The 72,089-nt window shown below is 37.0% G+C and overlaps 3 protein-coding genes and 1 long non-coding RNA gene across 4 annotated transcripts; 2 read left to right on the forward strand and 2 right to left on the reverse strand.

The window, feature by feature from the left end:
• Positions 1-15,383: 15,383 nt before the first annotated feature.
• Positions 15,384-16,066, forward strand: LOC140830025 (uncharacterized). The gene is made up of 2 exons (XM_073193302.1): positions 15,384-15,813; positions 15,906-16,066. Exons 1-2 carry the CDS (start codon positions 15,384-15,386, stop codon positions 16,064-16,066), a joined length of 591 nt encoding a protein of 196 aa, XP_073049403.1.
• Positions 16,067-18,356: 2,290 nt separating this feature from the next.
• LOC140830026 (uncharacterized) lies at positions 18,357-18,683 on the forward strand. The gene has a single exon (XM_073193304.1). The coding sequence runs from the start codon at positions 18,357-18,359 to the stop codon at positions 18,681-18,683; it is 327 nt and encodes a 108-aa protein (XP_073049405.1).
• Positions 18,684-46,838: 28,155 nt separating this feature from the next.
• On the reverse strand, positions 46,839-47,747 carry LOC140830027 (uncharacterized). The gene has a single exon (XM_073193305.1). It carries the CDS (start codon positions 47,745-47,747, stop codon positions 46,839-46,841), a length of 909 nt encoding a protein of 302 aa, XP_073049406.1.
• A 2,107-nt stretch (positions 47,748-49,854) lies between these two features.
• Positions 49,855-55,850, reverse strand: LOC140829739 (uncharacterized). The gene is made up of 3 exons (XR_012117507.1): positions 55,716-55,850; positions 55,138-55,569; positions 49,855-49,869 (listed from the first exon to the last, which is right to left on the reverse strand). It is a non-coding gene; the product is annotated as an uncharacterized lncRNA (long non-coding RNA).
• Between the last annotated feature and the right edge of the window lie 16,239 nt (positions 55,851-72,089).

The following is a 72,089-nucleotide window of genomic DNA, read 5'->3' on the forward strand; positions in this document are numbered from 1 at the left end:
TGAAAAAGACTGGTTATTTTGATTTACTACGAGGCTTGTTGTTTTACAATTATGTGATTGTGAGACAACGCCGGTGTCGACTAACCCCGGTCTCGGGGCGTGACAGGCACTGTCTCCTGCATCCCGCTATTTCGTAGTTATCCTACAGTCGAATTTTTTTTTTACTACGTTCCTGAGTCTAACCAAGGAAACTTTTTAAACCATGCATATTGAAATCTAAGTTTTCCTGATACAGTTGTAGGTGTTCTTGAAACTTAGGTTGATATAGCCCTATTTTGTTATAAGTTCGTCTAATTTTATCACGATGACTAACAAGATGTCGTCATATCGAATTGCGCAATCAAGGATCTCGTTCAAGGTAAACTCAATACTTTGAGATTTAGAAGGATGTTCGGGCTCCTCAATAGAAATGGATGCATGAGTCTCGGTTCTCTCGGATGATGAAGGATTATTGATTCTTGGCTTTAAAAATGGTAGAATATTACTTCTCTTCTCTCTCTTGATTCAGCTTTAAATTTCGGGAAAATAAAGCAGTAAATATGAAAAATTAGTTAAAAAAGTTATTTTCCAAATGTAATAATTGTGGTTTTTTGGCACTAATTACTGATGTCAGTCAGATACTATAATGCTGAATATTAGAAAGAATTGGACGATATTGATGATCGCTCTAAACTTTTTATCCAAAAAAACCTATTGAATAAAATATTTTTAATCAAAAACCAATCCACCATAGCTAATGCAAAAATAGCCCATTGGATCAACTAAAATGTTGGGAAACTAAAGCAGCTGGTATTAAGAATTGGAACAAGATAAAGGGAAAAAATAAAAAAAAAATCCGTACTACTTTAGATTTTATCGGCACTAAGTTAAAATAAAAAACAATAAATTAACTAAGCAACTTTCATAAACCAAGCCTAAGGTTAACTCCAATAATTAATATAATTAATCTTATTATAATATATATTATTTTTCATGAAATTTTTTTATCAATATTTCACCAAATTTATAATGTCCATTCCTACTTACTTCATTTCTCAAACTACTTCTTTAAGAGCAAAGGGTGATTTCCGGCCAAAATATTAGATTTTTGATATAAAGAGTTTTTTGGCATGAAAAATTGGTGGAGCTGGTAATTTTTGATAGGTTTTATTCCATAAATTTTATAAAAGAGAAATTTTTTAATTTCCTTTTGTGGAAAATTTGCATCATCAACTTTTAAATGAGACAGAAACAACAAGTTAGAGATAAGAAATACCATATGGATTTATGCTTCTAGTATTTCTATCTGACGTATGGATGCTGTTGTTTTCCACTAGGTTAGCTGCTTTGATTAGTTTTATTTAATTTTTTTAGATTTTTCTTTGGAATAATTAATGTTCTTTTCAACATTTTATCTTGATCAACAAGTTGCATCATCAACTTTTCAATGAGACAGGATCAGCAAAGAGAAGAACCAAGATCCACATTTCACATATTTTCCTGGACGAGCTTTCGACCATATTACTGTATGGATTTTTACTTCTAGTATTTCTATCTAAAGTATCGATGCTCGTGTTCGTAAAACAGCCTTAATTTTATCCTTTATTTTGATTAATAAAACTTCTCGGGCCCGAAAACATAATGATTAAATGGGTGGTACCACGTTCGGTAATGTTTGTATATGCTACAGATTCTGATCGACGTGAAAATTCTTGTACGTCAAGTTGATGAATTGATTATATTAAGTGGAGATCGAGATGGCAATTTGATAGCCAATAGACAAGTAATTATGAATAAAAATTCATAATTTAGGTTATTTTCTTTGTGATAATCATGTATCACCAACCTACTAGCTACATATTCTTTTACATATGCATGTTTGTTTTTAACAGTTAAAACAATTAATGGGGCACCTCGAACTGCCGCACAGTCAGGGCCGTCTTCAGAAATTTGGAGGCCCTAGGCTATTTTTTTAGGTGAATGTTTTATATAATTTTTTTTAAAATTAAATATACAAATATCACATAAAAACTGATGATTAAATGCACATAATTAATCAACAGTATCTAATATGCTACATAAAGAGGCCCTAACAAAAAGAGAGGCCCTAGGCGGCTGCCTAGGGCGCCTACCCCTAGAGCCGGCTCTGCGCACAGTATATGTATAGTATGCAACGTTATGGCCGTCAGATGTGCCTTCGTCGTTTGACGCTGAAGTAGTATACTTCCCATAACTCTCACAGCTCAAAATGTGGCTGTGGCGATTCTTGATCGAAGGCATTATCATTTTTGCATGGACTTGGAGACTTTCAAGTATGAGTACACAAGCAAGAAGAAGAGAAATTGCAGACTTCATCATTAAGAAAAACCTAACCTGCCAAGACTAAGGGAATCGATCGAGCCGATTCGCGAGCTTTTCGAGCCGGCTCAAAAAATATTCGTTTCGTATTCGAGTTTATCAAATTCGAGCCTAACTCGAACATGTTGGAGATTTTTTTCGAGTCGAAATCGACGTCCAGCTTCAATTCGAACCAAATTCGAGGCAAATTTTTTTTAAAAAAAATTGAACTTCGAATCGAGATCGAGCTCGAGCTCGAGCTCGAGTTCGAATATAACTAACTCAAATCGAATATGAGCTTTCAAGTTTTTGTCATATTCGACTCGATTCGGTTTGTTTACACCCCTAGCCAAGACAAAAGGGATTAATTAGAGAAATATCATCTCAAGTTGAATTAAACCCTATCAAAATTAATTATGTGTATATTTTAAATTATTGTCCAGAAAAGGAAAAATTCTGAAATTATGTAGATATAATAATATAATATATTACACTCGACCGGAGTTAGTCGAATTTCGACGTTGTTTAACAATCATAAAATCATAAGAAGCCATGTGGTTTGCTTCGTGCAAAGAATAGATTCAGGGCTGAAATTCAATGAGCCCTGTGATGTAATGCTCCTTGCACAAAACCGTGTGCCGTTAGAAGATGGAGAAAAATGAGAAGCTCAAGCACGATGCAGGCAAGGATCGAAGCAAAGAGCAGTGTCGACCAAATCCTGGATAGTCTCCGTCTTTTATAAATAAATCGTTGCAGAATTTTGTCTCGATCGGAAAATTAATTTTTGGGAAATCATAAATAGCAGATATTACTTTTTCTAAAAAAAAGGTTACACTTTTTGAAGAGACATTAGCCCACAAACGCCCAGACATTTTACTCATTTTCTCATTTTTATGAATTTAAATATAGACATTAAAAACAAACCAACACATAACAGTGAGTTTTATATTAAGATTATGAACTTGAGTCTAACTCCAACGTAAAAGTTAGCTCAAGTGAGAAGAACTGTCTAAATTCATATGTAACTTATAAAAAGTTAATTTAGTTGAAGCGAGATATATAATATGGTAACACTATTGCCTTTGCTTACGTATTGGATTAATTCAAATTTTTATTTATTTTAAGTTATTGAGTGATATTTGTTTAAATTTCTTGCATTTAGTCTAACCAATAATTTGCATGTATATTGATTAATCTCAAACCAAAAGAGTGAAGATTAAAGATAGCTTTGAAAATATCGATTAAAACATTGTGAATTTAAACCAAATAAAAATAGTATTTGGCTATATATAGGTGAAAACTGAAATTTTGTTAAACATAATATTTGAATAATTAATATTCTAATAATAAGATAATAATCTATAAGGAAATGATTTGGATACAGGAACGAATGTTTGTCATTTTATTAAAAACTACAGCTGGTGGTAACAGTACAACTCATATTTTAAACCGTACAACAGTTCAAGTGTCACGTTTCGATTTCTCTACCCAGTAGCGATAATTATTTCACACTAACAATTCTCCCTCCAATAATTGCGCTCCTTGTGATTAATGAGAATCGAATCCATGATATTGATTCTGATAACAGTTATAGGACCGAGTATTTGGGGCTTTATCAAAAGTTACAGCTGTTGGTCAACGTACTCAAATACTTTTAAATCGTATAGCAGCTCAAATACCACGGTTCAATCGTTTTTTCAACAAGGTCAATTATTGATCCAATAATATTTTTCCTAATAATTGCACTCTTTTTAATATATGGAGAATCAATGTGGGGACCCGGACGCTAATTATCTTTTTAATCATGATTGAGACTAATTAATCAATTATAGTAAACATGGTCTAAATTTTTTTTTTTTAAATGCGGAAGGTAATGGAATCAAACTCCTATACATATCAGTATAAAAGTATAAATCTGATAAAATATACAATCATACATATACTCAGGTTCAACATCTATTATCAAGTGTTTAAACACTATCTATAGTCCAAGTCCGTAGTCTCCACTCTAACTCGATCTTTCTTTACCTCTGTGACCCTGTACCTGTCCCACCTGTTGTCATGCACACATACAGACAAGACAACAGCCGGATAACTCCGGTGAGATACAAATATCCCAGTATAAACAATGTATACATGCAATCATATAAACATATATAAAAGCATAAACAAACATCAACACATGTATCTAATCTGACTACATGAATCAATGACTCGTGATCTGATCTGATCCTATTTCTAATCTAGGGATCCCGATCTAAGTTAGACTTTGGCATGCTATATCGAGTGTCTACAATAGACTTCGATCTACATCTAAGCTCATCGATATACCACAAATCTAGGGTCTTAGCAGTTCTGTCCAAGACTCGGCGTTTCTGCCCTAGCTAGGCTGTTCTGCCCTAGACTCAAACTCTGACTCTGCTCTAAGTCAATAGATTAACATATCAATCTGATAATCTGCAAATATCAATGCAATAAAATAAAGTATGTGATGTAGGGAAACTCAAGTCAAACCTAACTCGAGTTGTGCAATCCCGAATCAACATTTATTTATACTTTTCTTGTTCTCGCTCTGATACAATCGAAGTCTTGATTCAAAATCTGTCAATGTTCAATCTGGCAATGACAATATCAATACACTGTGTCAATATTCTAATCAAATCACGACATCTCTGTTTTATCAAATTCTGACAGTACTATAGTACAATCCTGCGATATCGGTGATACCAAACCAGTATCTACTAATTACAATAACTTATAATCAACCGCCGTACAAATTTGACATCACATCTCAGTCAATTTACCTCTGAAATTTATAACAATTCCATACTCAATCTGTTTCTTAATCTGACTTCGATTCTATGATGTCTACTATGTCAAGAACACCATATATGAATCGTATCTGATTCTGGACATAGCATAATTTCAAATCTTAACAAAACGTAACAAAACTTACGTCCTGTTGTAGCTGTCGTTGCTAGGAACACGGTGCCGTACTCGGATTCAAGTTTGGACGGACGGATCGAAATATAAAGGCGTAAGGATTTTCTGAGAGATTTCTCGATTACCTTCTTCGTTTTTTTTGAATTCTGAAGGATGAAAACGTATATATGTATATCCAATTGCATGCACTGGAAACGTGGCTCGTTTTCTTACATTTCGGTCGGCGCTCAGGCGGTGGTAATTTACAGCTCGGGCGCGGCCCTCTCTGCCCAAGCATTTTCAAAGTGCACCATTGGCGCTCGGGCGGTCAAAAACTACAGCCCGGGCGCCAACTCTTCTGCCCGCGACAATTACTTGATGAACACTGGCGCTCGGGCGGTCAAAAACTACCGCTCGGGCGCCAGACTCTCTGTCCCAAAAGTTGTGCAATTTATATGCTTGGCCAATCTGGTCTCGTAATAGCCCGTCTATAATTATATCAATTCAACTTCAATAATCTTTGCTTAACATGATATAAAATCTAGGGCATTATATTTCTCCCCCTCTAAGATACGATTTCGTCCCGAAATCAAAGGCATTCAATCATATCAATAAGGAGTATATACAAAACTGTATAAGAAATTTACATTATTGCAATAACTCTGGGAATTCTTGTCTCATATCTGATTCAGTTTCCCAGGTTGCTTCTTCAATACCATGCCGAGTCCATTGAACTTTTACCAGTGGAATAGTTTTCGTTCTGAGCTGTTTTTCTTTACGATCAATAATCTGAATTGGTTTTTCCACATAGCTCAACGTTTCATCCAGTTCGGCCTCGTCTGGTTGAATAGCATGTGAAGCATCAGGAAGATATTTCCTTAGTAACGATACATGAAAGACATCATGTATCCCGGATAATGAAGGCGGTAAAGCAAGTTTCCCGATGTATCTCATAAGGCCCGATGTATCGTGGAGACAGTTTCCCTTTCTTGCCAAATCTGACAACTCCTCTGAAAGGTGAAATCTTTAAAAATACTCGGTCTCCTGCTTCAAATACCAACGGTCTACGTCGAACATTGGCATATTTGGCCTGTCCATCTTGCGCTGCCTTCATTTTCTTTCGAATTAGCTTCAAATAGTGCCATCTCAATACTCGTATGATAGCTGTTGTTGTACGAAAACTCACGAAGCGGCAATGCATCTTGCCAATTAGTGCTAAAATCAAGCACTACTGCTCTCAGCATATCCTCCAGTGTCTAGATAGTCCGTTCTGACTGCCCGTCGGTCTGTGGATGATATGCGGTACTCAGGTGTAACTTCGTACCGAGAGCCTGCTGCAAACTCTGCCAGAAGTGCGAAGTAAATCGGGGATCACGATCTGATACAATCGACTTCGGCATTCCATGCAATCTGATCACTTCTCTGACATAGATCTCTGCCATCTGGTCAAATCTGTACGTCATCTTGTACGGAATAAAACATGCGGATTTGGTCAATCTGTCAATCACGACCCAAATCGCATCACAACCTCGGGAGGAACGCGGTAGCTGCGTCACAAAATCCATGGAAATGTGATCCCATTTCCATTCAGGAATGGACAAACTCTGTAATAAACCTCCTGGTTTCTTCCTCTCTGCCTTCACCTAGGGGCAATTCAGACATTTGGAAACAAATTCGGCAATGTAAGTTTTCATTTGTTTCCACCAGAACTGTCTTTTCAAATCATTGTACATCTTTCTACCACCAGGATGAATACTGAATCGACTGTTGTGTGCCTCTGACAATATTTGTCGTCTCAAATCTGAAAAATTCGGCACAACCAGACGATTATTCACATACAAGACGTTATCACGTACCTGATATTCTGATCGATGTCCTGTTCTAACCATCGATACTGATTTCTGTACATTCTGATCAACTTTCTGAGCTGCTTTGATTCTCATAATCAGCTCTGGTTCTACTTGCACCGTATAGAGTCTCAACGGTCTATAATCTGTTTCAAATACTAATCCAGACAAACAGCAGTCTTCTATCAAATTTGAACACCAATCGTCGATAAGGATAAAGAACATACCTTTCGACTCAGTGCGTCTGCTGCTGCATTAGACTTTCCTGGATAGTATTTGATTTCATAATCAAAATTTTTAAGCAAATCAAGCCATCTTCACTGTCTCATATTCAATTCAGATTGTGAAAACAGATATTTGAAACTCTTATGATCAGAATATATCTCAAACTTCTCCCTATAAAGATAGTGTTGCCATATCTTTAATGAAAAGACAATGGCTGCCAATTCTAGGTCATGAATTGGATAACGGGTCTCATGTGGTTTAAGCTGTCTTGAGGCATCAGCAATAACATGCCCTCGTTGCATCAGAACACATCCCAACACTCTGTGAGAAGCGTCGCAATAAACCACAAAATCACCAGTACCTGACAGGATAGTCAATACTGGGGCACTGGTCAGTCTCTTCTTCAACTCCAGAAAACTGGTCTCACATTCTTCAGACCAAACAAATGGAGCATTCTTCTGAGTCAGCTGAGTAATTGGTTTAGCTATGCTCGAGAAATCTTTAATGAATCGACGGTAATATCCCGCTAAACCCATAAAACTGCGAATTTCGGGCACTTACGTCGGTCTTGGCCAAGAAATCACGGCTTCCACTTTACTGGGATCCACTGATATCCCATCTCCGGATATAATATGACCTAGAAATACTACCTGTCTTAACCAAAACTCACATTTTAACAGTTTAGCATATAATTTCTCAGCCCTTAAAATTCGCAACACAGTTCTTAAATGCTCAGCATGCTCACTGATATTCTTTGAATAAATCAAAATATCATCGATGAAAATAATCACAAAATCATCGAGATATTTCTGGAATATACGTTTCATCAATCCCATGAATAAATTCATAATGGCCATACTTGGTTCTGAATGCTGTCTTTGAGATATCAGAATCTCTGACTCTCAGCTGATGATATCCCGATCTCAAATCAATTTTGGAATATACGGAAGAACCCTGCAACTGATCGAATAAATCATCAATACGAGGCAAAGGATATTTATTCTTTATCGTTGCCTTGTTCAATTGCCGATAGTCGATGCAGAGTCTCATCGAACCGTCTTTCTATCTTACAAATAATACTGGAGCACCCCAAGGAGAAACACTCGGTCTGATGTACCCCTTGGCCAGTAAGTCTTCCAGCTGATCCTTTAATTCTTTCAATTCAACTGGTGCCATTCTGTACGGAGCTCTAGAGATCGGCACTGTACCTGGCATCAATTCAATGCTGAAGTCTATCTCTCTAACTGGAGGCAATCCCGGGATCTCATCTGGGAAGACGTCAGCAAACTCACGTACCACTGGCAGATCTGCCAATGCTGGACTCGACTTCAGTAAATCTACTGAATATACAAGGAATCCTTCTGCTCCTTTCTGTAACAATCGAGTCATAGATAATACGGATATTAAAGGAATTCTCGATCTAGAACCCTTACCGTAAAATTTCCACTCTTCAGCCATATCTGGTCTGAATCTCACTATCTTGTGGAAACAATCAACTGTCGCTCTGGTACTTGGTCAGCATATCAATATCGATAATACAGTCAAAGTCAGACAATCCAAGTACGATGCAATCTAACTCAATCTCATGCCCGTCATACTGTAGCATACAATGCTTAACAGAATTTACAGATATCAAACATGTCCCCAAAGGCGAAGAGACAGATACTACAGTAGCTAAAGATTCTACAGGCAATGCATGACTTAATGCAAATCGTTCAGAAATAAATGTGTGTGAAGCACCGGTATCAATCAGTACATAAGCAGAGTAACCACATAAAGAACAGTTACCTGCCACAACGTCATCTGGTGCTTCCTTGGCCTGCTCCTCTGTCAAAGCGAAGACTCTGGCCTGCTGTCTAGGAGGCTGGCTACCCGTCTGGCTTCCTCCTGGCCTCTGCTGTTACTGAGCTGGCGCTGGCTGGAATGTATGGACAGCAGCTGATCGTCTCTCAGTCTGTGCTGCTGATCCCGATGACTTGGCCCCCTGAGATCTTTGGGAACCTCTCTGTGGACACACTTTAGCAAAGTGTCCCGGCTGTTTACAGATGTTGCAACTACCAGTCACTCCCTGGCATTGCTCAGTTGCATGTCTTCCGCCGCAAGTCTTGCAGTAAACTCCAGTGTAGCTCTGGCTCTGTCTGGAACCACCGGAGCTGGAAGAACTAATGCCAGATTTCTTGAATTGTTTTCCCCTGGCTTTCAAAAATTCTTTCTTCCCTCCACTGCTGCTGCCACTCTCAAATCTGGGAGGTGGTTGCTGTGGTCTCGGTGCTGGAGGCACAAATGAAGCCCCTTTCTGTCTCATTAGACCGGCTTCTGCTCCCTTAGCTCTGTTCAGGGCGTCAGTAAAATTATTTGGTCGCCCTGTGTTCACCAATGTGAAAATGTTGGGGTTCAAGCCATTGATGAATTGGTCAGCAGTAGCTTCTTCGCTGTCAGCCACATGTGGAGCAAATTTCAACAAGGAGGAGAACTTGGACACGTATTCTTCTATGTTCATCGGTCCTTGCTTTAGATTGGCAAACTCCGCCCCCTTGTCCTTTCGATACGACACTGGAAAGAATCGTTGATAAAATTCAGTTCTAAATATATTCCAGGTAATATTCGTACCTCTATGCTCCATGGCTCTCTTTCTTGTAATCCACCAGTCCTTGGCAACATCGTGCAGCTGATGTCCAATCAATTTCACTCTTCTCTCATCTGTATACTCCAAGGATTCGAACAACATTTCTATATCATCAAGCCAACTCTCGCATTCCACAGCGTTCTCTGTTCCTTTCAAGGTCGGCGGATGAAATGACTGAAATCGTTTCAGTAACGTTTCCATTGGGGTCGGGGTGACATCCATTGGAGGATTTGAAGTACTTCCCTGTTCTGGTACTCGTCACGGAGACATATCTAATAATCAAATAGATTAGTAACAAATACAACAATTCTGTTTCAATCCTCCTCTGATCATCTTACTGCTGATCTAGAATCGGTGCTGATCCAATCTTAATAAAACATGTATTATATAAATCAGATAAAGCGGGAAAGAAAACATCAATCTACCCCGCTCACTAACTTCTTCTATCTCAATCTAAAGGATCTATCGCTCTGATACCACCTGTTGTGGGGACCCGGACGCTAATTATCTTTTTAATCATGATTGGGACTAATTAATCAATTATAGTAAACAGGGTCTAATTTTTTTTTTTAAATGCGGAAGGTAATGGAATCAAACTCCTACACATATCAGTATAAAATTATAAATCTGATAAAATATACAATCATACATACTCAGGTTCAACATCTACTATCAAGTGTTTAAACCCTATCTCTAGTCCAAGTCCGTAGTCTCCACACTAACTCGATCTTTCTTCACCTCTGTGACCCTGTACCTGTCCCACCTGTTGTCATGCACACATACAGACAAGACAACAGCCGGATAACTCCGGTGAGATACAAATATCCCAGTATAAACAATGTATACATGCAATCATATAAAACATATATAAAAGCATAAACAAACATCAACACATGTATCTAATCTGACTACATGAATCAATGACTCGTGATCTGATCTGATCCTATTTCTAATCTAGGGATCCCGATCTAAGTTAAACTTTGGTATGCTGTATCGAGTGTCTACAATAGACGTCGATCTACATCTAAGCTCATCGATACACCATAAGTCTAGGGTCTGAGCAGTTCTGACAAAGACTTAGACTTGGGCATGCTATATCGAGTGTCTACAATAGACGTCGATCTACATCTAAGCTCATCGATATACCACAAATCTAGGGTCTTAGCAGTTCTGTCCAAGACTCGGCGTTTCTGCCCTAGCTAGGCTGTTCTGCCCTAGACTCAAACTCTGACTCTGCTCTAAGTCAATAGATTAATATATCAATCTGATAATCTGCAAATATCAATGCAATAAAATAAAGTATGTAATTTATGGAAACTCAAGTCAAACCTAACTCGAGTTGTGCAATCCCGAATCAACATTTATTTATACCTTTCTTGTTGTCGCTCTGATACAATCAAAGTCTTGATTCAAAATCTGTCAATGTTCAATCTGGCAATGACAATATCAATACACTGTATCCATATTCTAATCAAATCACGACATCTCTGTTTTATCAAATTCTGACAGTACAATAACTGCGATATCGGTGATACCAAACCAGTATCTACTAATTCCAATAACTTATAATCAACCGCCGTACAAATCTGACATCACATCTCAGTCAATTTAACTCTGAAATTTATAACAATTCCATACCCAATTTGTTTCTTAATCTGACTTCGATTCTATGATGTATACTATGTCAAGAACACCATATATGAATCGTATCTGATTCTGGACATAGCATAATTTCAAATCTTAATAAAACGTAACAAAACTTACGTCCTGTTGTAGCTGTCGTTGCTAGGAACACGGTGCCGTACTCGGATTCAAGTTTGGACGGACGGATCGAAATATAAAGGCGTAAGGATTTTATGAGAGATTTCTCGATTTCCTTCTTCGTTTTTTTTTGAATTATGAAGGATGAAAACGTATATATGTATATCCAATTGCATGCACTGGAAACGTGGCTCGTTTTCTTACATTTCGGTCGGCGCTCGGGCGGTGGTAATATACCGCTCGGGCGCGGCCCTCTCTGCCCAAGCATTTTCAAAGTGCACCCTTGGCGCTCGGGCGGTCAAAAACTACCGTCCGGGCGCCAACTCTTCTGCCCGCGACAATTACTTGATGAACACTGGCGCTCGGGCGGTCAAAAACTACCGCTCGGGCGCCAGACTCTCTGTCCCAAAAGTTGTGCAATTTATATGCTTGGCCAATCTGGTCTCGTAATAGCCCGTCTATAATTATATCAATTCAACTTCAATAATCTTTGCTTAACATGATATAAAATCTAGGGCATTACAATCAAACACATGACCTTGACTCTGGTACCAGTTGTTGGACCGATTGTTTGTCACTTTTCAAAAAACTATATAGCTAATAGTAACGATGCAATTCAAATCTTCTAAACTGTACAACATGTCAAACGTCATATTTCGATTGCTCTACCTAACAAAAATAATTATTGCATATCAATAATTAACTCATTTCAATTATCCCCAACTCTACCGAGAAAGAGTCGAAATTTGAATCTCGAAGCTCAAGAAAACTAAGTTATAAAGCTGTTACATCTAACTCTTTATATTACCCAATGAATTCCGTGAAACCATGTACGTCCTTTCATTGGCATTAGTACAATTCAATTAATTTAATTTCCATTAAGTTAAATTTATTTCTTTCTTTTTTTCGATATTTTCTTGAGAAAATTGATCGTTTTTTGTTTTATAAAAAAAATTTTATTTGAATGGAAAAAATCATTTGATTCGTTAACTTTTAGAGATAAGAAACATAAGGAATTTTTTTTTATGATTTACTATTCATTAATCTGCACATGAAGTCAAAAATATTTAAAGATACAAGTAATATTAATTTTATTTCTAAAAACAGGGGTTAATTATATATTATTATTGTTTTTTAACTTATTATTATTATTATTATTATTATTATTATTATTATTATTATTATTATTATTATTATTATTATTATTATTATTATTATTATTATTATTATTATTATTATTATTATTATTATTATTATTATTTATAATTTCCTTATTATTATTATTATTATTATTATTTATAATTTCCATAATATATAATTAAAACCAACTCAAATAAGTTGGGATAACCTAATTTTTTAAAAATAATTTACCGAATCTACTAAGCAAGTTTTGAGAGTTTATAAACTTTCATCCTCTAAAATTATATTTCAAAACTACATGATCTAAGCGGGATGCCTATATATATATATATATATATATATATATATATATATATATATATTAAGAAAACTTTTCGACCAGCTCCTTTTCCAAATCAATATCAAATTCAACGCCTAAAAATGGATGATATTGTACTCAATAATGTTTCTATCTGTTTACATATTATGTTTGACATCATGATCCGAGAGAAGTTTTTCTCAAGTACATCAATTATATGAAGTGGGCATTTAATTTTTTAGCCACTAGACAAGTAATTATGACTAAAAATCTATGATATAGGTTTTTTCTTTTTTTCCCATTCTCAGGTTAATCATATACCACCAACCCATGCCTGTATGGGAAAGTGAAATCAATTAATGGGGCACTCAAAATTACCTCATAGTATACGTGTACGTATGTAAGCAAGATTAATGAATTGTCTTACTTGTTTTTGATGAGATAATTAATGACCAATTATGTAAAGATAAGAAAAACTGAAAGATATGAATGGCATAATTATTTTTAAATTCAATTATTATAGAGCTAGAGTTAAACGTTGGATATGTATAAACAAAGAAACCATGAAATTCACTAAATATTTGATGTCAAAGATTGCTCTAAGAGGAAAATAGCTAATATCGTCCTCTCAGTTGGGGCCAATTTGGGGTTTTGATTATTTAAACAGTCAAAGTTTGATTTTAATACGTGATAGGTAATGTCCTATTTAATTTTTGGTGATAGTCCAATTATTAATTATGTTAGTTGGACAAGTTAAATCCCAAATTGCTTGTGAAGGCCCAAGCCCACTAGGCACTCTCGAAATTCCTATAAATAGAGGATGTCTCTTATTGTGCAAGGTATGCTCTTATTTTTCCTCTGAAGCTCTTGAGTTCTCTGAGTTTTCTCTGAATTGTTTACTGACTTGAGCGTCGGAGTGCCTACGCCGGGAATTCTCCCGGCGCTTCCTGACGAGTGTTCGTGACGCAGGTGACACCCCGCAATTAACCGTGTATTGTCTACGTGGATCCGTTTACCAGCCAGGCGAGCTCTTTTACGGGTCAAGTGGACAAGTTTACTAACAGGTCAGATCTCGCTTGTGCAGTCTACGCGACTCATTTATTTTAGCTGCATCAGCTTGGCGCCGTCTGTGGGAAGGTTACTTCGTCACTCGAGGATGCACACTCGTTCGCACTCTTCTCGCGATGCTACTAGGGAGGGACTCCCGCCTCAGCCTCCTCCGCAACAAGAGATGCTCATCACCCGCGAAGCGTTGGAGGCCTTGGTGAAAGAGACAGCCACTCGCGCCGCGGCCGAAGCAGTGGCCCAGGCGCTAGCGCACCGCCAACATACTGATACCGGTGAGACAACTCTTGGAGACAATTCATCTTCTCATGACCCTGACAATACGTTAGGGAACAAGGATGGGACACACAAAGATGCTGAATCAGATGGTCGAACACATCGACCCCATAAACATAGAAAAAGTGTCACACTCCTTACTTACGCACAGGGATCGCGCACTTTGAGTGGACAAGATAGTCGCCTAGCCATCTTACCTGCTCGGCGGAGCCCTTTTACCACCGCCATATTGGCTGAGTCATTGCCAGCAGGAATGAAAATCCCCAACTTGCCAGAATATGATGGAACAGGCGACCCGCAAGAGCATCTCGACAAATTTTATGCGAAAGCTGACTTGTACGATATCAGCGATGCCGCTTACTGCAAGATCTTCCGAACTACGCTAGCTGACCGAGCGCTTGCTTGGTTCAACAAGCTCCCCTCAGGGACCATAGATAGTTTGGAGAACCTGACTCAGCGTTTCCTCCACCAATTCTCTATCAATAAGAAGTACCCAAAAACTGCAGCTTACTTGTTTACTGTAATTCAGAAAGACGGTGAGGGCCTGAGAGAGTATGTACAGCGATTTACGCAGGCTGTGCATGAAGTTCTTCATGTTAACCATGACCTGTTAGCCGGAATAGTACAGCAGAACCTCCGTCACAGGAAATTCAAGGAATCGATAGCTGAAAAACCCCCTAATTCATTGGAGGAATTGTTGGAAAGAGCTGAGAAATATATACGAATAGAGGAGGCTATCGATCCGCGGTACTTGGGGAAAAGAGGAAGGGAAGAAGAGAGATCGGAAAGGAGAGAGGAGAAGCGATCAGCTCAAAGCCCACGGCTCCAGTATACTCCTTTGAAGGCACGTCTATCAGAGATACTGGTAGTGGCAGAGTAACAGGGTTTGTTGCAACCCCCGCGTCCAATGAAGGAAAATCCTAAGCGTCAGAGATCTGACAAGTATTGTCGTTTCCACAAAGATAAAGGCCATTCTACCGAGGATTGTTTCAGCCTTCGGGCCGAGATAGAAAAGTTGATCAAGCGAGGATATTTAAATGACTACGTGGATAGGCGTCGCGGTCAGCAGCGAGACAATAGGCATCGTGACGACGATCGTCCACGTGGGCAGAGACGTGAACAAGGTGAGATGAACGAGAAAGCCAAGCATAGAGATGAGAACCTGCCCACTGGGGGCATCATATCTGTTATAACTGGAGGGCCCGTTTGTGGGGATTCAAACCATGTAAGAAAGAATCCCGCGCGCGCCGCCAGAGCAGATCACACTTCCTCGCACTTAGCTGCAATTCAGCCGATAAACGAGGTATCGATGACAGATGTTGACATGACTTTTGGGGGTGAGGATTTGGAATCCCCTCGGGGAGAGCACAACGATGCCTTAATAATTTATGCTACGATTTCTAATTTTTGGGTGAAAAAATATTGGTAGACTCAGGAAGCTCGGCAGACATCATTTTTCATGAGGCATTCCAGAAGCTGGGTCTAAGCAATGTTCAACTAGCGCAAGTGAAAACACCTCTCGTCGGTTTTGCAGGAGAAGTGGTTGAAGCAATGGGAGAAGTTATTTTACCCATTTCATTGGGATCTTAACCAAGGCGGAGCACGAAAATGGTAAAGTTTCTAGTAGTGAAAGCTCCCTCGGCCTACAACGTAATACTAGGCCGTCCAAGCCTAAACTTGTTTCGCGCCATCGCATCCACTTATCACATGAAATTGAAGTTCCCGACTTCTGACGGAGCAGGAGAAGCGGTTGGAGATAGCAGGCTTGCTAGAGAATGTCATGCTTCTATTTTGCAAGACGCGGTGGAAACTCGGAGGAGGCAAGGCCCCGGGATAGATTCCATAAAAGGGAAGAAACAAAAGCTTGAGCAAGATGCAAGTGACAATGGAGTACACCTCGTAGAGGGAGAGTCAGAGGATAGAGAAAGAATGATCGCAGCGGAGGCTCTCAAACGCATTGAAATAGTACCAGGTGACCCGAAAAGAACCCTCAAGATCGGATCCGATCTGTCAGAAGGGGTGGAGAGAACTTTAGTAGCTTTTTTGCAACGCAACGCCGATGCATTCGCCTGGCGTGACGGGCCATTACCTGGGATACCCCCTGAGTACGCGCTCCATCATCTTAATGTGAATCCACAGATGAAACCAATTAAGCAAAAAAAGAGGTCTTTTGGCCCGGAGAAAAATAAACGTATAGCCGAAGAAGTTGAAAAACTCATAAGAGCCAACTACGTCAGACCTGTGTCATACCCGGAGTGGTTGGCAAATGTGGTTCTAGTCCCAAAAAACGGTGGAAAATGGCGTATTTGCATAGATTTCACTGCTTTAACAAGGCATGCCCCAAAGATCTTTTCCCATTACCTCGAATCGATTTGTTGGTTGACTCGACCGCAGGATGCGAACTGCTTAGTTTTCTTGATGCCCACCAAGGGTACAATCAGATAAGATTGGCACCCGAGGATCAAGAAAAAGCAAGTTTCATCACCGATCGAGGGATCCATTGCTATGAGGTGATGCCCTTCGGACTTAAGAACGCTGGAGCAACATATCAACGATTAGTGAACAAGATGTTTGCAAACATGATTGGGAGAAACATGGAGGTATATATAGACGACATGCTTGTAAAAAGTGTTCAGGCAGTCAAGCATGTGGATGACCTGGAAGAATGTTTTGAAGTGCTACGAAAGTATCACATGAAGCTGAATCCGGAAAAATGTTCTTTCGGTGTACGGGGTGGCAAGTTCCTTGGATTCATGGTTTCACAAAGAGGAATAGAAGCAAACCCCGAGAAGATAAAAGCGATCTTAAGCATGAGTCCGCCACGAAGTGTGAAAGGGGTACAAGAATTAATGGGGAGAATGACTGCTTTGAATCGTTTCATTTCTAGAGCTGCAGACAAAGGTCTGCCCTTTTTCAAAATTCTAAGACAGGGAAAGGGGTTCAAGTGGTCGGAGGAACGTCAGCAGGCATTCGAAGAGTTGAAGAAGTATTTGACTACACCGCCATTTCTAACAAAGCCCCAATCATGGGACACGTTGTTGCTCTATCTGGCAACCTCGCCCGACGCGATCAGTGCTGTGCTCATGGTGAATGAGGGAAGAGAGCATAGACCCGTATATTACGTCAGTCGGATATTGCAAGGGGCAGAGCTCCGGTATACCAACATTGAGAAATTAGCGCTAGCCTTAGTAACTGCAACGAGGAAATTGCGCCCATACTTACTATGTCACCAAGTGGTCGTGCTTACCAATCACCCTCTCAAGCAAGTGCTATCTGGTCTAGAGGCATCCGGACGAATGGTCAAGTGGGCTGTTGAGCTGAGCGAATTCGGAATTGTGTTTCACCTTCGCCCAGCTATTAAAGCACAGGTACTCGCAAATTTTCTCGTGCAAATGACTACTAATGAAGCAGAGTGCTCCATCCCAACTTGGGTGGTCTATGTTGACGGATCCTCCACCGTGCATGGGAGTGGAGCCGGGGTGGTGCTAGAAAGTCCTCAAGGTGATATATTTCAGTATTCCATCAAATTGCTGTTTTCTGCATCTAACAATGAGGCCGAGTACGAAGCACTCATAGCAGGAATTAAGTTGGCCAAATCGGCCGGAGCGAGAAGTTTAGTGGTGCATAGTGATTCCCAGTTGGTCGTTAACCAGGTCAATGGAACTTATGAAGCCAAAGAGGAAAAGATGACAGACTATGTGACGCGGGTCAATGAGTTATTCGCTCTGGTAGACAGTTATGATTAAAACAAGTGCCTAGGACAAAAAATGGAGTGGCAGACCGTCTAGCTAAATTAGCTAGTTCTTGGACAAACATCGACAGTAGGAAGATCACCTTCTTGACAATCAGTAAGGGGGAAGCAGAAGAGACCACATGCAATATGTTGTGCGTAGAAGCACAAGAACCAAGTTGGAAAGACGAAATTATTACCTACCTGAAGCACAACGATCTTCCCCAAGATCCTGCCGCCGCACGAAAGTTAAGGGTAAGAGCTGCGCGATTCACAATCATAGATGGAGAGCTCTACAAACGAGGTTACAGTCAACCATTTCTGAAGTGCCTCACTCCGAGCAAGGCTGACTACGTTCTCCGCGATATCCACGAAGGGATTTGTGAAAACCACTTAGGGGGGAAAGCATTGGTCGGGAAAACCTTACGACAAGGTTACTTTTGGCTGACCGTGAAAAAGACGCATTGGAATTGGTGAAGCACTGTCGAGCTTGCCAAGAGCATGCCAATCTCTACCATCATCCCGCGACGTTGCTGCCACCACTGGAGAGTCCCCTGCCTTTTGCCCAGTGGGGAATGGACTTGGTGGGACCTTTTCCCCTAGCTACGGGACAGAGAAAATTTCTCATAGTCGCCGTAGATTACTTCACAAAGTGGGTTGAAGCAGAGGCGTTGGCAAAAATTTCGGAGAAAGAAGTTATAAGCTTCTTGTGGAAAAACATAGTGTGTAGATTCGGGATTCCCCGAGCGCTGATCTCGGATAAAGGCACCCGGTTCTCTGGAGGAAAATTAAAGGAGTGGTGTGAAGGTCTCTCTATCAGGCAGTTCTTTACATCGGTTGGAAATCCACAAGCCAATGGGCAAACAGAGGTGACTAACCGAACTATATTACAGCATCTGAAGACCCGTCTCGGCAAGGCTAAAGGCAATTGGGTGGAAGAATTGCCAAGCACCTTGTGGGCATACCGAACTACACCTCGCACGTCGACAGGGGAGTCTCCTTTCAATCTAGTACACGGTGTCGAAGCTGTAGCCCCCGTCGAGATAGGAGAGACCTCATTAAGGGTAAAAAAATACATGCAACTCGAGAACGATCAGGCCCTTCGAGCCTCTTTGGATATGATCGATGAACTGCGAGATGAAGCATCAGTCCGAGCAGAGAGATACAGAGCACGCATGGCTAGAGCTTACAATGGTCGAGTAAAACCAAGAGCCTTCCAGGTAGGCAATCTGGTCATGAGGAAAGTGGATGTATTGCACCCCGTCGGCAAACTCGACCCTAAATGGGAAGGCCCTTACAAAGTAGTGGAGATAATCAAGATAGGAACTTATCGCCTCCAACACCAAGATGGGAGAGTACTACCTCGGCCATGGAATGTAGCAAATTTGAGGTAGTTTTACCCGTAGAGGGATGCAGCTGAACAAGAATAAAAGTTTATATCCTGTTGATTAAGTTTTTGCATTTTTCTCCATGTAATTCCACCGTTGCAATTTTCAATAAAGCTGTCAATTTTCTCTTCTTTATTAGCAATTACTAGTTGTGTAATACTTCAGGCGCTAATGCTTAAATCGTCACTTATATACCCATGTAGTCGTCAAAGGTTTCCCAAAAAAAAAAAAAAAATAATAAAAAAAAGAGGTCTGGCCAACCTCACGGGATCGCCGACATGACGACACTATAAGAGGTCAACGACGACATAAGTCCCGGGATACCTCACTACCCTTAATGGGGGTTTAGGACTTCCCCTTGAGACAAAACATTGGGAGATTGATCCCCTCCCAAGTATAACATAAGCATGGCGTTAACTTAACATACAAAACTCCCGCGTAAACAAAGTCAGCAAATATATAGAATGAAGAGCATTAATTCCCAAACAACTATCCAGTACATGTGGAAGAACTAAAAAAAGAAAGGGGTGAAAGAAAGAGTAACTACAATAGGAACGAATGAAAATAAAATATAAGGAATGAAAATAAGTGCAGCATAGTACTATGTTTCTTCTTCAGCAGCCTGAAGATCCAATGCCTCGATCATCTCAGCGTCACCCAACGGGATATCATCAGTAGAGATTCTACCTATCTCCAAGACGCTAGGCTCAATCATCATCACTACCTCCTCTGGCACACGTCCAGTTTTCCTCAACTGATCTCGACAGTCCAACACCACATCATCATGAATTGTCATGGCCTGTTCTAGAACATCATCGCGAAAGGCATCTGACGCTTTGAAAATCCGAACACCTTTTTCCTCAGCATTTTTCAGAAAAGTCTTGCCTGCCTCAGACTCAAGAAACTGGCCACCAGTCTTCAACTCTGCAGAATGTTTCTCTTCAAGAATTGCAAGATCCTTTCCTTTGTCAGCAAGTTTTCTCTGCACTTGAAGAAGTTACGCACTTATTTTATTCTTCTCCTCGATAAGACGGCTATTCTCCTCCTTCACCAAAAAAACCTCTTCTCGCAACTTATCTCGATCGCTCCGCAATTTTTCCTCCCGAACTCGCACAGCACATGCTAGTGACAAACCCTGCAAAAGATGGAATAAATAGTTAGCACGACGACAAAATCAGCAACATGCTAACATAATCAGCACACTACCTGACACGAGTTCCACGCCAGAGAGTGCGCAAACGAATCTGTAGGCAACAACAACAAATGGACCATATCATGGTCCCCCACAATGCTCCGTCCTTTCTTCCACCCAATCTCAGGGTCTTCTAAGTCCCAAAAAGAGTCAGCCTTCTCCTTATGATTAACCCCATCTACAAAGATATGCTTAGCACACGAAAACTTGGAAGACGTCCCTTGCTCGTCCGCGCGGACCCTCTTGATATTTTTTGATATCTCTTCATCATTCTTCTTTTGCGCCACCTCTTGACCTCATTTTTTATCCTCTCTTTCTCCATTCGAAGGCTGAGCCTCCAAAGCTCTGTTTGATGGCGAAAAGCTAATTTTCTTTGGCGTATTAGATTCCGTCCCACGGAAACGCTCGGAGCAGCTTCGAGGGAACCCTCTTCGGATGATGTCACAAGATTCTAGAGCCGCACGATTTGTAGGTGCTCGACTATTCCCAGCAATCGGGGAACGCCTCCCAACATTGACCTTGCGAGCCCGGATCGAAGACAAGTCAAACTTATTGCCTGCAAATAGACAATTGGTCAGAAATGTCAAATAACACGATTTAAAACAACAAATTATAATGCGAACAAGGAAAAGAAAGGCTAAGAAGAAACAACAAGCAAGGAATAATTAAATAAATATATCTATATGTATATATAAATATATATATATATATAAATATATATATATATATATATATATATATATATATATATATATATATATATATATATATAATATGTGTGTACCAGCGATATTTAAACTCCCAATATTAACAAACTCTTCAAAGAGACCTAAGTCTCGGCATTGAAGTTGCAGCGCATGGTGAGTTTCTGTCATTGCAATCTTCCGGAGTCCGAGCTCCAAACCGCAGGTATTCCCCACCTGCAGTCCTCGACATAAAAAAATTGAGATTTCCAAAAACTCCTTGGCGAAGGAATTCGGGACAAAAATTTACATTTAGGTCGAGGTTGAAAGTAGATAAATGAATCCGGTTTACTCCTGCGTCCCGAGAAAAGTGAGTGAAACAATTCTACACTTGGAGGCATTTGAATTTCCTTTACCTTATGGCAAAAGGCCGTAAAGACTATAAGGGCATTCGGGGATAGTTGACTAAAGCTAATACCGAAACTGTCGACCAAGTTCACTAACAGAGTTTGTGGAGGAAACACCAAACCGTTGGTAAAATGTTCAAGAAAAATAGTAAAATAACCCGGCGGTGGGTTATGACAATTATGTTTAGGCCCCGGAACCTTAAGGTCGCACTCCGATGATATCCTAAGCACTTCACGCAAACTCTCAAGATCTTGACTAGTCAGAGCATCGCCCAACTCATCACCCAAAAGTTCACTCGGTTCATGGTCATCCTCCAATAAAGGACTCTTTAATGGCTTGTATCTTTTCGAAAGTCCACATGAGGCTAAAGATCGAGTCTCAGGATTAATCCCAACGCATGACCCACCGAGGGGTTGAGAAGTATCCGACTCTGAAAGGTAATAGTCAGAATCGTCACTCTCGCTAGAGCCACTTAGGGACATTTGGCTACGCCTACGATTAGCCATCAACAGAGAGTACTCTTTTCCACGAGAAACAGAACCTGCAGAAATATTTTGGTAAAATAATTTATCAAAACTCCGACACACAACATCCAAGTACTCAGATCCAAAAAATGATTATATATATATATATATATATATATATATATATATATATATATATGTATTTATATTCATAATTTGGAAATTTGTTTCCCAAATATAACACACGTGTGATTTTTTATCAATCAAACGTCACTGCATCCATCGCACAGCAACATATAAGATTTCTGAATTCATCCTTGGATATTGAGAGACCGTGGTAAAAATTGGAATTGGACGCCCTTAATTTTGGTGGAGGATCTCGGGCTCCCCTTTTCAATTCTGAGTGGATGCCTGCCCTGCGCCACCCTGCCGCAGCCGTGGGTTCAAGTAACGGTTCGACACAAGGAAGATATGTGCCACCGGAGGTGATAGTTGACCCGGATTTGAAGGGATTCTCGCTGGGCTTGAATAGCTTGCCTCCCTCATCACACGGCGGACACTGGGATCATCGAGTATGGATATAATCAGTTGTTCCAGCTCCATTTTCACGCCGAGAAGCGGCTGCTGCTGCTGCTCGGGGCAGCCGCGCCGTCGATTGGCTTGAGCTCTCGTGGGCGCCGCCGTGAAAGCATTGGAGATCGGACTTTCCGTCCCTAAAGCGGTCCGTTCTTCGCGGCTCGGCTCTCGTGCGGGCCAAGACACCTGGCCGTGCGGGTGGAGCAAGCGCAGAATCGAGTACGAGCCATTAATGTGATGATCGCCACGCCATGCTCCTTTCCCGTTCTCAGATCGGTGCATGTTTTTAGCTTGGATGCGGTCAAAAATCGGAGCCCGGACTGAAGGTATAAGGAATTTCCGATGGATGTACACATCTGGAACGGGAAATATTTTCTTTCCATCACGTCGGAGCACCATTGGTTCTCCTGAAACTTGAGTGGGCAGCACCTCTTTGGGTGGAACTCACGCGGACACTTTTGCTGTATTGCGGTGGGAGTAATCACTCAAGTCATGTTCAAGCATGAGCATTAAGGAAGAGCAGTAGCATTTATTAGATTCGTACAACAATAATATTTAATAAAAAAAAAAGCACATACGAGATAAGTCAAAAACGGCAAACGGAAAAGTAATGCGGGTGCTTACTCATCGCAAGTCTGTTGGACGTTTGCTGCCCTTTTTTCCACTTTCCTCTTTATTTCTCTGTCGCCTAGAAGCATACACATATATATATAGCCGCGAACACAGATGGGTGTGGAGAGGAAATCTCGTGGATTCTGATCGGCACGCTCAATTAGAGGGATTTTTTAGTTGCGGAGATATTTCATTGCAACGGCAGGAGATTGCTATCTCGTCAATCTGCCACCCAAATGCACCGAAAATAAGATGCCCTATTTCTTGAGAGCCACGGTAGTAAAGAATATAAAAGGGATTTAAATTCTAGTTAAAAAAAAATAAATTAACAAAAAACGAATAAAACAAAAATAAAGCAAAAAACAAATTTCTTTCAAAATTAATTTTCGTATATACAATTTACTCTCGATCACTTCGTCGGATTACAAAGTGGCCGAGAGTGGGGGGCTTATGATAGGTAATGTCCTATTTAATTTTTGGTGATAGTCCAATTATTAATTATGTTAGTTGGACAAGTTAAAGCCCAAATTGCTTGTGAAGGTCCAAGCCCACTAGGCACTCTCGAAATTCCTATAAATAGAGGATGTCTCTCATTGTGCAAGGTATGCTCTTATTTTTCCTCTGAAGCTCTTGAGTTCTCTGAGTTTTCTCTGAATTGTTTACTGACTTGAGCGTCGGAGTGCCTACGCCGGGAATTCTCCCGGCGCTTCTTGACGAGTGTTCGTGACGCAGGTGACACCCCGGAATTAACCGTGTATTGTCTACGTGGATCCGTTTACCAGCCAGGCGAGCTCTTTTACGGGTCAAGTGGACAAGTTTACTAACAGGTCAGATCTCGCTTGTGCAGTCTACGCGACTCATTTATTTTAGCTGCATCAATACGATAAATTAGTTTTTAGCTTTTAGTCTCACTTCGATCGAAGTTCTGAGATGCACTGAATATTGTTGATGTGACATTATATGTTGCCGACTTGACGCAGAACATTGATGCAAAATAGGAGGGAAAATAACATTGGGTGCCTATTTGAAAACCACAAAACAATTATATGTGTATCACCATTCGCCAACATACTACGTGTTCTTTACATATGCATGTTTGTGTGCAACGGTGAAAACAAGTAATGGGGCACTCAAATTCCCGCACTCCGCACAGTATATAGCATGCAACAATAATAAAGATCAAAACCTGAGAAGATTCTCGAGTCACTATTACTAATTTTGGACATGATGTAAAGTCAAATTCGGATTTCATTTCATTTTAGGTACGTGATCATGTTGTATTAATGGAGAATGTTATATGCGTTCGGCATCATTAACTCTGCGGTTTAATATATAATATATCAAGAAAAAATATATTCCAAAAAAAAATGTTATGTATTTTGTCAAAACTTGATAGTATCTTTTTTTTTACATTTTATCCAAATTTCATGGAAATCTTGACATTATTTTGGACTTTATTAACATGATATTGGATATTGTTGATATGTTATGTCTATGCCATGTCATCATTTTGTTGAATGTTAGAATATACGGTTAATGCTTCTCCAAATGCATAACTGTACAATCTTCTAATCGAGAGGGAGCACAAGCAGAAAAATGCGAATTCATAAAAAATAAAAATTTGTTTCTAATTAGAGATAGAAAATAACAACCGATGATTTAAATTTGGTCTTTAAACATTTTTCTTTTTAAAAAAATGTGAATTTATAACGAAATTGGAGACCTGATTGTGTTGGGATATCAGGGAAATAAACGAGGTAACATCACAGCGGAACATCATAAGTAATATCAACAATGAATAAGATGAACATCAATATTTATAGTGGTTCACCCCAATATTAGGCTATGTCCACTCTTAACCTCTCAAAGAGATAACTTCTTTATTAATAACAAAGAAGACAAGAGAATTGAAATACAAAGTATTTCACTCAGAATACTCTGATTTTAACACTCACTTTCTCCCCATTAATCATATTCTTTCCAAGTATAAAAACTCCTTAAGAAATTTCACAATAAATTTTTTGTCTCACTTATACACTTATGATTGTAGATGAGAGGATTTTGTGCTTTTGGTGTGATTTTGAAATGAAAAAAGGATGTGTATTTATAGGTGAATTTTAGGGAAGAAAACAAAATAAAATATCATTACTTACATAATCAAACCTAATAATTTTTTACTAATCAACACATTGTTTATAATTCAAAAATGGTATTCTTTGAATTCAAATTTAGGTGGCTTTGAATTCAAAGTTTGCTTGCTTGTTACTTAGCAGTTTGTAGGATAAAAAAATGAAACTTTGCACTACGTCGTGTGCTGCTCCTTGTAGGATAAATATATGATGTAATAATTAATGCATGTATTAAAAATGAAATATAATTAATGGCACCTTGGAATCCATAGTTAACCTAGCTATCTTCCGTCAGCACTATTTCCAGCTAGTAAGTAATTCTTCGTTTACAGTTGAGAGCAAGTAGAGAGCAAGTATGAGAAAGTGGCTAGAATTGCAAGGTTGAACCTTTCATATTTATTTTCAATTGTTTATTTAAGGGCTAGAAATTTTCATTAACTCTTATTTATAAGTGATTGATGTTTAAGGATAGATAATATTGGAGATTGTTGAGGATCGGGTTGACTTTAGAAGGGGGGTATAAACTCAACGGCAAACTTAATCGCTTTTTCAGAATGATGTGCTAGAATCCTGTTAGAGATACTAGCAGATTCTTGTTCAAGTTTAAAGACCAGCAGATCATAAGATAATGTGCGGAAACGATCTGTTGGTTAGTGGGTGAAAAATAGTGAAACAGAAAAGCAGTAGATGGCACAGGGTTTGTTTCTGGAAGTTCGAAGATGAATCTTCTACGTCTCCCCTTCTTCTGTTTCCAGAAGGTATCACTAAAAGACTTTAGTGAATGCAGTACAACAGTTGTACACACCCACTTCAACAAGACTTACCCTTCGCCTACTGAAACTCTTAGTTTTACAAATCAACTACTTGAAAGATCTTAAGTTCTGTAAAGAACTCTTTTCCAGTTACAAATTCTTCTATTTATGAATTGAATAGCTTGAGAGAGATAAAGAAAATAGCTAGCACAAAATGATCTCAAATGATCAAGTGTATGCAATGAAGCGTGTGCTGCTTTTTCAGTGTTGAGCTTTTTAGATAACTGAAGTTACTAGCGATGCTCGAATGATATTCTTTCACTTAGATTCGTTCAGTTCTTCTTATCTTGAAAAGTGCTTCGTCTCCATATATTGGCTTTATCCAACGTTAAAATCTGAACGGCTCTTTTGACTTTTCAGTGGTTCAGCTTTATTGCTGAAAATGGACCCTGCAGAATACATTAAAGCAATCAGTCTCAGTTCATACTAAAAATGGTAAACCGTCTTAAATGTTCTCGTACAACATCTAATGGCATTTAATGAAGCAATAAATGCTAGTATCACGTTAATAGATCAAAGGTAATATTTAGAGACTTTGAGATACGCAAAATTCTGTTAGTATATATTTCGAGTTTTTTATCCCTTCTAATTCTGGTTTTAGCTAAGAAGTCACTTGTTTAAATAGATTCAAGTAGTGCTACTTGTTTTAGCGCGGTACAAGTGCTTCTGGTTTTCTGCTTATTTATATCTACTGGTTTTGTACTTAAGCCAGCATCTACTGGTTTTTACTAGCATCTCCACAACAAAATTAAGTCTAAATAAGACAAATATATAAGCAGATAAAGACAATTAGTATCCAGAAAACCTAGATGCCAAAACCTAGATGTTTTAATGTATTCTGCAGGGTCCATTTTCAGCTTTGCAGGATGCAGGATGCCAAAACCTAGATGCCAAATATATAACCTAGATGTTTTGGTGATGCCAAAACCTAGATGTTCCTTAAACGTTAGTAGAATTTGAGAAAACCAATATATAAGCAGATAAAGACAATTAGTATCCAGAAAATCACGTAAACCACAAATTAGTTAATAAGACAAGCAAATAAAACTAATTTGTTCCAATATCTCTGAAAATAGTTTCATCTGGATCTTGGTCCCTTCCAGAAGAATGAGGTTTGTTGCTAGTTGCTCCAGTTCTATTTCCAACTCTATCATCTTCCCTCTTTTTGGCATTACTTTCTGTAAATTGAGTGATTAGATCATCAACTCGGCCTGTGAGGGTTTGGATTCCCGCATTTAGCATTTCCAAGTATGGGGCTTGGCTCGAAACTCTTTCTGACATATTTGTAAGAGATTGAAGATGAGATTCAATCTTGGTATCAAGGAGTTCCAGCTTCGAATCCAAGGCTCCAACTTTGGTTGAAACTTCTAAAATTGAGGAGTGATAATCAAAACGGTCTTGATGAGATCACTTTGACCAATCAAGATGAGACCTTGATTGTGGAAAATATTCTTCTTGAACAAACTGAATTCGATAGTAAATTTTGTCACAGAGTCACTGGTGATTGCGACTTCTTTTGATATACGTTCTTGACTAGATTTGACATGACCACTATGCTCACTGTGTTCATAGGAGAGCTGTTTGACAATCTTAGATAGGTTATGAAGTTCTCTTTGAAGAGTTTCCATGGCATATACAAGAGCAGAGGTCTCAGAAGGTAAAGGAGATTCTGCAAGAGCGCGTTGCTTGATATCTTCTATTCTAGCGATGTGCTCAGGAGAATGCTGAGAAGAAACAATAAGAGCAGTAGAGGGTGCAGCTTCTACTTGAGTGATAAAAGCTGGTTCTGGTTCAGCAGAAGGACCTTCTGAAGCAGTAGATTCATCTGTTGGCCTTTCTTCTGGTTGCTGCAAATCAACAGCTGGTTCAGGTATGGCTTGTGACTCAACAGCAGAAGGTGAAGTATGCAACAAAGTTGTCATTTCAGGTTGATGAGCTTCTGAAAAATGCTCAAGCTCTGGAAGAGATGAAGAAGCTGTAGCAATGTCAGTTGCAGTAGCAGATTCTGGAATAGGATGGACTGGAGGATGATTGGCAGAGGTAGAAATAACGGGCAGAGTGTCATCCTGTGCTGCTTGAGTCTGCACAATCGATTCGATCACTTCATCCACCGATGCCAGATCATGAACAGAGATAAGTGATGAAGATTGGGTAGGAGCTTCTTGAGGTGCAGGAGTACTGGAGACCTTGACTTCAGAAGAAGCTTTGGCCGGTTTCTCAACTGACTGAGTCTTCAAAATGGTAGGGACAGTGGTGACACTGAATTTTGGAGGCTGAGAAAAAGCCTTTTCCCAATTTGCTCAGATAGAATTGTCAGCTGCTCCGACAAAATTTGAATGACATTCTGATCAGGAAAAGCAGTAGGACCAGTAGAGTCAAAATTTGACTTCAACGTTTTCAGAATAGTGTCCATCTTCTGCTGTTTGATTTTATCCAGAATGTAGTTTCACCGATTGATGGCTTCTATCATATTTTGTGTATTGCAGCAGCAAAAACCTTTTTCTCATTTTCCACAGTTAGTATAAACACCATTAGTTTTCAAAAAAATGATTGGATGGTAGACTCTTAACTTGAGCCAATCGTCAAAGAATTTCATGTCTTCTCTGGTTGAATTATCAATTTCTTCCAGATGAAGATCAATTGCTGTTTGAATGGTTGATGTTGCCACCGGTGACTGAGACAACTCGGTAATCTTTTCTTTCCCTTTTCCAGAAGTAGCAGGGACTACTGATTTAAAAGCAGAAGAACCAGTAGCAGATTCTCTAATGACCACATCAGATGTTGGTCTAAAAATTGAGCAGTAGACGGTACTGATTCAATGGCTTTTGCTTTGGTGGATGGGACAGCTGGTGGAAAAACTTGTCGAAGAGGAACATCCTCTAATTGAGCAAGAGCTGTTGTTTTCTTGATGCGGATGGTGGTGCGAGGCTTCTTCTTGGATAGGGTGGGAGGCAATGAGGCTTGTTGAGTGGGTGTTGCTGATTTTTCAGATTCCGTTTTGTCAGAATCAGTTAAAACTACACCTCTTTTTCTTTTGATTTTCTTCTGCCCCTCAGCCTGAGATTCCCCAATCTCCTTCTTTATGGCCACAAATTCACCAACTGTTGGCTTTGGCCTTAAGGCAAGCACACTATCAGCATCAGTCATGGTGACCGAAGAGCCATCCTCTTCTGTTGTTCTAGGAAAGCCAGCATCTTTCACATTTTACTAATTTGCACAGCAAATCCAGTACCTTTCCTTAGAATCATATCCTTCATAATTCGAAACAGAAAGCGACCCCAATCCACTTTATTTTCTGAAGTGATGGCCACCATCACTTGAACCTTCTCTTTGGTCAGTTTGTCGAATGTTCCAGCCTTAACCAACAAGGCTTTTGCCACGATATCAGCGAGTACCTGGTACTCAATTTTTAGTAGCTTCTTGAAGCAAGAAGGTGAGAGCTCTTCACCAGTAGCTGAAAAGATTGTTAAAGCAGTAGACATCTCTTCCTTTGTGATATCCGAAAGCTCGGAAGGTCCAGAAATCGGTAGGAAGAAGGTGGAACCGAGAAATGTAGCATCAATGGAGATTGATGCATCTCCCTGTGTATAGTTAATCTTTCCTTCGACAACTTCTGCTTTGGCATAGAAATCTAGAAGAGCAGACTTGTAGTTAATAGCAGGTGATTCCAAGAATTTTCGAAGTCCTGATTTTTCAAGGGCTTGGAACATTTTGACAAGGTTCTCATCGTTGATATTGAGAACTGAAGCAAAGTTGACTGGATAGGCATTAAGAGTATATGCTCCAACCATTTTTGTAAGTAGAAATGAATCAGATAGATTTTGCAGTAGAGAGGAAATGTTTAAAAGAAAGCAGTAGCTGAGTAGAAAATATTTTTGGAACGGTAACATTGAAGAGTAAGAAATTTGATATTTTAAAAACAAATGTACAACCGCCAAGTAAACACAAAGACACGTGTCAGTATGTTTACGGTTGAGTATTTGAAAAGATATCCAGATCGTGTCAAACTAGACTAATGACTTTGGAAATTTGAATCTTGGTGAAAAGAGCGGGCTGTCCAAGCGGTTACTAATAAAAATCAGAAGAGAGTTTGTCGTTTTATGATAACATCTACTGCTAAAACCAGTAGACTTGTTGTTTTATCAAAAAGACAGACATTTTATCTGTTTTATGAAAAAGATAAGAAAATCTTAGTCTGACTCAGATACTGTTCCCCCTTGATAAATGCAAATAATAAATGCAGGGATATGATATCTGAGAACATGATGGATGAATCTTGGAATACGTGTAGTCAGATCGCCGTCTCTTTAGTTTCCTCGAAACTCTATATAAATGCCTGCACATTCACAACTAAGTCATTCATTTACTAAATTAATTCAAATGATAGGTGTAGATGATCTCTCGAAGTCTTATCCAGAGTCAGAATCAGCAGAGGAATTCCAAAGACAACTTGAAGTCTTTTGTAAGCAGATGTTTGAAGACATCCTTTTCCAATACATTAGTGCTGGCAAGACCCAAACTTGCTGGATTCTTTTTGAAGAAGATCATCCTTTTCCATGTTATGAGAATTGGGAAGAAAATCCTCAGTTTAGAATTCCTTATAGTCTTTAGATAGGTTTCTGCTAAAGTACTTTGCAACAAGAAAAGTACTTCAAGCTACTGATATCCACAAATGTAGTCGATAAACTCAATGTAATGCTTCTGGTTTCATATTATGAAAGAATGTTCTTATTTTTGACATATTTTGTTTATCTACTGCTTTTAATGAATGTTAGACAATAACAATGAGAATAATAAAGGATAAGAAAAACTCGGTCTGTTTAAATCAGATGACGGTTCGATTGACTTGAGAGTTTTCACTTCTGCCTCGTTTAATGTACTGGAATGGTTTTTAATAAAATTTCAGTTGGATTACTTGGTGTTCCTTTATTCCTTTCTGCAAATAACTCAATGTTAACTGAATAAAATAAATAACTGATAGATAATGAAATAAATTCAGAAGGAAGTTGGTCGTCTTATGATAGCTTCAACTGGAAGATAAAAAATGCCTTGTTTTGTTAAAGAGACAAATCACCTTCTGCATCTGACAAGAAATCACATATAATCAGAATAAAGTTCCCCCTAAATTAATGTAATTATTAAATGTCAGATCTTGGTAAGTGAACCGTCGATGGCTTGATTCAGAACGCTTCGCATTTCACGCTGAAGTTATGATTACCTCGATCTCTGGAACCTGGTTTATCATCTATAAATACAAACATATAGGTTAGCCATATAGTCATCCTTAAACAAAATGGCAAGAGAAAATAATCTTGATTTGGCCGAGGAGTTCATGAAAGAGGTGACCGCTGCAAGGAAACAAGCGATTGAAGACAAGGTGCTGGAAAAAGCACTTGCCACCTGGACTAAGGTCCAGGAGCTTAAGTCCGCCTTTGAATATGGGTTGTTGGCTACTACCAAACAGCTGGTAGCAATGGAGAAGTATTATCGACGTCTCCATAGTGCTGACAGCACAGACGTCTTCTCTGATGATGGCGTCTACCTCCTCATGCTCTTATAGAAGCATAGGACTCTGAAAAAGATTGCTTTTTCAGAGTAGTTTCTACGTACCTCTACCGGATAGTTGACCACTTGGTTGGCTACCTGGAGAGCGTACGTTAAAAAAAAGTAAAAAGTGTATGCCCCGCCTTTATCATTAATGAAATTTTATATTTTGTCTACTGACTGTCTCTTTCGCTCAGCTTTTATTTTCTGCAAACTAAAATTGAACAACCACAAAAGAGAATAAAGCCACAATATATAAATGAGATGAAGATAACAAATGGTTAAGTTAAATCTATCAATCAAGTGTATTTCGAAAATAAGAAAACTTATACTCAGGCAGAGGTTTCGTAAATATGTCTGCTGCTTGCTGATCAGTAGGAATGTATTCCAGACGAATGTTCTTCTTTTGCACATGATCTCTAATGAAATGATGTCTGATATCAATGTGCTTTGTTCTGGAATGGAGTACTGGATTATGCGATATAGAAATTGCACTGATATTGTCACAAAATATAGGTGATTCAGAGGCTTGAACTCAATAGTCTTTAAGTTGTTGTTGTATCCAAAGTATTTGAGAACAACAGCTTCCAGCAGCAAGATATTCTGCTTCTGTAGTAGACGTGGCTATGGAAGTCTGCTTTTTGCTAAACCAGGAGATCAACCTATCACCAATAAATTGACAAAAACCAATTGTGCTTTTCCTATCCAGTTTACATCCTTCATAATCTGCATCTGAGTATCCAATAAGATTAAACGACGAGTCCTTGGGATACCAGAGGTCCACATTTTGAGTACCCTTAAGATATTATAAATCCTTTTACCAGCAATGAAATGAGATTGTTTAGGATTTGATTGAAATCTAGCACAAATGCAAACAACAAACATAATATCGGGTCTACTGGCGGTAAGATATAACAATGAGCCAATAAGACCACAATACTGAGTTACCTCTACTGGAGTTCCCCCTTTATCTTTATCAAGTTTGGTAGACGAACTCATAGGAGTGGAAGCAGCAGAACATGCTTCCATCCCAAAATTTTTCAGTAGTTCCTTTGTATATTTAGCTTGATTTATGAAGATTCCAGTATCAAGTTGCTTGATTTGAAATCATAAGAAAAATGTTAACTCTCCCATCATGCTCATCTCGAACTGTTCCTGCATTAACTTAGCAAACTTTGCACATAATTTGGGGTTAGTTGACCCAAATATGATATCATCAACATAAATCTGAACTAATAGTATGTGCTTTTTTTTTTTACTTGGGTAAACAAAGTCTTGTCCACGGTACCAACGGTGAAATCATGGTTAATAAGAAATTGTGAGAGTGTGTCGTACCAAGCCCTAGGTGCTTGTTTCAGACCATTAAATGCTTTGTGTAATTTAAAAACATGATTTGGTAATAGATGATCAGAAAAACCTGGAGGCTGTTCAACATAGACTTCCTCTTGTAGTAGACCATTGAGGAACGCACTCTTCACATCCATCTGATATACTCTTAATTTTTTGAAAGCAGTAAATGCTAAAAATATTCTGATAGCTTCGAGTCTAGCTACTGGTGCAAAGGTTTCATCATAGTCTATTCCTTCTTCTTGTCTGAATCCTTGTGCAACCAGTCTTGATTTGTTTCTGACAACTGTTCCTTCTTCATTTAGTTTGTTTCTGAATACCCACCGGGTTCCAATGACAGCTTGGTGAGATGTTCTAGGTACTAGAAACCAAACTTTATTATTCCTTTCAAATTGATTTAGCTCTTCTTGCATAGCTTCTATCCAATTGGGATCCAGAAGAGCTTCTTCAATCTTCTTTGGCTCATCTTGAGAAATAAATGCAGCATGCATGTATTCATTTATCATCTGCCTTCTGGTCCTTAGCGGAGCTGCTGGATTTCCAATCACCAAAGATGGAGGATGAGATTTTCTCCAGACAAAAGGATTTAGATTATCTTTAAGTAGAGCAGTAGATTGTTTTGGAATATCAGCTGCTGGTTCTGGAAAGTCAGCTGCTGGTTCTGGAGTGCCAGCTGCTGGTTCTGCTATATGAATGTCTGGTTCTGGATTTTGAATATCCTTAACACTTGCTTCTGCATCATCTTCACTGTCTAGTTCCATATGAACCCTGTCTAACCTGTTACTTAGATTAGATATGTTAGTAATCTCGGGAGCACTGCTGTCTTCATCAAAGACAACATGAATAGGTTCTTCAACATTGAGTGTTTTATTATTGAAAATTCTAAATGCCTTACTAACTGCTGAATATCCAAGAAATAATCCAGCGTCAGATTTTGAATCAAATGCAGCTAAATGACTTTTACCATTGTTATGCACAAAGCATCTACAACCAAAAACATGAAAGTAAGATACATTCGGTTTACTCCGTTTCCATATTTCGTAAGGAGTCTGATTATTCCTCTTGTTGATCATTGTTCTGTTTTTTGTGTAGCAAGCAGTATTAATAGCTTCTGCCCAGAAGCGCTGAGAGATGTCTGCATTTGCTAGCATTGTTCTAGCAGCTTCTTTAAGTGTTCTGTTTCTCCTCTCAGCTACTCCATTTTGTTGAGGCGTCCTGACAGCTGAATATTCATGATGAATGCCCTGTTCATCTAGATATATCTCAAGAGTCTTGTTAGTAAATTCAGTACCTCGATCACTTCTGATTCTAATGACAGAAACAGATTTCTCATTTTGAATCTTTTTCAGAAGTTTGATCAGGAGGCTACTGGTTTGATCTTTTCCAGCAAGAAAAATTACCCAAGTAAATCTAGAGAAATCATCAACAACAACAAGGGTGTATCTCATTCCCCCTAAGCACATGATAGGAATTGGACCAAATAAGTCCATATGCAATAAATCTAAACATCTTGAGGATGATTTGCTGCCTTTATTTTTGAAAATAGATCTTACTTGCTTACCAAGTTGACATGCAGAACATACGTGATTCTTAACAAATTTCATATCTTGCAATCCATCGACTAAGTTCTGCTTTTTGAGATTGTTGATAGACTTGAAATTCAGATGATTCAATCTCTTGTGCCACAACCAGTGTTTATCACTTAGAGATGCAACTAAACATGTAGGAGCAATGATATGATCTATGTTCCATGAAATTTTATAGGTGTTGCCTTTTCTTACTCCGATTAGAACAGTAAAGTCATCAGCATTTTTGACTGTGCAAGTGTGCTTCTGGAATGCTACTGAAAAACCATTATCACATAATTGACTAATACTGATCAAGTTATAACAAAGATTTTCAACTAAGAGCACATCCTTAATAGTGATGTTACCATGGATAATCTTACCCTTACCCACAGTTTTACCTTTTGAGTTGTCCCCAAAGGTTAACTCTGGTCCAGCACAACTCACTATTTCTGATCGTAGACTCTTCTGTACAGTCATATGTTTGGAACATCCACTGTCCAAATACCATGTTGAGCTGCTGATCTTGGCTTTCTTCACCTGTACCTTCAAACACAAATTTTAGTATCTGATACCCAATCCACTTGGGTCCAAGCCTTATTAGTCCCTTTGGAACCCACATTTGTACAATTCTTATACTTCGGGTATCCATGGAGGTGTGTGCAATAAAGGGTCTGTTATTTCTAACATTATGCGTTTTAGCATGTTGTTTTTCCCTTCTATTTCTGTTGTCTGGCCTGTATCTCTTCTGAACAGTTCTAGAATTGTAGTACTGGTAGTTTTTGACCTTCATAGGAGGTTGTCATCCCGAGTTGAATCCTCTACTGGATCCAGAACTCTGGTCAACTTTTTTCTTAGGTTTAACATACCCCAGACCATAATGCATCATTTTGTTCATCTGATTTACATTCCTTTCAATTGAAGTAGTAGGTACTTCTGGTTTCATTACCACACTGGATTTCACAAAATGAATGTACTTCCCTTTGCACATATCCAGTTTTGGCTTAGTATTCATTTCACAAGTGCCTTCATCATTACAAAATCCGAGACCACTCCTGTCTCCAGATTGTTTTTGTAACTCTTGCATCTTTTCGAGTGAAATAGAGGACTTGTTCCAAGCATTCACCAGTAGCGATAACTTCTGGTTTTCAGAGAGCATCGTCTGGTAATCTACTTTTACTCTTTCATTCTCATTTTTTAATTTACTCATCTCAACTTGCAAATCATTACAGCTGTTTACTTGCAAGCAAGTTAACTTACTGTTCTGATCTCTTAAGTTCTGATTTTCAATCTTAACTTCCTCGAATGATTGAGAAGTCTTGAATACTCTTCTACCATGTCGTGTAATGCTTTGACTAAATCAGTGCGTGTAAATTCATCAGAGTCAAAGTCAAATACCTCTCCGGATGTCGAGGTTGAATAAGTTTTTGCCATCATTGTCACTTGAATAGCTTTCAGAACCAGAAGATTTGGAACTTGAGTCTGCCCATTTGGTCTTACTTTCTTCTGCAATCATTGCCTTTCTGTCTCTTCTGGTCTTTTTATCATTGCGTTTGACACCCTTCTTCTTCTGGTCATCCTTCTTTGGTTTTGGAAAATCAGCAATGAAATGTCCAACTTTGCCGCAGTTAAAGCATGCCATATCACCAGATGGTGATTCCTTTTTGAAGTTGCGGTTGGGACTTTGAAATGTTCTGTGATTCTTTCTCATGAATCTGGAAAACTTCTTAACAAATAATGACATTGCATCATTGCTTATCTGTTCAGCGCTTCTCTCAGAAGTACTTTCTATAGCAGTAGCAGAAGATGAACTTGGGGCAACTGTAGCAGTAGAGTTAACAGTAGCTGCGAGAGCTTTGGTTGGTGGAATTTCTAAGGGCTCTTCTCCACTTCGAACTTCAAGTTCAAACTCATATGCCTTCAGGTCTGAGAACAAGTCATGTAGTTCTAACTTGTGTAGATCCTTGGAAGCTCTCATTGCCATTGTTTTGACGTCTCATTCTCTAGATAGGGCTCTCATTACCTTTAGTGCAATTTCTCTGTTGCCAAAATCATTCCCAAAAGCTGAGAGTTCATTGACAAGACTGCTGAAGCGTTCATCGAATTCATTCATAGTTTCTCCAGCCTTCATCTTTATATTTTCAAACTTCTGCATGGCTACAGATAGTTTGTTTTACTTAGTTTCTTCGTTTCCTTCACAGATCTGAATCAATTTTCCCAGATTTCCTTGGTAGTATGACACATCTTAATTTTACTGAAGGTATTTTTGTCGAGTGTCTTGTACAGAATGTCCTTTGCAACGTTGTCAAGATTTGCTTTCTTCTTGTCCTCGATTGTCCATTCATATCTTGGTTTTTCCAGCATCTGAGGTGCACCTTCGGTGATAGCAATAGCTGGATTTGGCTTTAAGATCTTTAATGGACCATCTGTAATGACATACCACATGTCATCATCTTGAGCCGCAAGATGATCTTGCATTCTGATTTTCAAGTCATCGAAGTCTTCTTTTGAGAACATTGGAATTTTGCTGAAATGAGCCATGTCTGTTAAATACTTTTCAGAACAAGAATAACCACGCTCTGATACCACTTGTTGAGGATCGGGTTGAGTTTAGAAGGGGGGTTGAATAAACTCAACGACAAACTTAATCGATTTTTCAGAATGATGTGCTAGAATCCTGTTAGAGATACTAGCTGATTCTTGTTCAAGTTTAAAGACCAGCAGATCACAAGATAATGTGCGGAAACGATCTGTTGGTTAGTGGGTGAAAAATAGTGAAACAAAAAAGCAGTAGATGGCACATAGTTTGTTTCTGGAAGTTCGAAGATGAATCTTCTACGTCTCCCCTTCTTCTGTTTCCAGAAAGTATCACTAAAATACTTTGGTGAATACAGTACAACAGTTGTACACACCCACTTCAACATGACTTACCCTTCGCCTACTGAAACTCTTAGTTTTACAAATCAACTACTTGAAAGATCTTAAGTTCTGGAAAGAACTCTTTTCCAATTACAAATTCTTCTATTTATGAAGTGAATAGCTTGAGAGAGATAAAGAAAATAGCTAGCACAAAATGATCTCAAATGATCAAGTGTATGCAATGAAGCGTGTGCTGCTTTTTCAGTGTTTCGTCTCCATATATAGGCTTTATCCAACGTTAAAATCTGAACGGCTCTTTTGACTTTTCAGTGGTTCAGTTTTATTGCTGAAAATGGACCCTGCAGAATACATTAAAGTAATCAGTCTCAGTTCATACTAAAAATGGTAAACCATCTTAAATGTTCTCGTACAACATTTAATGGCATTTAATGAAGCAATAAATGCTAGTATCACGTTAATAGATCAACGGTAATATTTAAAGACTTTGAGATACGCAAAATTCTGTTAGTGTATATTTCGAGTTTTGTATCCCTTATAGTTCTGGTTTTAGCTAAGAAGTCACTTGTTTAAATAGATTAAGCAGTACTTGATAAGTACTGCTACTGGTTTTAGCACGGTACAAGTGCTTCTGGTTTTCTGCTTAATTATATCTACTGGTTTTGTACTTAAGCCAGTATCTACTGGTTTTTACTAGCATCTCCACAACAAAATTAAGTCTAACAGAGATCAATAGTTGTCCAAATTGGAAGAGTGATCGAAATTTAAACTTATAATATTGTTTTATGATTTAAAAAATCTGAATTAAAAAATTACAATGGCTAATACAACACAAAAAAATGATGAAAGTTATTAGTTTCAATGGGCATGGTGATTAAGTACATCAACTGCATCACATTCAAGAATTCTCTTGTCTAGAGAAAATAACAAAACTCTTCCTATAAGTTGACCTACTGTTAAGGTCATCTTAATTTTGATGTTCTATTTCCGTATCGCTCATGATATATATCATGACTCGATCATCCATTTCAAGTGCATATCCCATTTTTGCGCAGCAGGGTTATGAAAATCCAGTTGTCTAAGAAAAACCAATACTTTAAGGAAAACCAGAATTTTAGGAAACCAGAGCACTTAAGAAGAAACTCCACTATAAGTAGTTAATATCAATCATTAAGCAAGTCTAGATTACAACATTTCATAACCATAAGAAGTAGAATTCGTGCTAGTTTCTTATAATAATTTGTCATCAAATCACATTCTCCTTAATAAGAGACCAGTGATATCCGTTTTGTATGTACCTTTCATCAGAAGATGTCCTTATTTAATGCGACCATTGTGAACAAAAGTATACTTAATTTAATGACATTAAATGAATCGTGAAAGTAATTTAATAGTCTATTTAACATAGTTTATTCTTGGATTTATGAACTGTTAATGAGAAAAATACTCATTCTTTCTTGAAATTTACAGATAAAAAATATAAGGGTCTCTCGAGGATTCGCAAAAAATATCTCCAACTCTTGAACTATGAATTTACCGTGAACAATCATTAAAAAGACTCAAGCTTTTCAAAGCCTCAGAAAACCAGCAAACGCTTAAAGACTTATCATATTTAGAAGATCATTCGTGTTATCTTTATTTACACACATTCATTGTTTCAACTACTCTAAAACGTGAAGTATTTTCAATCTGAGGAAATATTCTTTCCCAAAATTAAATCCATTAAGTGTTGCATTGTAATATAAGGAGTTTTATTACCCAAAGATAATACCTACAGAATTGGGTTTGTATAAGTATGTACAATTCAAAGTCTTCTATTGAGACCTTTTGAAAACAAAAGAAGGAGAGACGTGGAAGAGTTTTGTCCTTCGAACTTCCAGAAACAAGTTTTTTTCTTACTGCCTTCTACGGCTTTTAGTTTCATTTAAATGTCGTGGACTATTTCCACACTTATCAAAGTAGTATGATGCAATTTCCAAAAATGAGACCAGCTTCTGAATTCTTAAAATATTTCCGAAACACACTTTTCAGAAGTAGAAAATTTGAAGTTTAAAGTGTTCATTGAATCTCTCTTTTAAACACTTAACCAATCCTAACAAAGTAACATCAGAGAGGGGGTTTATCTAGTTTTGAAACATCTACTGCATATATACATGGCAACCTTCACCAAGACTCTTATGCTCTCAAAAAAAATTATCGATGATTGGAAAATTAGAAAGAAAGCTCATCTTGGAGCACAAGACAATGACACATAGTATATAATCACTGATGAACCCATTAAAATCATGAAAGCCAATCCAAGAGTGGCTCTAACAGAAAGTGATCCACAAATGCCAGAAAAACACATAAGAGCGTGGATAAACGAAGATAAAAAGAAAGAAAATCTTGACAATATAGACAATGTTATTTTATATTAAACCATTGACAAGAACATCAACGGCAGAATCAAGATGTGTTCTTCTGCAAAAGAAATTTGAGAGAAATTGATCCAGATATGTGAATGATAACCAAATAAAGGAAAATAAACTTTCTGTAGCAGTGCAGAAGTTTGAGAATGTTAAAATTAAGATTGAAGAATTTTAAAAGATTTTGATTAGAGATTTTGTAGCATTATCAGTGAGTTATCAGCTCTTGGCAAGGATTAACAGACAAATTGTTCTCAATGTTTCTGGAACTACATGATCTGTTTGCAGATTTGAAGTCCTACGAATTTGAACTGAAAGCAAGAAGTGGTGAAGAGCCTTCATCAAGTCAGCCAACTAAAGCTCTTACTGTTGTTGTTGTTGTTCCAAATGTCTAAACTACTCCTGCTACTGAGACAATATCTGAAAGGACTACTGAACAAATCAGCAACGATATCATGTCATTATTTATTAAAAAGTATCAATATTTATGAAGAAGAGCCACAGAACCTATCTGGGTCTCAATAAAAATTTCAAGAAAGAGTATCATTTGGTGATATGATCTGTTTCAATTATTGAAATACTAGTCATTTTATTGAAAATTATCCTAAGCACAAAAAAGATGATTACAAGAAGAAATGACATAAACACAATGACAAGAAGTCTCGAAAAGATCACAAATCAATGACTGCTGAGGAAAGAAAAAGCAAGTGGGAAAATTCTTGTTCTGGATATTCTGACTCAGAATGCCAATCTAGTGACCGTGATGCTGAAGAAGTTCAGTGTCTCATGACAGATATTGATTCAACCTCGAATACTAATGAGATATTTGATTCATCTATGAAGAATTTACATGCGATGATCTAGTTCTAGCACTACATGGTATGCTTAAAGACTACTAGAAGCTTTCTAAATCATTCGAGGAATTGAAGTCAAAGCTGAAAACCAGAGCTTAACTAATCAAGTCAATAAGTCAAATTATTTACAAGAGACAATTTCAATTATCTCAAAGCTGAAAACCAGAGCTTCATTGATCAAGTCAATAAATCCAATTATTTACAAGAGGACATTTTCAGTGATATTAAAGCCCAGATGATTAAGTTAAATACTAAGAATGAATGAGTGAATGCTGATTACAAGACAGTACTGATTGAAAATCAGAAGTTTCCGCTACTGGTAAATGCATGGAATAAGGATTTTGTTTCATTAGAAAAGATGCAAGAGCTACAAAATCAATTCGAAGATAAAATTGTTCTTGGATTAAATAGTCATGAAAACACTTCCGAAACCAATAATCAGTCAAAAATGAATATGTAAAAATGTAAAATATATTCCCTTTGTTAAATCCAGTATGACATATGAACACATTGAACCTAACGTTCAAGTTGAGAAACCTATAAATCGGATGAACAAAGACATATATTTTGGTATTGGTTATGTTAAACCCATGAGGAAAACTCATATGAACCCTGGATCTAGCAGTGGATCAGGTTCAATAGCAAAATCCTCAATCAAGGTTAAACATTACCGATACTATAATTATAGGCCACTTCAGAAGAGATATATAAAGTAAAACAAGATTTACATGGGAAAATAACATCCTATAGTGCATTTTGTTAAGAATAATATAAGAGATAAACACACCCCTGAGGCTACTCGAAGTAAAAAACTATATAAGATTGTGCAAATATGAGGTTTTAAGGGACTAATCAATTTTGAACTCAAATAGACCGTGTTCCGATTACTGAATTTGTGTTTGTGGGTGAATAAAAAGACTGATTGATATTAGAAGCTCAATTTGTTATTTAGACATTAGATGCTCGAGAAACATGACTGGTCAAGCCAATCTACTTTCAGAAGTAATCGATTTTAGTGGCCCAAGAATCAGATTTCATGATAATTCTAAGGGTAAAACCATAGGAAATGGTAAGATTATCTACGGAGGTGTTATCAATAGTAATGTGTTACTTGTAGAAAATTTATGTTATAATTTAATAAGTATCGATCAACTTTGTGATAATGGATATTCAGTATCTTTCCAAAAGCACACATGCACAGTTAAATATACTCATGGTTCTACTGTTTTACAAGGTAATAAATATTGAAACACCTACAAATTACTAGAATATTGGTCAACCTGAGCATCATAAATGTCTGGTGGCATTCTAAGCGACAAACATTGGCTGTGGAAAAAGAGTTTGAATAATTTGAATGTCAAATCTATCAACAATCTTAGAAAATAGAACTTAATTACTTGTTTAATTGATATTAATTTCATTAAAAATCATATTTGTTCTACATGTCAATCAGGTACACATGTAATGTCAATCTTTAAGAACAAAGGTAGTAAATCAACATCAAGATGATTAGAGCTACTGCATATGGACCTCTTCAGACCTATCTTTGTAAAGAGTTTAGGTTGAATGAAGTACACTTTAGTCATTGTTGATGATATCTCTAGATTTACATGAGTTATATTTCTCAATGGAAAATATCATACTAGTGCACATCTGATCAGTCTTCTGAAAGATTAAAAATGAAAATATACTGTTGGAACTTTTCAAGTTCGCAATCTTTGCTTAATTTTGATGCTAACAAAACTTGTTATTTTGTTTCTAATAATCTACCTTAGTGTGCAGTAAGCTGGAACTGAAATAATCAGTTACGAGCCAAAACTAAAGCTGTCGAGGAATGCTAACTGAAGACGTCCAACTGATCGCGTAAACTGAAAACAGTAGAACTGAAGTGCCAACTGAAAGACTAGTTCAACTGAATGTCCAGCTGATGAACAGTTCAGCAGAAGACCTTCAGAAGCCCGGCCAGCTGATGAAGTGTTCAACTGATGAAGAGCCCAGCTGACCAGTTCAACTGAAAGAGTGAAATCAGTTCAACTGATTTCACCAGCCCAACAGAAGACCAGTTCAACTGACCAGTTGAAAGCATCAGTCAGAGTCAATCAGTTGCAGATCAAGACAAGCTTAATAATGGAATCCAGCTAAGCACGAAGGTACAAAAGCTATTGTACTACCACAGTACAATAAGAGACGTTGCATCAGAGCTTAAAGCCAAAAGTTCCGGAAAGATGTCGAGGAACAAATTCAAAATGCAACGGACACATTATTGAGTCTTACTGTACGGTCAGCCAAACGCCTATAAATAGAAGCTGAAGTTCAGTGAAGACTAACACTGAGAAAAACGAGAACAGAGAACAAGGGCACGCTTATTACATATCAGCTTGTTAGAAGCAATCAGCCCAGAGGGAACACTTCATTGTATTATCAGCTTAGATTAGAAGCCTTTTTCCCTCAGTGTGTGAGAACACTTTCGGGTAGTGTTCATTGATCAGTTCTCACACACACACACACACACTCACTCATCATCTCAGATTCCGTCTTGCACACAGACGTAAAACATGTGTATGTAGTCTTTCTCACATAGACGTTAAAGAAGTGTTGACTGGAAGGTGATGCCTTCAGTTTAGAACTAGGAGTTCAGTTAGGCAGTGGGTAAGTCCTAAGCTGGGTGGGTTTGTACAAAGGTTTGTATAAATCAAAGTCTTCTAGTGTATCCTACCCGAGGAGGTAGAAGGGGTGACGTAGGAGCAGTTGAAGTCTCCGAACATCCATAAACATATCTTGTGTTTTGTTTTCAGTCTAACTGTTTAACTGTGTTGTTCTTAATTGTTTCATCAGTCCAGCTGATATCAGTTCAAGTTCTGTCCATAACCGAACTGATATAAGCTCTAACTGACTTCTTTTCTTCAGTTAACCAGTTGCACAAGATATATAAAATTGATCAGTTTGTTTTCTTAACGAAGGATTATTTTGAGTGTCTTCCGCTTAGTTGTTTAACCAAACTCGATCTAATTCATCGGTGTATTTATTCTTAGAACACGAGCTATTGCAGCTCATTGGTAGATTAGTCAGAAGGGTCAACGACTGATGCACAGCTTCGTAACTGATGTTCAGTCGGGGCCCCCATAACCGATCCTGACATATACTTTAGTAAATAAAATCAGAAATGATCAGAGAACTGAGTTTACAACCAAATCCCTCGAGATATATTTGAATGAACATTACATAATTATGAATATTCAGCAGCCAAGACTCTCAAACATATTGGAATAGCTGAGAGTAAAAATAGAACACTCAAAGAAGCAACAAGAAAAATGCTTGCTGATATAGACATCATCAACACTTCTGGGCAGAAGCAGTCAATACTTCATGTTGTACACAAAATAGAACTATTTTCAACAAAAGACATGGAAAGACTCCATATGAAATGTGAAAAGAGAGTAAGCCTAATGTGTCCCATTTTCATGTATTCGGATGCAGATGCTATGTGCACAATAATGGTAAAAATCATTTATTTTTCGTCTATTCAAAATCAGATTCTAGAATTTTTATTGGACATTCAGCAGTTATTAAAGCAAGTATAGTATTTAATAACAGAAACCTTAACGTTGAAGAATCAATACATGTTGTTCCTGAAAATAATGATGTCTCTACTTTGGGCAACAGATTAGAAAAGGTTTATTTGGATATGGATAGTGAAGATGAAACAACACCAATAGTAAAATATTATCAAAATCTAGAACCATATGTAACGTCTACTCATTTTAAAATTTTAATAAACATTTGTTTTTAAGCTAATGCGGAAAATACACACACTCAACCATTTTTAAACAAGTTAAACATGCTGGTCACCCAACCTCGGGATAAAAATACTGCAATTAGTTACCTCTATAAAATAAAACTAATCTTCTAGTCTACTAATATATAAAAAAGAAGCTCGAACTGATAACAAAAATCTGATGAATCAACATCGTAAACCAGGATTCAAAAGAATTTAACCAAAAATCTTAAACACATGACTCATAAACATGTTTGCGGAAAACACAATGATTTCGAGCATTAATCACTCGATCTCAACAATTTGCATTTTCTTGGCTCAAAGCGATGCTAAATGCGAAAAGTTTGTATGATTCTCCAATTCAAGGTTCAAAAAGAGGAATAACCAACAAAAGAGATTTATCATGGATTTTAACGTGGTTATTTTTCAACGAATAGGCTCAGGCTCGAACTTGACTCACTAGGGATAAATGAATCAGGGTTGGCTCTGATGATGTGAAAGAAAATGGTTTGAACCTAATGCCATTTACTTTTTTGTGCACCTAATCTATCCCAAGGTGTCAACAAAGACATGTATAACAATGCAAGTTCTAGAAAAATCAACAAGTATGACCAACACACAATCAAATAAAATAGAGCATGATATAATGTTAGCTCATAGGCTCAAAGCTCACCAAAGAAAGCGGTATGTGTGCTAGACCCACTACACTTGTCATTTCAACGCATCATTAATAGCAAATACTCATAAATGTAGCAGTAAGAATGAAAAATCAATTGCATACAAAGAAAACATTAGTTTGTTCATAGACTCTCATCAGAGGCATTCAAGATTCAAATGAGAGAGATAACGAATAAACACTAGATACTTTATGGATCTAACAACTTCACTATGTCATACTCTCTCTCATTTTTTTCTACCTTTTTTTTCACTTTTCATAAAAGAAATTTCTGAATAAACATGCAAAAAAATTTAAAAAAATAGAAACTGAAACTAGAAATAAAGCTATATACCCCCTCTCACACCTATATGTTGCAATGTTATCAATGACACAAAAAGTAAATGCACAACGCAGACAGTAAAAACGAAAGAGAAGTTAGAGAACTCCCCTGAAATTTTTTGGGCGTCGTAGAGTAAAGCTTTCTATTGCTGTAGCGGGGGAAATGGTGGAGCGATGATGGAAGCTGTTGAGAGAAGATGTGAAAAGGGTGAGAACAAATAGTGTTAGATAAAAGAAACGTAAATTCTTTTTTTTTCTGCAGATGTTTTCGGACAAGGCATGATCACGTCTTGTCAAAAGACATCTAATGTGTTGGGACTACAGAGGAAGTGTACGAACAACAAGGCGTGATCACGCCTTGTTAAAAGACTTCATCTACGTTTAAGACCTCAAAATTATTATTATTTTTTACCAGAAGTGGTTTCCTTATAAGGTGTGATCACGCCCTGTAAAAGAACCTCTTCTAACAAAAAGTAACAAAACTTATAAATAATAAGAACAAAAATTTGGGTTGCCTCCCAAAAGAGCAATTTTTTTAAGTAGTTATGCTCGACATTCATTATTTCTTGTTGCTCATGGTGGTTCATAGATTGTCACTTTGTCCACTTTATTCCGCTTGAATATTTTCATAGCAAATTTCATCAAATTCTTGTTTTCTTTGAATTTCTTGGAAATGCCTATCCCTTGGATATTTCTTCCCTTTTATGAGTACATGCTTGGGTCGATCTGGAGGAAGTTTTCGCGCAATTTTAGATGTCTGCGAATCAGAGAGAGAAAATAAAGTATTAGAATTCTCAACAAGTCTTTCAATAATCTCCTCTAAATCATTCTTATCAACAATTTTTGAATTTTCTTTTGACAAGTGATTAGCGATATCAACAGTATTAATAGTGCTTTCACTAACAGGATATTTCATGGTATCATAAATATTAAACTTAGCGATTCATCATCAAATTCCATAGTAAGAGTACCACTATTAACATTTATGATAGACTTTGAAGTTTTCAAAACGGTCTTCCTAGCAAAATTTGACTGTTTAAATAATCATTTTCCATGTCAAGCACATAAAAGTCAGCAGGAAAAACTAAATTTTCAACTTTTACAAGAACATCTTCAATTACACCTTTAGGATAAACAATGGACTTATCAACCAATTGAATCACAATGCCGGTTTCAGTTAGAGGTCCAAGTTCCAAATAATTATAAACAGAATCAGGCATGATATTGATAGAAGCACCCAAATCCAACATAAATAGTTTATTGAATACACCAGAAACATGTTCTCCTACCATTTCTATTTTACATCCCTTCAACTTATTTCTCTTTTGTGTAGTACACAATTCTTTTAAAAATTTAGCACAACGAGGTACTAGTTTAATAGCATCTAATGAAGGAATATTTACCTCACCTCTACGTAAAGTGTCATTCAACTCCTTAATACTTTCACATTTCCTATTCAATGTAAGAGGGAATGGGGGAATAGGTTTGTACTCAAATAGAGGATAAAACTTGCCTTTCGGAGCATCATCTTTATTGATTATTTTATCCTCAACTTTTATCTCATTTTCTTTCTTCAACTTGGCTGATGCTTGTACCCTTATCTCTTGAACCTCCAATTCTTTATAATTTCTCAAAGTAATTGCACTCACATTCTCCTTTGGATTCATCACTGTCTGAGAAGGTAGACTAGCTAAATTTTGTGCTTCCAACTTGTGAATTGTGATCGCCAACTGTCCCACTTGAGTGATCAAATTCTGAATGCTAGACCTCGTTTCCTGTTGAAATTTTTGAGTGTTCCCAGCTAAGGCCTTCACAATTTCATCTATGGACATACCTGAGTTAGAGGCTTGCGCAGGTGATGGATGTTTCTGAAAATTTTGTTGTGGATATCCTTGTTGACCTTCTTGATTCATGTAGCTGAAATTCGGGTGATCTTTCCATCCTGGATTGAAGCTATTAGAATATGGATCGTACTGGCGCTGAGGTTGTCCAGGAAATCCGTCGATTGCATTAACTTGTTGTGTTGGATCTTCTTGTAATGTAGAGTGTTAGAGTAGGTGCCCGTCGAGCCAAGTGTTGGCCGAGTGTTCACGATGAAACTCTATGTATAAACGATCTTTATTTTAATAATATTTGAATTTATTATATTGGCGCATCTTTATCTGTATACCCATGCTAGTTGCATAGATAAAGTCCTTGAATATAAAAATAGTAGAAAGAATATGAGATGCTCATATGATGAGTATCATGAAACTCATATTTGGAATACTGTATATTCTAAACGGTTCCTAGTCGATTCAGCCGCCACTAAGAAGGATATAGGCCGCTTGAGTTAAAGACTAGTATCTGCGATGTGAGTACCATGTTTCATTGGTAGGGGACATTGTGATGTCCGAACATGCAGATAGGTGCTCCTTGTAGAGTGCACTGAACAACCCTCCATAAAAGGACTTTCCAAGTGGTTCTCACTTATCGAGTGGAATAGTCCTAGTTTATGGTTGTACACCATTAGTCCTTATGACCCGGGACAACATTGAGACTCTATGTGCTAGAATTACACTTTGGCTTGTTTACCGACTCTCATGAGGTCATCAGGTGGCAAGGTTGGATGTTCTGTCGAAACATATAGGAGTCGATGCATTGTAGTCGGGGATTCACCGCTTACCTTCGGGTATGAATATCCTATGTGTTCTCATGTGTATGTAGATTGAAATCTCTTATCAGAGTATGGTGGTAATTATGAAAGGGGTTTCATAGATTACACCATCGATGCAACTACAACATGACACATAGTATCGATTCATTGACAACTCTCGATAAACCAATGGTTGTCGAATCGGTCGGGATATATGAGTTGAAGGGACCGTACTGTACGCTAACCATAATTGAATGGTTCTTGCAGGCACTATCATTTGATACCTAGGGAATCATGTAAGCGATGTTGTTAGGCGTTTAACATGATTCGTTGGGTGCTATCAGACTTGAGTTCTGACGTTCTTGTTATCAAGGAGTTGATAAGTAAGAATGGAGCAATTGGGGTATGCTCATATAAGGACATGTTTAGTCCGAATCACATGGAGATGTGAACCCACGGCTAGTTGTATCAATGAACCATTGTGGCTTTTTTGTTTTTTTTTTTTTTTTAAGATTTTGTTTGTTACAAAAAATCTTATCTTGTCATTCTAAAATCTAAAAGATATTAGGAATCATCCTCTAGAATATTGATTTTTTATGAAAAAAGCTCTATCTTGTATTTATTCCTTGATATGAAAATTTTTAGTTCTCACTAGGTAGCTGAAGAGTAGTCATAAGGCGTGATTACACCTTATTTAAAAACCATTTCTAAATTTTTATGTTCAAGTCTTCCACTAAGATCATATCGCCAACTTTAGTTGTGATATAAAATCGTCTTTTTTAGCCCAAATTTATCGCAAAAGCAGAAAACTTTCTACGATAAAATCACACAAAACTGTGTCAAATAAGCATGTTGAAAGTGGTAACAATTAGAGATATGACAACAAAAATGTAAACTATTACGAGTCTATCAGTGACTGTTGAACAATGTCGGTGTTAACTACTCCTGGTAAATCAGGGACGAACTTTCTTTGCTATCTAGTCTATTTGCGGTTCAAGATTTCAAAGCTTTGGACTCGGAAGTTAACTTAAGTAGTAACAAAACTGTGCTTGAATTGCAATATTGAAGTCTGGAAACAAGACCTGATCCAAAAGTCGAATTTTCTAACCTGGGTGTCTTAACTGGAATTTTATGAGAACATATCTGTTGTGCAGGGAGATTTTAGCAAACGAGGTTTGTAAATTTCCAATTATGACTTCAAGAATAGTTAAATCAAGTCAATAAAATGCCAAATGTCAATTCTTCCCACATAAAATTTCTGAAATTATAACTCCGTAATTTTGGCTCTTCATCTATGCATCCATATAGAAATTTCAGGTCTACAGACATAGAATCAAATTGGCTGTGTATAAGTTGACACTTTCACATATTATAAGTAATAGCTAGGAAGCCACTCCATGCTACAGGATTAACCAAATTTTTAACGGCCTGAAAATTTAAAGGTCCACGCGAACCATATGCATTTGAATTATTAAATTCTCCTGTATTTTAATTAAATGTTTTAATTGTATGAATTAATTATGTTGTGTATATTTACATGTTTAAAATATATTTTCTATATTGTTGTATAAAAATGTATTTTTAAAGGTTATTCGAGTTGCGATCGAGGAACGGAGACCGAGGGCTGAAAAACGTAAAATGTTTTTATTAAATAATTGTTTTTAATTATTTAAAATATGGTTGATGGTTTTTCATATTTTTGAAAATAAGTGGGTTTTGAGATGATTTTATACGCTGGGACGTAAATTTTATCGGTGTTGGTTTTTCAACTAAAATACGAGCTTCTTGGCAACTCGGCTATTAAATTCACAAATTTATTTCAACAAAAACCTTGTTAATATTTTATTAAATCCTATTTGAGACTAATGTGCTTAATTTAAGTGGCTTATTAGGCCTAGCCTGATTAGCAAATTAAATGAGCTATTTAAAAGTTTTAATCACCAAAACCCTACACTTTTTGCATCAAGAAATCGGCCACTCTCTTTTAAAATCTGAAAATTCTCTCCCAACTCTCACAAACACACGGCGGCACACATATATATCACATCCAAGGGGTTTTGTTCGAAGGTTGAAGGGAAACAAGCCTAGGTTTCATTCCGTTCTTCGTCTTCAATGGTTTTTCGTGCGTATACAACGCAAAGGCACGCCATACATCTCCTTTTCTCATCCATCATATCATATTATTGTTTTAATTATTGTATGCATGAAGAACAAGATTTATTTTTCAGAAATTTTCGGATTATTGCATGCACTCTTGAGGAAACATGATATTTGATGCAAATTCATAAAGTTTTTATGAAAAAGGGGGCTGCCATGAACTTAGGTTGGAACTAGTGGTGTCTATACATGAATCAAGGCCCTAACTTACTCACCATAATGACCAAAGCCGAAGCTAAAAAAGCAAAACAATTTAAAACCGTATGCTGCTGTCATGGGGTAAGGGTGATCGGGTTTCATGAGGGAGGGGTTGGATTGGTCTTGGCTTGGGCCAGGGCTCGGCTAGGGTCGGTAATGGGTCAGGGGGAGAGTCCTAGCCATGCTAGGACTCGGTTTGGAAGGGCTAGAGCAAGGACTCCTACCCGAGAAGTTGCACAATTCTGTGCAGATTTTGTGCGACTGGTAAGGGAGTAGGGGCTCGGTCCAGGGCTCAGGGGATGGGTTAGTACAATGCTTTAGAGTCTTAGGAAGGTGTGAGGATGAGTGGTTCAAGGTCTGGGTGCGCGGGTAGCAGCCTGGACGCACAAACATAGAACCCATGAAGATTGGGGTTTTCGGCCAGCATAGGGTGACTTGGGGTTGCTCGTTTTTTGGCTTGGGAAGGGTTTCTTAGTGAACTAAGGGTCCAGGAGGATACTATAGGACGTTGGTCAAGTTTTGGATCAACATGGTTCAGGGGTAACTCGTGAAAATCGAAAGTTGGCTCGGGGTCGAAGTTTAGGTGTCAAATTAGGATTTTTAACTAATTAAAAAATTGAAAAAACGGCTCACGAGGGTTGAGTCGTGGTTCATAAGGGCTAAAATAATATAAAAAGACTAAATTTTGAATTTAGGAATTTTATATTAAAGTTTGAGATTTTTCGGGATTAAAACACCGTCAAAACAATTATTTAAAGATAAATGAAAAAGTCTAATATTTAAGCTAAATAAAATTATGGAAAAATTCATGTAAGCTTAAATAATTATTTGGAAAAGAGTCAAGAAATCATGAAAAAAGTCAAAAACGTAAAATGTCAAGTTCAGGGGTAAAACAGTCTTTTTACACCAAAAGTTAATAAAGGTCATGGCAGTGCCCTAAATGCTATTTTATGATATTATGACTATTTTGAATGTTTATGAGATGTTCATGATTAAATTATGATTTATTTAAATGTCCATGAATTTTTATGATTTAAAGGTTGACATTTAAAAGACGTGTTGCATGCTTGGTTTCAAAAGCAAAAATGTTATGTTATGCATGATTTTTATAAAGTAATGAGAATGTAAAAAACGTTGAAGGAAGTGAAGTGATTTTGACTAATTCGCTAATATTGGAGATATCGTGAGGGCGACGGTCCCAGTGGGAGCCCGACGATCGTATTTCCATTATTATGAATATGAGGATATGAGGATATGCGGTTTGAGGTAAGAATGATAATATCATGAGGGGAGAAGGCTCCAGAGCGATCCCATTTATGGGAGAAGGCCCCAGAGGGAGCCCCGACGATCGTATTTCTATTTGATGAGGATAGGCTAGGGCCCAGTTGACCGGTGAGAGTGTTTGTAATGCCCGAGATTTAAATTACTGTAATCAGACGTTGATTAATTGATAAAATTAAAGTTGTAGGAGCTCGAGTGGAGAACCGGTCGTCAGTAGAATGGAAGATCAATATTTTTTACAGAACTATTGGCGCCCGAGCGGTAGAAAAGAGCCTCCCGAGCGCCAGTGTTCAGCAAGAATATTTTGTGGACAGAACGTCTGGCGCCCGAGCGGTAGTTTTTGACCGCCCGAACGCCAGTGCATCACAAGCCGAGTAACCGAACAGAGTGTTCGGCGCTCGAGCGGTAATTATCAACCGCCCGAGCGCCGCCTAATCTGTACAAAGAATGGGACACGTATCATATATATATATATATATTTATATATATATTTATATATATATATATATATATATTTCATTCTTTTAGAATTTAGTTTTAAAAACGAAGAAAGGAAATCGAGAAATACTTCAGAAATCCTTACGCCTATATATTTCGATCCGTCCGTTAAATTTTCAATCCGACTTCGGTACCGTGTTTCTATTGACGAGAGCTACAACTGGACGTAAATTTTATTACGTTTTGATATGTTTTGAAATTATGATACTGCCAGAATCAGATACGATTGATATATGTTGTTCTTGCGATATCAGACATCGTATAATCGAAACCGGATCAAAGAACAGATACCGTATGAAATTATTATGAATTTCAGAGTTGATTTGATTGTGATTAGATTAAATTGATATAAGATTTATGTTGTAATTGATTATGAGGTGTTGGGGTTGATATCTGACTGATATTGTATTGCTGGGTATATCGATAATATTCAGACTTGGGTCAGATGAGTTGTTGATTTGTAGATACTGATATTGTATTGTCGGTATTGCGAGATTGTATAGATTTGAGATTATAATATGTTATTGTTAAGATTACGGGTTGTACTGATATTGATTATGAGCCGTGTTGTTATATATGTGATGTGGAAATTGACGGAATTACTGAGATTATATTGTTATGCCGTCGAAACATCAGTAGATTTATATTAATCAGATTCGTTTGATTGAGATTGTATCGTTGACATTGATCAAATTTTGTCTTGATTTGCGTATTGATCAGAACAGGCCTTGAATTGAGCTGTATATTGACACAGTCTATTCGATATTGTCATTTCAGATTGGATATGGACAGATTTGACTTCGACAATTCGACCTCGTCAGACCGAGAAGAGAAATGTATAAATTGATGTTGATGTGGGACTGCACAACTCGAGTTTGATTTGACTTGAGTTTCCCAAAATCACATACTTTACCTTATTGCATCGATATTTGCAATTGAATGAAATGGATATATTTGATTTATTGATTTATGTGTTGAGTCACGCCTAGTTAGACGATTGATCTCGTGACAGGGGTGCCTGATAGTGATGGAATCGTCACTGGCACATTGCACATTGTCACAGGACAGTGATTTGGCGAAAGTGCCAAAGTCTGTGACGGATAGGTCAAGATACTGGATGTTTGGTCATATCGAAGTGGATAGAATTGAAGTTTCTTCTATTACTGATATTCGATATGGAAAGGGCCAAAGTCCGTGAATAAGAACGTACCACCACCCCGATCGGTAGTGTAGGTGGGTGTATGTTCTTATTCAGATCGGGATCCCTAGATTAGGATGAGTCGAGTCAGAGTCTAAGAATCACGGAGTGTGACTCAGAGTTTGTATTGATTCATGTTTCTGATTTTGATACATGTTATGAATATTTGTTTCATGCTATTATATTTGTTTATATGAAATGCATGTATACATGATTTATACTGGGAATGTAATTCCACCGGAGTTATTCGGCTGTTGTCTTGTTTGTATGTGTGCATGACAACAGGTGAGACAGGATCAGGAAGAAGATTATAGTTACGAGTAGATCCGGGCCCAGAAGCAGAATATGATTCATCACTGAATGTATAGTCGTTGAACCTAGTTGAGATAGAGACATGTAGTACATGACTTGTATTTTGATATTGATATGTATATCAAATAGATTACTATTATGTTTCCGCATTTATATTTAAAAAAAAATAGTCCCACTTTTCTTAATTGTTATATTTTACATTAATAATTATTAAAACATGAATTAACGTCCGGGTCCCCACAGTGTTGGTGGTGTCTCGCGCTGCCCAGTACTGCGGTTTCATGTAGATGGATCCATCGGCTTTTCAGGTTTGAGGAAAGTCACAATTAACGATCTGAATTCAGCAAAGGAAAAGGAAAAGGAAAATGTTTATGATCATGTTAAAAGGTTTCATGTTATGTCATGTTGAGGAAAAAGGAAAAAAGGGTTAAGGTTTATTTATGAATGTCATGAAAATGTTTATGTTTAAAGTTGATGCATCATTATGAAAATATTTTTATTTAAAGTTTATGTATTATGAAAATGTTTACGAAAATGTTTATGCTTATGCATCTTCACGAAACGATATTTTAAGTACAAGTACTTTTCACTGTTGCATGTGATTTTATACGTATTATTTGTTATAAAGATTAAGGTGTGTTGAGTCTTTAGACTCACTAGGTGTGATGGATGCATGTGAGGTTGATGGAGGTCTTGACGGATGGTTCTATTTTCCGCATTTACGATTATGATTCATGATTTACGTTAAAGATTTTAAGACCATTTATTTATGCTTTTTGAGATTTTTTTAAGAGGTTTAGTATGAGCTATACTTTTCAAATTTATTGTTTTTTAGGTTTGGTAAAACATGCGATGATTTCATTTTTATGACTATTTCACTTGATTTTTAAAATGTTAGTTGGTTGATGTTTTATTTTAAAAGGTAAAATATATTATAAAAATATTTTCATGAGTTTATGTGTATGGCCGAAAATTGAGTGTTTAAAAATTTTTTTTTTAATACTTTTAAAGCAATAGAAAGGACAGACGTTTCAAAATTAGTACAATATCGCGATTTATTAGATCGGGGCGAATCTCACAGTGATTTGATTGATTTGAAGACCATTATTTATATACCACGCACGCTAATATTTTCTAACAAGCAACACACTATAGATACATCAAACATATACTTCCTTATACATATATCGTGAAGAAGATATATAGAACAGAGAGTCTTTATTTGTGATTGGGCTTCTCTGCGCCACCATATACATGATGTGTGTTGTCATGGTCGCCGGATGTGCCTTCGTCCGTTGATGCTGAAGGAGTATACTTGCCATAATTCTCACTGCTTAAAAGGTAACGATTCTTGATAGGAGGCATTATTATTTCTGCATGGACTTGGAGACTTGCAAGAATGAGTACACAAGCAAGAAGAAGAGAAATTGCAGCTTTCATCATAATTAAGAAAAATCTGCCAAGACAAAAGGGATTAATTAGAGAAATATATCAGATCAAGTTGAACTAAACCCTATCAATATTAATCAATGTGTAAATTTTGAATTCGTCGAGCAAAATTAGATTAGGGGTTTTCAAATACGAATATGATTCAAGAAGTACCTGTTATCTTTCTAGCTAGTCTTCAAAATTTACACATTGATTAATATTGATAGGGTTTAACTCAACTTGATAAAAAAAATTAGGGTTTTGCAGCTACGAATATGATTCAAGAAGTACCTGTTATCTTTCTAGCTAATCTTCAGTGTTTTTGTATTTCTTTATGATACGAGCCAGCTCTTCCAAAATCGCATTATATAGTGAAAATTTGTTACTGTGCTACTTTTTTTTAGTGGCAAACCAGGTAAAAGCACTAAAGACACAATGAATTTGTGGAGCATGCACTCAAATCACATTCTATGTGGCAACTTCACATTATTGAATGACATAAATTTAATTAGGTTTACCAGTGGTTGATAATAATCCCGACACTAATATGCTCTAACACCTGGGTGGATTTACTGCATTTGCCAGCGTAAACTCTAGCACAACAGACTTTTTTCCAAACAAATCGTAAAGATTCCAGCCGAATATCCTTGATTTTCTCGTGGTCTCTGGAAAGGCCTTCTATCAACAACCTAATGATGTTGGCCTTAAAAGAAGTTGATTTGTCTAATTAGCCTTTAGTTCTATTAAATTCCAAAAATAACCATCAAAACATTTTCCCCTTCTGCTACCATGAATTCTTATTTGGTCGCCTCGTCCTCGATACATTTTCTTTATTCAGGGAGGTATTCTCGTTCGCTTGTTCCTACATGCCATGTTCTTATTGATGTGTGCTTCATCGAGTAGTAATATTTTTATGTTAAGTGTCATTGGTGTATTTGCCTACGTAGGAGAGTTAAGGTGCGTACCTATTATTCAAGTTATGCGCTTTCGATGTTGCGCAACGAGTGAATTGCATACTTAGCAAGTTTTCTTGAGTTTTAATTGGCATGAGATTTGCCTTAACCTTTGATCTGAGAATACACGGTAAGCCAATTAATCGAGCTAGAACTACGTACTATCACCCAGAGTTGAAGATTGGTCGTGAGCATTTTGTGCCAAAAACTAGAGTTCTTACTTTGTGCCTTGAGATTATATGACCGATGACGAGCAACTTTTAGTTTCTTCTAAGCCTTTTGCACAGTATTGAGAAGGATGAGTTGAACCATATATAGTAGTTTGATGGTCTCTAAATTTTGTAATTGGATCCTTAGGAATCACATTTATATGATCCAGGTTTTTATATGTAGATGAATCACATTTTGTGCCAAAAACTAGAGTTATTACTTTGTGCCTTGTGATATTTTAAGGAATTATTATTATTATTATTATTATTATTATGTAAGAGATTATGTGTGTTACAAGTTGTTTTGAACCCTTTGAGATGTACTAGAACAATTTGATGTTAATGTTGAGGAATTTTGGTTGTATTACCCCTTTGTATTTTGGGTTGCTTCTTTATTTTGGAAATTGTATTTTATATGCCTTTGAAATAAATTAAGATATGTTTTCAAATATGTGGCAATTTTGGATCTTCAAGTTGATAGTGGCACCTTGTGACGTGAATGGATATCGATTGCCTTTTTTTTTTTTTACCAATTTATTAAATTAAACTTTTAAACGAGTCATTGAATGGTCATAACTGATTTGACCCCTCACTTTATTTGGAAGTTTTTAGGCCATCTCCAACCCATAAATCTATTTTGGTGCAGTTTCTGCACCAGATATAACATTCATCTCCAACCCATTTACTTCAAATCTTACACTAAAAAAGTATATTCCTAGAATATTCTTTTTGTTTACTATTTATTTATAAATTTAACAATATAATTATAATTAATGTTAATATTAGCATTATAATTATAATTTTATTTTTATTAATAGTTAAATTTATTTATTTGATTCTTATATATATTAACTCTAATATTTATAATACGAATTAATACAAATGTTTCATTATTAAAATTGACATAATTTTAATACAGATAATTTACTTTTAGAAATTAATATGAATCCAAATTCAAACATCTGAATAATTATATTCCTTCCACAAATGATCAATTAAAGCATTTCGTAGTGCATAGTGAGCATACAAATTAATACAAATGCTTCATTATAAAAAGTGAATTGTATTGTTATATTAATTTTTTGCATTTGTATTTAATTATATTATTTATAATTCATTAAATCAAATTATTCCTTAATTATTAATAATTAACATAAATAAATATTTAAAAATCAATAATTATTATTCTTTATTTTTTATTATTAAATATCTATTTATATAAATAATAAAATATATATTGTACTATTATTTAAATAATCTTGATATTTTTTTAATATAAATAGTTATAAAAAAACAAAAAAAAAAATTAAATATATATATATAACCCTTGCGCCAAATTGGCGCAAGGGCCTTCCTCTGAGCAAAATAGCGCAGCCCCCGTTGGAGTGCAAAACCTTGCACCAAAATGGTGTTTTGCACCATTTTGGTGCAAGGTTGGAGATGCTCTTAGAGCTAGATATATAGGTTCACGACGTGTGATATATTGGTTGAATCCTATTGTATATATTTTTTAAGGCAAAAACTTGTGTGAGACGGTCTCACGGATCATATTTGTGAGACGGTCTCACGGATCATATTTGTGAGACGGATCTCTTATTTGGGTCACCCATGAAAAAATATTACCTTTTATGCTAATAGAATTACTTTTTGTTGTGAATATGGGTATGGTTGACCCGTCTCACGGATTATGACCCGTGAGACGGTCTCACATGAGACTCACTCATTTTTTAATTGAGGAGTTGATTATAATAATTGAGTCTCGAACAATGTGTTATATAAGTGCTCAAAAAATCAACTTGTGGCTTAAGTTTTATTACTTTTATGTAAAAAATATATTTATTATAACATTTTACAATTTTATCTAATTATGACATTTATTTTATCTGTATACTCATGCAAACTACATAGATAAGATATTGAATATATTATAATACCATAAGGTGGTCCACAATTCACGTTGATCGTGAAATTTATTAGATGTGTATTATATATCAAAACTCGTTCTTAGTTTATTCAGCCTCCTAAAATAAGGATAAAAGTCGTTTGAGACTCAAATTTTTTATATTAACGACACGTTTCATTGGTATGAGGCTGGAGATGTCCTATCATAGAGATGAATGTTAACTGTATTAACCACTGATCAACCTTCCATCGGATTTTTCAAGTGGTTATCACTTACCGATTGAATTAAGTCTGAGGTTATGGTTGTATAATATTAGAGCTTCGACCTGGGACAACATATAGATTCTACATACCAGTGTTGGACTTTGACTCTTTTACCAACTCCGTGAGAGTCATTAGATGAAAAGATTGAGTGTAGTTTCGCTATACGTAATAGCCGGTGAATTTTAGTTGGCGATTCACCACTAACCTACGGGTGTGGATATTCTATCTGATCTGATGAGTTAATAATAAAAAAAATATGTAGCCCATAGTATAAGTTGTTCTTTAAGGAAAAAAAATTTCCTTAGTTATACACACAATGTTACTATGATTATTTAAAGATAAATTACATCGTTATTGAATTCATATGCAATTCTCGATATACCAATAATAACAAATTTGATCGAGATATATGAGTTATATGGACCTTACTGTACACTAATCATAACATGTTGGTTCTTGCAGGTACTATCACTAATACCTATGAGATCATGAGATAATGTTACTAGACCTTTTTACCATGATCTGGTGGGTGCTTTCAGAAAACTGAATTCTAAGATTCTTGTGATCAAGGTCTTGATGCACAAAATGGGGTTAACAAAATTAAGCTTGTGTAAGAGATAAATTTTATCTCGAATCACGTGAGTTGTTAACCCACGGTTTGTATTGCTAAACTATTTATGGTCACACAAGTGTTGAATTAATATATGTTCCCATTGAAATAGTCGAGTTCAATGAATTAAATTTGATGATTAATTTAGATGGAAATTAAAAAAATATCTTATAAATGAGTTTATAAGTAGATTAAAATTTGGAATTTGTGGAAGTTAGATTGACTGCTAATTTAGTGAGGATAGTACAACTTCCTAATTTAGTGAAAGAGTTCAAAATAAGAAGCTGCAAAACAAAATCAGTGAAAAATTTTGATATTCGAATTATCACTTTACATCATAATAATGATATTTATACTTACATCACATCGACGATACATGATCTTCAATGGATTATGATGACAATTATTTAATTAATAAATTTGGAATAAGCTAATTAAATATTAATTAATAATTTTAACTACTATATCAAACTTGGTATGAAGTATTCTAGAAGGGTTAGAATCTAGGGATTGATAATGGTGTATCTAATCATGTCAAATCAATTAAAAATGGACAAGATTGTCATGAAGTTTTGACATAGGTGAAATATGTGATACTACGTTATGATCAAAGATAGCCGTTTAGATATGGTGAATAAATTGTTATAAAATTATGACAAATAATGTAAAAGTTATGTTACATTGACAGCTCAAGTCAATATTCCAAAAACTAAATAATTTAAGCTAATAAAATATCATAGAAAAAACTCAAGTTACTAAGTGAATACGATATATGTAAGTGCAACAAATTAGTTCAAGCAGGGACGGATCCAGGAATATGAGTTTGGGGGGCTTGAACTCAATATAATAAGTTATATATTATTAAAAAAAATTACATTATATTGTTCAACGAAGTTGTGCCATACGAGATTTTAATACATAAAATTCATCTAAAATAGAATTTACATCTATATGTTTAGCTAAATCTCGTTCAATATAGAGTGTCAAACAATCGGGAAGAAAGTCATCCTCCATTTTAATGCGAAGTGTCGTCTTCACATACTTCATTGGTGAAAAAGCTCGCTCAATATTGGCGGTAGACAAATGTAATGTCAAAATAAGATGAATCAATCTAGTCAATCAATGACTCAACAACAAACAATCAAAATTCAAGAATCAATGGCTCATAAATAAATATTCAAGCAATGTCGATCAATTAATGGACGGAAAATCTATAAAAATCACCTTATAAAAATTTTTATAAAAAGCTTTTCCAAACAAATATTTTACGTTTTTTTTCCCAATAATGAAACATTAAAAACTTATCTAAACATTATATTCTAGGGCAAAGCTAACTTCTGGCCTCTTTTTCACCTTTTTGTCTCGCATAAGTCTTTTCATGACCACCACATATTCCCATCTGTAGGCAACGATTGACAGTCTTTTCTACAAGTTTCATGTCATTGCGCGTTCTTATGCCCTAAGCACTAATTGTGGAGCTAAGGAAATTGGTGGGCTGGATTATGAGGTGGGCTGAAATATTAATTAAGTATTAAAAAAAAAGGGCTGGGCCACAGCCCGGGATAGCCCTTACCTGCATCCGTCCTTGAGTTCAAGTTAGAAGCTCAACTAGGCATGCTTATTGGGTTTGTTCGACCCGGAACCGATCCGAAAAAACTAGAACCGAATCCGGTTTGTCCGAACCGGTTCCAGAATCGGTCCAAAACTGCACATAAATGGAGAGGACTCGTTCAATAAAAAAACCGCCCAAATTAGGTTTGACATACGGAACCGGATCCGATTTTGGTTCGATTTTTTTTAAAAAAAATAAAAAACAAAAATCCGAACCGGATCCGGTTTAGCTTACACGCTTACTGAGAAACTTCTCATAGGTCACTCATCACAAAATGGCCACAAGTCAAACACGCTTAAATTTGAAGTTTTTAAGCGATGAGCTCCCCAAAAAAAGATATATGCATATCGTTGATATGATTATTACCTATGAAATCTTTTAAAATCTCCTCAACTTTAAAGTCTCATGCCAACACAGTCTTGGAATCTCTTTCTTTCTGGTGTGAGATTTGTTCAATAATGTTATTCTTCGCCTAAACCCTGCCATGAGCCGCTACTTTTCCAGGCAACCTCTTGGTGCCGATGATCACTGGCCGATGATTTTGGTTGGGAAAAAATCTAGCAAGCGGACTAGGTCAAGTTATAGTAAATGGACGACAAGTCCAAGTATCGATCCCACAGAGATTATTGTTAAGTACTAAGATTTAAATTACTCGATTTAATCTAGGAAAACAATAATAAGTGATTTGATGATAAATTAAAATAATTAAATTAAATTATATTATGCTAAATTATTGACTATGCTCGACTTTGCAGAACAGGTTTAAACTTGAGATATTTTCAAATTTAATAAAATGACCGAGAACACACGACGGTGCCAAACCTTGATTATTATCACACATTGGATTTAAATAACCACGTATTATTGATGTCACGACGAAATTCTCTAATTTAACTATAAATCTATTTCTAGAATTTATAATCCTATTTTCATTTAATGGCCCAATTATGTCTAATTGAATTTAATTAAACAAAAACGTATTATTCAAAGATAGAATCACAGTTGTCGCCTAAAATCGCACATTGAAACCGAGTACTATTTTTAGTCGATTTAACCGTGTGTTGATTAATATTTTTGAAGCTAAATTCAATCTATTCTCTTTCGAGTCAAGATGGAACAACATATATGCAAATAATTGGCCAAATTATAAGCACGAAAATTACGCAAACATTAATCAATAACATAGAATAAATTCGTAAATCAAATAATCCGTTGAATGAACAAGATCAAAGGTTTGTCCATATCGTGGTCCCGATCCCAAGAAAAACTACTCCATAAATTCAAAACTAGAAGAAAATCTAATATTCGAATTCATGAATGAAAATAAGAAAACAAGAGAGGAGAATATCTCAGTGATGGTGCGCGGATCTTGCATGTGAAGTGCGCGATTTTCCTCTCGTTTCTCCCAAGCCGTCGTCGCCTTCGAAAGTCTCCAAAAGTCGGCTAAAAAAGTCCCGATCAAAAAGTCCCTGCAATCTTTTATTTTTTTCCTTTTTATTCCTTCAAATCTCCATCGAATCTGCGCAAAATTTTGGATCTGATATCACGTACACGGACCCCGTGTAAGCCTCAGGTGTAGGGTCCGTGTACGTTCGAATAAAAATCTTTCCGGGAGATGCTGGACACGGACCCCGTGTAGGGGTCCATCTTCGTACGCTAATTTTTCATTCTAGGATGTTGCTGGAAACGGACCCTTACACGGGGTCAGTGCATAGGTTCGGGTGCTCTCGTTGTGCTATTTTCTTATTTTTCCGGGTTTTTATGATATGGCTTTGCGAAGCTTGATTTTTCTTTTTTTTTTTCTTTGGCTTTTATCATCTTTTGGTCAAACCTGCAAATAGCAATAATAACACGAATTAAGCGCAAAACTTCGAATAAAAACGCCAGATAAGCACGAATACGACATAATAAAGTCCCTAAAACGCTATATGATTCGTGCTTATCAACTCCCCCATACTTAACCTTTGTTCGTCCTTGAACAAATCAGACAAGAAATAAAGATGAGACAAATCTTAGATTCAGAACTCAAGTAGTACAATCAAATCTTCTCAATTTGTCAAATTCTATCACTCCCGGTCAAAAGATCATGCTTCGAATATCATAAGATTCGTTTTCATCGCAAATCAAAATTCAAACATTACCCAGTAAAGATCAACAGAAGGAGATGTGTGTAATGTGTATGTCAGAATTTACATTCATCAACAGCAACTTGGTTTCAGGATCACTTACATTCATCATTTTTTTTCGAAATTCCCCATATGCTCGACTTTCATACCCCTCTCTACTAAATATTGGACGATAATGACTTGGTTAATAGGTCTTTTAAGCTTATAACGTAAGTCCAAGGCTCACGGCTACAATATGAGGTATGGGAATCAAAAGTGAGAGGGAATAAACATATTCCTGCAGCGCATTCATTCAACTTTCAACTCGTCACCAATCACTGTACTTTTATCACTTTAGAGATCTATTATCTTCTTCCTTTCTCATTGTCCTTCAATTTTCACCCACAGATTTTTCGGGTGTCTTCAAAACCATTCACTTTACACCATTTTTTTTCATCATAAATCCACTTCTTTTCATTCAAAGGTAATTCAACAACTCCTTCAAATATGTCTTTTCTACACATGTGAGTGTTGGAACATTTCAAAGCGCTCGAAGGGTTTATTTCTCTCAAAGTTCGGGTAGGATAAAAGTGTATAGGCTAAAATTTTGGTAGTTGATATGGGACATTGAATAAATTACGAATGGGGTCTAATTATGTGTCATTGACACACACTATTCAATTTTAATAGGCTCAAGAAGGGTTACTAGAGACAATAAATGATACATCGGGTGGGCTTGAAAGACTCAAACGGTCTAAAGATCGCCTAAATCATCCCTAAGTCACTATCGTTCGTATTTTCGCTTCGAGGGCTAATCAAGGGTGTTCTATTTCTTTTTTTTTTAGTTCAACTTGCACCAATTTACTATTAACGAGCAAGAGTCTGACAACGTGCATGGAATGAAATGTCAATACAAAACTGGTTCACGTCTGACTCTCTCTTTGAAACTACGACTCCTCTCATTCAATACTAGGCATGAAACGATTTCTCGGGTGATCAAAAAAATATAACAAATTAATTCGGGTATCAAGTAAAACAAGGGTTCTTTATCTAGATATAGTTTAATTACATGAAAAGTTTTGTTAAGTGTTGTGCAACGATGTGTAACAAAACTGGCCCACCCCCACACTTTGAAATAGACACTGCCCTCAGTTTAAAGCGATGTAGTATGAATTAGCAAGACAATTAAAGCAAACACACTTCCCTGGAAAAATGTCAAGTAGGTGGTGACAATGGGGTAGAACGCATCAATACCTGAAAAGAACGACATCGAATACACAAGAAAACGTAAAAAGGAATAGGAAAAACACTAAAGCACTTAAACAGAATCCAAACGAGAGTAATCATAAATAATAAGAAGTCCCCTAATAGCAACAACAACTTCTGAATGAAATGTAAAATAAACAAACGAGAAAAATGATCAAAGCCATCACAAGTCCTAACAAAATAAAGCTAACTACTCATCATCTGATCCCAGGTTTAAGTCCTCCAAGCCATCGAGTGCGGATCTGTCCCAAGGTGGTGCGAAGATACGTCTGAAAATGACTGCGTCCTGTAATGATGCTCGATGCGAGCCAATCGAGTGCGTATGTCGTCCATGCAATCAAATAAGGACGAGAAAACCTGACGTGTACCTCTCGGGTTGCGCTGTCGAGGGAGCCGACCAGCTTGAGGTCGAGCTCGGGCATCCAATGCCGCTTCTTCCTCCACACGATCTTCCCAGGCTCGGTCATTGATGGTAGGGAGAGGTACTGGTGGGTCACGGGGATGAGGACTGATATTTCGACTCCCTGAATTACGGTACCAGGCACCCTGTCGAAAAATGAAGTACATGCCCTTCATAGCCTGGGTGGTGAGCATATATGTAGAGGTGAGCAGGAGGGATGTCCCACCAGTGAGATCGACACCATGGGCCACCAAGATCCTTGAAATGATGATAGGGAAAGGGACATAAGGTTTTCTATTCTTTGTGGGGTCGATGTGGGCGACTGAGCACATATGGGAAAGTATGATCGACGCCACTGGAATAGCAAGAATGACCCCCAAACCATTCAACATCTTGTCGATGATATAGAGATCCATATGGCGAACCTCGTTGTTCCCGGGTTTCTTTGGAATGATATTCGCCCCCATGAAGTAACAGATGAGGCGATCCAGCAGCGGGAGGGACGTCGGGAGGACACTAGAGCGGGAGCCGGTAGGAGATGTGCGCCTAGCCTCAGGGATCCGGAAAGTGAGATCCGACAGAAAGATATCCACCTGATTGAAAGCCACCGACGGCTCGTCATTAGGGACATTCAGAATAGCGGCCAGGTATGCGCTGGTCAACTCAATAAGAACTCCTTTGATGTAAGTACGCAAATGAGGCAGCCCGGTCATCTATTTTTCCTCTACATTCGCGTAGAACTGCCAGACAAGTCAGGGTAATACGGTCCGACGATGTCCAGAATAGGTCACCATCCAAATTTATCAAACTCTGCCCGGAGTGGCACCTCGTGGTCAATCTACGGATGAATAGAACGTTCCACAATGACGGAGTTCCCATGAAGCGCCGAGTACCAATCGAAATTCTCTCGGCAGGTGAACCTTAAAGCATCAAATGGCAACCTAACAGACTCGGAGGATGAAGAAGCACCGCTTCGTGCACGCTTCCTGCTCTGTTTTCGAGGAGGCATTTTGATTCAAGCAATAATATCCGAATACTCCGAAAAATCAATCACCACAATCCAATCAATCAATCAATCCGAACAACCCAACCACTGATTCCCGCAAAATGTTAATAAATAAACTCTTGCACAGGCAAAGTCTGATTCCCAATCAACCAAAATACATCACACAAAGCCAATTAATCCAACATCATCATGCTCAACAAAATAATATCCCGAAGACGAACTTAATTAATAACAAGGCAATCCTTGACACAATTAAATTCCAAACAGTCCACAACTCGAAGAATAGCACCCAACAACCGAAACTAATACTCAAACGATAACCGGACGAACATGCAATATTCCTATGGGATGGAAGGAAAGCCACGACTGGAAAGTAAGAGGTTATGGCACAGTGGTGCAAGGCAGCCGACGACGGTAGGAGTCGGCGTGAACAGGGCGGAGGTGCTGGGAGTATTTTGTGGGTCTGGGTGCACGGTGATGGCAGTAGCGAGAAGTGACAGTAGGAAACGGTTTGTGGCGACGATGAGACAGGGTTGAGTGGTGGTGGTCGGCGACGAGGCGGCGGATTTTAACTGGAGGCGACAACGAGGGAGTGGAAATTTGAAAGAGGGGTTAGGGTTTTAGAGCAAGAAATCGCGATTTTAATCTGATTTTGTCCGAAAAATTGCGGTAAAATGAAAATCCTGGAAATGGTGAACACGGACCCTGTGTATGGGTCTCGATTGGGGTCCGTGTATACTCGTGAATTTGAAACTCTGGGAAGAATTAGACACGGACCCCGTGTAGGGATCCTGATGGAGGTCTGTGCCTGCTCGGGACATCAAATTGTAAATTTTTCCTTTTTTTTATTATTAAATCAATTCCCTGAACACTATGAACCTAATATATATGCGAAGCCAGGAATGTACAATTCTATAAATCTATACATCAAAATTGAAACTCAATCAAGCACACAAGATGCAAGAATTGTACATAAACTTCCCTGGTCTATTTGACGTTCTGAAACCGCTCGTCCTGATAGACTCCCCCACACTTGAGAAATCCCACTGCCAGAAAATAAATTACCTGCACCACCATTAACTGAGATTAACTCACGAGATATGCATAAAACAAAAAGAAGGAAACTAAAATAAAAGATGAAAGAAAACTAAAATAAACACTGGGTTGCCTCCCAGCAAGCGCTAAATTTATAGTCGATGGCCTGACTGTGCTCCCTGTATTCAGTTTGGATCCTGCAGATCCACGGTGGTCTGCTCATCGGGCATGGTACCACCATGATAAACCTTCAGCATATGCTCATTCACCTTGAATGCTCCAGTTGTTTCACTAGTGATCTCCACTGTCCCATAAGGGAATGGTCCTGACCATCGTGAATGCAACTTACCTGGCATCAACTTCAGTCGAGAATTGTATAACAATACCAGTTGTCCCGCCACAAATTTTCAATGAACGATGTTCTGATCATGCCAACGTTTGGTTTTCTCCTTGTAAAGCTCTGAATTCTCATACGCATCCAACCTAAACTCATCCAATTCGTTCAATTGCAGCACTCTCTCGTCACCTGTGGCTTTAGCATCAAAATTTAAATATTTGGTAGCCCAATAAGCCTTATGTTCAAGTTCAACAGGTAGGTGACACGACTTCCCATACAAAAATTTAAAAGGAGACATGCCAATGGGGGTTTTAAAAGCAGTGCGGTAAGCCCAAAGTGCATCGTCGAGTTTTCTAGATCATTCTTTCCTTGAAGCACCGACAGTCTTCTCAAGAATGCGTTTAAGTTCTTTGTTTGATACCTCGACTTGGCCACTAGTTTGAGGATGATAAGGTGTGGCCACCTTATGTCGGACCCCATACTTAGCTAACACACTGTCAAACTGACGATTACAAAAGTGAGTACCCCCATCGCTAATAATGGCTCTAGGTGTGCCAAAACGGGAGAAAATATTTTTCATGAGAAATTGAACGACAACCCTAGAATCATTAGTTTTGCATGCAAGTGCCTCCACCCACTTAGACACGTAATTTACAGCTACCAAGATATATTTGTTCCCAAAAGAAACTGGGAACGGACCCATGAAATCGATACCCCATACATCAAAGATCTCACACACCAAAATATTATTAAGAGGTAATTCATGTCTTCTAGAGATATTACCTGTGCGCTGACAATTTGAACTTTTTGTAACATATTCATGTGCATCCTTAAACAATGTAGGCCAATAAAAACAAGACTAGAGGACTTTTGATGCAGTTCTGGTTGCCCCAAAATGGCCTCCAGCCAGACCAGCATGACAATGAAACAAAATCTCACTTACCTCTTCTGGGGGAATACATCTCCGGACTATACCATCTGCACATATTCTAAACAAATAAGGATCCTCCCACAAATAATATTTCAAATCTGAGAAATTTTTTTCTTTTGCTGATAAGTAAAATGGGGAGGAATGAACTTACAGGATAGATAATTAACGAAATAGGCATACCAGGGTAAACTGTTGATCTCAAAAAGTTGTTCATCCGGGAAATCATCGCGAATAATATCCTTACCTGAACTTAGTTTCTCCAAACGCGAGAGATGATCAGCAACTTGGTTCTCTGTTCCCTTCCTATCGATTATTTCCAAGTCAAATTCCTGGAACAGAAGAATCCAGCGAATTAGCCTTGGTTTTGCATCCTTTTTGGCCATCAAAAATTTCAAGGCTGTATGATCGGTGTGCACTACAACTTTGCTCCCTATCAGATATGATCTAAACTTATCCAGAGCAAAAACCACAGCAAGAAGCTCCTTTTCTGTGGTGGCATAGTTCAGTTGGGCAGCAGACAGTGTCATACTAGCATAGTAGATGACATGGATGCATTTTTCCATCTTTTGCCCTAACACTGCCCCAGAGTTGTGTCGCTTGCATCACACATCACCTCAAATGGCGACCCCCAGTCAGGCGCTATCATCACAGGTACGGTGATTAATTTCTCCTTCAAAATTTGAAATGCCTGCACACACTCATCAGAAAAATCAAAGCGCACATCTTTTATCAGCAAATTGGTCAGTGGCTTAGTAATGCAAGAAAAATCTTTTATGAAGCGCCTATAGAACCCATCATGTCCTAGAAAACTACGCACTCCTCTGATGTTTGTTGGGGCTGGGAGTTTTTCCATTACTTCAATTTTAGCCTTATCAACTTCAATCCCAGTTTCAGAAATTTTGTGCCCCAACACTATTCCCTCTCTCACCATGAAATAATATTTTTCCCAATTTAAGACTATATTTGACTCCTCACATCTTTCTAAGAACTTAGACAAATTAATCAAACAAGTATCAAATGAAGAGCCAAAGACAGAAAAATCATCTATGAATATTTCAATAAAATCTTCAATCATGTCGTGGAAAATTGCCATCATGCAGTGTTGGAAGGTTGCTGGTGCATTACATAAATCGGGAGAGGGAATGACATTCGTTTATATGCAAATTACATAAATTGCCATCTTCAATGAATGACATTCGTTTATATGCAAATGTCCCGTAAGGACATGTAAAAGTGGTTTTCTCCTGATCTTCAAGGTCAATAAGAATTTGCATATAACCCGAATAACCATCCAGGAAACAGTAGAAAGGATGTCTAGCTAACCTTTTCGACATTTGATCAATAAACGGGAGAGGGAAATGATCTTTACGGGTGGCGTCATTAACTTTTCTATAATCAATACAAACACGTCACCGCCTGTAACAGTTCTGGTAGGAATTAACTCATTGTTTTCATTCTTCACTACAATGATCCCACTCTTAGCCTTCTTCGGCCCGGACGACACACACAAATATATCAAATATTATTTGTCACTACTTTATTACATTTAGAAATCAAAGAACCAAAACGAAATCTTTGAAAAAATATCAAATCTTATGTCACTAGCTCCAATAATGCTTTGGCCTTTGAGTATCTGAGTAGTACTTTTATTCATGCATGGTTTTCTAAAACTTATTACGAATCACCCCTCAATTTTATTGAAGTAGATGAGAATTAAACACGAGAAGTCCATGCTTGATTGAAACAACGAAACAATTGATCATTATACTTGTCAATCTATAAAAATTTGTTTACATGCGTACCTCAATCTCTCATAGAGCGAGAAAATAAAATATTGGTCATATTAAAGGAAATTAATGTTTAAATGAGAAAAGCGTTTTTTTGTTAACTTTTTTTTTTTACCAATTAGTTAATGTTGATTGATTGATCGATTGTGTTCGAAGATAGAATGGATCGAATTACTTAATCTCTACACGTTATCAATTTGCTATAGATATAATATAATGATACTTTCACATATATATTATATGTATACAAGCAAGTCACTTAGTTATCTTACATGGTTGGTACCTATGCCTAGATTTACTAGATCAGTGCGAATTTATTTATGTGCCACAACACACATCATATCGGTACGTAGTAGCTAACATGGAAACAAACTACAATACATTAACACCACCCCTATATTATATATATCGATATCGGAATATTCACCAGACGACTGTGATTCTTAGGGACATGTTATGCGGGAGCAATTACCGGCGCCTTGGGAGCACCAACGGGGGAATCTGAACCTATGAATGCAACGTATTCCATCCTGTCCACCTGATGTTCCTTCGTCTGATGATGCTAAGCTAGTAGCCTTTCCATAATTCTCATTGCTTAAAAGCTTACGATACTTGATAGCAGGAAATGTTATTTTTGCATGGGCTTGGAAACTTGCAAGTATGAGTGCACAGGCAAGAAGAAGAGAAATAACAGACTTCATGATTAAGGCAAACCTGGAAATATCAGAAAATAAATAATTAGAGAAATATATGGTATCACCACGTTGAATTTTTTTTTTTTAAAAAAAAACTATTAATTTTTATTAACGTGTAAATTCTGAATCCTTGTCATCCAGGAAAAAAATGTGAAATTTTGTAGAGATAATCAAATGATTCGAGAATTGTACCAGGTATGTTTTTGCCGCTGGTGTTTTTGTACTATACTTCAAGATACAAGGAAATTAACTCTGCAAAATTCATATTATATAGTGAAAAATTGGTAACTATATATGAATTTTATTAGTGGAAAACAAGGGTAAAAGCACCTAGAATTTAATTAGTGGAGCATGCACCAAAATTACGTTTTTATGAGTGAACATAATAGAACTATCGAACAATTTTCTTGTTAGTGCTCCCAATATAATCCTAATAGTATCATACTGTGAGTGTTGGGCGACATTTGGCACGCCTCAAAATGGGGACAGGTAATCGATTTTCGTGATAATATCATGCTTATCCTTAAATAAAAAACAAAAAAGAAAAGAAAAGAAAAAAGAATCATACTTCGAAGTACACAAAAAAATGTCTAGTATACTTCAAAAAAATAAAATGTTCTTATTGCAATACATGGAGCTTATATATTAATAATAATATTAAAATATTAATGATAAATAATAAATAGAAAAATAAAATTATTTTAATATTTAAATAAAAATGTATTAGAACCATGGAAATAGTTTGGTTTATGATTTAGCACTTTTATTCAATGAATATTTTTAGAAAAAACTGTTCAAAACAGTTTAAATGAAAATATGATTTACTTGAGAATTTAGATTTATTTATTAAATGGACTATTTTTAAGATAGAATCTAAATGGTTTATAAATAAAGAACTTTGATAAAACTGTTTTTAAACAAGTAATTAAAACTACAGAATCTTCGGTACCTCTTCATAATGAATAAATTTTTATTAATTATTACATAATAAAGACATCTTACCTTATAGAAAAAATTATAGAATTATTCATATAAGTTTAATTCAAATTGTCTTTAGACCTTTAACTTTAGAAGATTTACCAGAAAGCTTTATAGCAACTTTAAGATATGGTAGAAATTTGAATTGGAAACAATCCCTTATGAGAATAATTCAATCTAGTCTGGCTCATGATCCTATATATTTTGATATTTATCCTAATTTATCTTTTATCTTTGTCTGATATAAATATATTAGATTCTTTAACATTAAATGTTAAAACTCATGGTTATAATTATATACCTGGAACATAAGTAAAATTTATCTGTTATCGTATTTATTATAAACTATTATTTACATTGAATCTTATGTGTAAAAGAATAAATAAAAAATTAAATGAAACTATTTTAATAGAAACAAATTTCAACAAATCTCATATTACAACTCGTAGATATATAAA

Source organism: Primulina eburnea, chromosome 4, assembly GCF_022965805.1.
Source record: "Primulina eburnea isolate SZY01 chromosome 4, ASM2296580v1, whole genome shotgun sequence".
NCBI lineage: Eukaryota > Viridiplantae > Streptophyta > Magnoliopsida > Lamiales > Gesneriaceae > Primulina > Primulina eburnea.

Coding starts and splice junctions, on each gene's coding strand:
- LOC140830025 (XM_073193302.1), top strand. CDS start 15,384: ATGAAGGAAAATCCTAAGCGTCAGAGATCTGACAAGTATTGTCGTTTC. Junction 15,814..15,905: donor TGTTGACATGACTTTTGGGG/GTGAGGATTTGG, acceptor AAATATTGGTAG/ACTCAGGAAGCTCGGCAGAC.
- LOC140830026 (XM_073193304.1), top strand. CDS start 18,357: ATGTTGTGCGTAGAAGCACAAGAACCAAGTTGGAAAGACGAAATTATT.
- LOC140830027 (XM_073193305.1), bottom strand. CDS start 47,747: ATGAATCAAGAAGGTCAACAAGGATATCCACAACAAAATTTTCAGAAA.